The sequence below is a fragment of the Hyperolius riggenbachi genome, chromosome 11 (assembly GCF_040937935.1).
Source record: "Hyperolius riggenbachi isolate aHypRig1 chromosome 11, aHypRig1.pri, whole genome shotgun sequence".
NCBI lineage: Eukaryota > Metazoa > Chordata > Amphibia > Anura > Hyperoliidae > Hyperolius > Hyperolius riggenbachi.
Window position 1 is genome coordinate 105842274 of NC_090656.1, and position 72089 is coordinate 105914362.

Genomic DNA, 72089 nt, shown 5'->3' on the forward strand with positions numbered 1-72089 from the left:
CTCAGTTCCCTCTCAGCTTTCTCCTCAATGTCCATTTGGGGGGGCTGGGGTCAGAGTCTGAGGCCATTGTCTTTGCTGTGTTATTTACTCATATGCAGATGTGTGTGGTTGTAGAAAGTCATTTATGAAACACAGGCTTTGCACAAGGCCCCAGCTGATCAACTAGATTCACTGTAAATCTCTCATAGCAACATAAATGTCCAGACATACTTAAGGCACACATGGAAATACACCGTTTATACTGATAAAATACAACATTTCCTCCTGTTGTGCCTAATGGACACACCCTCATGGCTGGGATCCGGAACATGTACCCTTCAGCGGATAGCTTCTGTATGCTCAGCACAGCCACATTGAGTCACAAAAACAGTTCTCGCTGAACGCAAGCCACCGCTGGGCTGTATAAAATAACAGTTACCCCCAGCAGTGTAACACAGTCCAAGGTTACCAGGAATCATTTCTCATGTGGACAGACAATCCTTGTTATGCATGGGCCAATGACCAGGAACCCAACATTCATTCCCACTCACACCTAATCTGTACATTGACATGACATTAATTGTAAGTGTGAATTTACAACATCATACCATATATGCAGCAACTGGATTTGCCAGACCGCAATATCTTATCGTGTGACTTAACCTTAGTTGGTTCTGCAGGTTTATTGGCATCAATGTATACCTTTATGACAAAGACACATCATACCCATGGATTATCCATTGCAACCTAATATATCTCTCAATGAGTTTGTTTGTGTATGTAGGTTGTGCACATGAAAATATAATAAAAGAAAACTGTTGTACCATTGTAGTTCATGTGGTCTGCAAAACACATTTACATTTCAGTACCTACATTGTCTTGTTCTCAGTGCATTGGACACAAAATATATATTCATGGAACAAAAAGGCTTAGCTTCTAATCAATTATCAGTGCTTTGATTCTACATCATTTGTGTCAGGACATTACCAGATACTACCCACCCCCATCGTAGGTTGAAAGGGTGGGCTTAATTAATTAACTAGCCAAAGGTTTTACACAAAGAAAATATATATATATTGCTCAGGTTAAATTATACTCCTGTGTAATGCATAGCTTTCCTGCTATCCCTGTGTGGGTGAAACTATCTTCTAAACTAAACCCATGACTGGGATGACTAATTATTAATAAACATTTGTTGGGGTTATTTAGACACATTATTTGAAAATTTTGCTATGTGTTCATTCAGTTGTGTGAATTTACATACATTCGGTTCTAGACTTCACCCCACCCTGTGGGCTAAGTACCCATTCACTTCCTTTGATGAGTCCTACTACAATCTATCCGTGTCAATTAATCTTTACCACACCCTACATAACAATGAGAATACTCTCTGTAGCCTTCCAACCTGGGAGGGGACTATGTGGGAAGGCATTTTATTGTAGAAATCATCCCCCTTTCCTTGGTCATTAATAAATCCCAATTAAAGAAAAATAAATATCTCCATTACTTCTGCATGTTAATATTTCTGCGGCCCCCTGCACACTGCCACTCTGATTTGCAATTCTGATCTTCACTGGGCGCTGTCGACATACGCAGAAAAACGCATACGAAAAAAAACTCAGCATGCCGTACCGACTCACAATCGCACGTAAAATCGCTTCCAAATTGCTAATCGGAATTGCATGTAGTGTGCAAGAGCTCTCAGGAAGTATAACATACCTGATCCTACGTCCTACAAGAGAACAAAATCTTTAATCTTAAATAATGTCAGTTGACCATACACGTACAGATTTCCATCCAATGCTCCAAAACGATCAATAACTTTCGGAAAATTATCAATTCAGAATAACTCGATTCCTACCAACTACTGCACATCAATTCCCAATAGATTCCAGCCAGGAATCTATTATTAATCGATCGTATTGCAGCGTTGCGGTGCCCAATGCAGTGCAAGGTTATTGGTCATTAATTTGCCAAAGTTGTTGCTCCAACTTGTCTAATCGATTTATTCACTTGCCAACATTGATCGATCTGACATTTGGGGAATCGATTCCTAGCAGCTGAATCTGCAAGGAAATAACTGAGAAAATCGATGTGTATGGCAACCCTTTCCATTACTTTCCTTGATTGTAGATTAAATTATAAACTTAAGATGTTTATTTGTACCAGTACAATTACATTTGAGTACTCTTTATGAATATATAAATAGGCAAACATCATCCATAGCTGTGTTTACTGTTGCCTTCCATATCTTGTATATATCCCCCCTTTGGTACCTCAAAGCATAGGTACCACATCAATACTTCTATGTAAAAAAAAAAAAACTACAAAAGCGAAAAAATTAAAACCAAATAAAAAATGTTTTTTGGGGAAGCAAATAAATAAATAAATAAATAAATAAAATCCCCACAACCGAAAAACAAATCTGTATTGCAAAAAAGATTATAACATTATTCAAAAACTGAACAGGGAGAGAGAAAAAAAAATTACAACTCTTTGGTTGTTTCTAATCAAACCAACAAACAAACACACAGAAACATACAGGCCTACTTCAGGACACACACATAAGTTAGTTACACACAGGTCTGAACAATTAGTACATTGACACAAAGATGCTGATATCCTTTGAAGTTCATTGTCTTCAGTATTGGGTCATCTGTGTCAATAGGAACAAAAAAAGAAAAGAAACAACAACAATACAGACTGTACAAGTTAATTGTTAACCACCTTTACTTCAGTTTCACTCCTTAAACCTTCTATTGTTTAATTGTTTGCAAACAATTAGGATTTTAACTCATGAGCTCATGGTATTTTCTGCAGACTAATTGTTAACCTCTATAATTTATAATGGGTGCACCCTGATCCTAACCAAATTCCATGTAGATGCCCTTGGCTGAAGAGGAGAGAAACAAAAACACAATACATAAATACAACATAATCAAATGTTAGATGGCTTGACTTTTTTTAAACCACATACATTTTTCCTTACAGAGATATCTGAAAAACAAAGCATAATTATGTTAATATCCTCACATTAGGACACCATTGTTACTTCACAATCTGTTAGTCTACCCCTATACTGCAAACCTGTTGAGACAACAGAGTGTATTCCATTTGCAACACGTTATTACACATTAATTTTTGAACACTCTGTCATATATCCTAAGAAAAAAGGAATTGCAATGTTTGACAAACTACAGATTAGCCAATATGGCATACTGGCTAGCGGGGCATAAACTGGAATGTTTGGCCAATGTCCCTGGGCACCATATGCAAAATTATCATATTCTTTAGAGTTTGCTTGTTGGCCACAATTCCGGATTCTGTTTTCCAGCTTATCTGGGCCATGAAATGCACCAACGTTCTCATGTTTTTCATGATTTTGAGGGGAGACGGTGCTTACACAATTGGAGATATTGCTGGTGTGTCTATCGTTAACATTGTGACTTCTGCAATATCGCTTTATGTGGTTACGCCTTTTGCATTTATAACACCTGAAATTTGTTCTGTGGTTGCCTTTATATGCCACAGATACATTGGATGTCTCTCTCTCATTGCTCTCCTCACAACAATCCCTCAGTATATTAATGAATTGTTGATACGAGATGGCATTTTTAAGAGCAAGCTTAACTGGGTGGCTTACCATACATTTATTCGCCATGGAATATAGCAACTCCCCATCATCAGATGATATATTTTGGCATTTATGAACCACTCTATACATCGAAATGTACTCATGACAAAATATTACAGGATCCATTCCTTTCATGAATCTCATGCTTGCCAACGCTTGCACGCCTCTTTCATCGCGGCTTCCCATTATACGCTGTACTTCCTGTCTCCTACCTGCTGCATTCACTGCACAACCATTCTCCTCCAAAACTATCTGAGTGGCCAGGGTTCTTGGCAACCAGGCTTTTAAAAGTGCACATGCATCTCCATCATTTAGACTGTACTGACATACCACTGCCTCAAATTGATTAGACAACCTCACAGGCGATTGTAGGGAATCAAAATCCCCCAGAATCTGACATAAGCGCAGTTTGTCCTGAACCGTTAGCACAGTAGGGCTGGACACATCTGCTAGTTGTACCCCACTGCAGGTACTGTCATCAGTAATAGTGCAGACATTTGCAGAATCACACGTTTTTGCTTTTTGTTCACATATTGATATGTAATTTTCCTTCTGTATCAATAATGAGTTGGTATGTAACAGTTCTCTTTTTAAAGAGGCAACCAGCTCTTGCATCTGGGTTAATTTATCATTGAGTGAGTGAATTAAGGTTTCATTTAAGGCGCATTTGACCTTGTGCTGTTCTATTTGTTTCTCCAATTCCCTATTCCTTTACTTCCAATCATCTGCCTCTAATTTCAACTCCTGCAAATCGGCTCTCGATGAATCTGCCATAACTACCAAATTATCCTTAAAATTATCCAGGTCCTTTCTGATTTGCCGTCTGTCTGCAGTCCAATCCCTCGCTCTCTGCTCTGATATGACCCTCATCCTAAGTAAGATAGAAATTACATTTGCAAGCTTTATCTTCTGTACTTTCTTTCCAAAATATGTGTGCTGCAATCCATTATTACATTTCTCACATTCTTCTACCAATGAAGCAAACTGTTGCTCCAGGGATTCATTTGCAGATGTATCCACATCAACCGTGGCATGGTCCCTAAAGCCGCATCTACACGAGTAGATGCGGCCGCGATGCTCCTTATCAATCGAGCCGCTGATGCGGCTCGATTGATAAGATCCGACAGGACGGATCTCCGCACCGCCGATTACCTGCTCGCTCCCCGCGAGGGGACAATGGCAGGGAATCGTGTGGGAGATAAGCGGGGACGAGCGGGCACGAGCGGGGAATCGAATGCGGCGCACGCGCGGTGAGCGGGGACGCGGTGGGCACGCGGAAGAGGCGATCCGGCGGCTAATCGAGACACCGGATCGCTGCAATCTCTTATGGTGTAGACGGGGCTTAACATACTTCTGTGCAAGCTCCATTTTCACTAAACCACTGTAACCACAAGATTCAATGACCAACACTAAAGCTATTGTCCTTGCAATACACTCACATTCACTTCTAACTGCTTTCAGATTATGTGATCTACACTCACAATGGCTGACCAAACTATATACACAAATACAGCAACCACAGGAGATGAAGCTTTTGCTGCCTCTCACAGACCATTCATATTCAATCCACACAATTCCTGAAACTTACTGCTTCCTATAGCAAACCTATATGCTTTCAACAAACTAACTTCCTAGCAGTTACCTTGTCACATACAACCAAACCTCACAAACCGCAAGCAAAATATATATATGCATTGATATATGTGTATATATATATATATATATATTAAAAAAAACAACTCACCGCATTTCATATGCCTCCTTGGTGTCCAGGGTCCACGCTCAAGTTATCCGTTAGGTCCTTTACCCTCGTCTTCCACGTTCTTTGGAACTATTAGCTAGAGTAACTCTCTGTTATGGGGTTCTATGTGGATTTACTAATTATCCACACGCTATCTTGGGGTGCCAAATGTAGAATGTACTGTAGCTTATGTTAACTCATTTCTATGTTAATGACCAGACACTTGAGGTCGTTTCAAAGGGGTTAAATAAAAGTGGTTTATTTACAAATATACATCTGTACAATTAGATCATACAAAGTATGTCTCACATAATGGCTCTATATACCCAATGCACAGTCACACACTTGCATTAGCTGAGCCCCTATTCTGTCCCACAGTCCATGTCAGCATTCCAAGAGACAGAGAGCTTCCCAAGCATTGTCCTATATCTGGATACCACAGGTATAGAGACCCCTCCTCTGTGTTATACATCAATAGTTAGCAGCTGGGGGAGGATAGGAACCTGTTGGGGTTGTTGTAGCAGTTGTCCACTTGCAGTTAGCACAGCCCTTCGCCATTCCAGATTAAGCAGCTCCTCAAACCTGGTTGTAGAGATGATTTGGTTTCAGTTGAAAGAGGACAGGTCCTTTCCAGAAACTCTTGTGTTGACAAACCAGATAACTCAGTTCCCTCTCAGCTTTCTCCTCAATGTCCATTTGCGGGGGCTGGGGTCAGAGTCTGAGGCCATTGTCTTTGCTGTGTTATTTACTCATATGCAGATGTGTGTGGTTGTAGAAAGTCATTTATGAAACACAGGCTTTGCACAAGGCCCCAGCTGATCAACTAGATTCACTGTAAATCTCTCATAGCAACATAAATGTCCAGACATACTTTTCCATTAAGGCACACATGGAAATACACCGTTTATACTGATAAAATACAACAGCCCCCCTAGTCTCCTTCTGTCTCTCCGTGTCCCTTGACAGCACAAGCCGCATACCTGAAACAGTCTTCTGCCAGGGTGGCATCGGGCAGGCTGCAGCTTGAAGAAGGGATCCCTAGGCGAGCTGGAGGAGAAAGGCTCCTGATACGTCTGCTGCAGATTGGGGCACAGCCCTGTCAGCCATGGTTGCCACTAAGTGACTGGCACCGATAGTCTCTCCGGCGGAACCACTGTGCCATCATTGGGCCAATCACTAAACTCGCTGCGAGTCTGCCTGATGCCTGCCCAATGCCATCCTGGTAGAAGATCGCTGTAGGTATGCGGCTTGTGCTTTCTGGGGACACAGAGGGACAGAAGGGGACACGGACGAACAGGCAGGTACGTGGATACAATCGGTTATGTGCATTTACGTCGTGATGTGGTGGTGGTGGTGGGGGGACATGTATGCTGCATTTGGACAATTAGATGCAAAGATTTTTTTCCCCAACTTTTGTATCTATGCTTTAAAAATACGATATATATATATATATATATATATATATATATATATATATATATATATATATATATTTATTTCCTTGAATCTCTATGCCACAGCAATGACATCAGTAAATCTCTACATATTGAAATCTGATCCATTAAATTAAAAAAAAAGAAAAAAAAAAAATCAAAACAGCAAAAGATGTCAGATCAAAACCATTTCAGGTCTTTGCATATGAATGCCAATAAACCTCCTTAGTTTGGAGGACAGTGGAGCTCATTTGAAAGTCTACCAAGGATTTATTATGTGATATTGCAGTGTAACCTTGGCATATACAGCAAAAAAATGCCTTTTCATTGTTCCAAGACTTAAGGTCCGTACACACCCCGGACTGGAGGCAACGACGGGTCCGTTGTCATCTCCCGCTGGGTGGGCGTTCCAGCGACAGTCCGGCGTGTGTACAGTCTGTCGGCGGACTGATACGGCTGTTCCTGAGCGATCCACCGGGCGGATCGTTCAGAAACAGCCGTATCAGTCTGCAGACAGACTGTACACGCGCTGGACTGTCGCTGGAACGCCCACCCAGCGGGAGGTGACGACGGACCCGTCGTTGCCTCCAGTCCGGCGTGTGTACGGACCTTTACACTACAAACACACACTAGAATAAACTCAACAGGGTGGCTGATAAAGACCACCCTGGGAAAAAAAAATCTAGCATGTATATGTGATCCACCAGACATGACTTAAAGATCTGGCATGGCGGTCGGCGGTTCTTCAATAACATCCAAGCACATAATTCTTGCCACTCACCACAGCCACAGGAAGCCATCATGCACCATCTCTCCCATCAGTGGCGTAGCTAAGGAGCTGTGGGCCCCGATGCAAGTTTTACAATGGGGCCCCTCAAGCAATTTATACATAACAATTGATACGGCACACCAAAACCTGCCAATGGCAACTACAGTGTCAGAGGTGCTAGGAGGGGATGGGGAGCAGTTTGTTAATGATTACCACTATTTAAAGTATCTATAGAAGTGATTATTATGAGCACAGGACCAATAGAGAGCTAATACTGTAGTTGAGGGAGGGCCCTTCGGGGCCCCTCTGGTCCAAGGGCCCCGAAGCAGTTGCAACCTCTGCACTACCTATTGCTACGCCCCTCTCTCCCATTATAAAAGATGCATTGCTAGTTTGGCTGGATAGCGTGCTGGTTAAGGGCTCTGCCTCTACCACAGGAGACCAGGGTTCAGATCTCGGCTCCTCTTGTTCAGCAAGCCAGTACCTCTTCATTAAGACTCCCTAACACTGCTACAACCTATAGAGCGTGCCTTAGTGGCTACAGCTCTGGCACTTTAAGTCAGCCAGGGGAAAATGATCTGTGTCTAGTTTGCAGCCTCAGACACCTGCACTGTTTACCAGAGGACCAAGCCCCGACCCCTGCTGGGCAAGAGACCTTGTCTGTGTTTGGAAGTAGGGATAATGCTGTTGCTTTTTCCATCTCTCAGACTTTGAGCTGGTGCACACCAAAAATCGCTAGCATAATCGCAAATGTGAGGCGATTTCAGGCATGTGCCTAGTGATTTTCTAGGTATGCCTAGCAATTTTTTGGAGCGTTTTGGTGTAGCATTTTTTTTTTTTACAGTTTGAGCTGGAAGTGAACAGCTTTTTTTAAAAAAAAAATGCTTGGAAAATCGCTCTGCTCTAGCGTGTATTTAGAGCGATCTTCCACTTTTCCTATACTTAAAGGGAACCAGAGACAAACTGAAGAAAAGAGTTTATACATACCTGTGGCTTCCTCCAGCCCCATACACATGGATCGTTCCAACGCCGCCATCCACCGCTGCCTGCTACTATGAGAACCAACTCCCGTCACTGACGTCATCGGAGCCAGCTACGCAGGAAAAGTGCGCCCTCTACGTATCTCTCCAGCGGCTGCTAGCGAGATACGCAAAGAGCACACTTCTCCTACGCTAGACTGGCTCTGACTGATGGAAGAGCAGGGAGCCGGTTTTCGTACCTGCAGGCAGCAGAGAACGGCGGCGTGGGAGCGATCCATGCGTATGGGGCTGGAGGAAGCCCCAGGTTTGTATAAAGTTTTTTCTTTAGTTTGTCTCTGGTTCTCTTTAACACTGAGGCTGAATTGCCTCAGAAATGCTGCGGGACGCATTTGCCTTCGGGTGGGTAGTTCGCACAAAATTCAGCTGTTCGCGCCCACGGCGGGACGCGAACACATATCGTGTTCGACCCCCCCCATACCTCGTCATTGGGCTACACTTTGACCCTCTACATCACAGTCAGCAGACGCATGGCAGCCAATCAGGCTGCACTCACCCACGGACCCCCGCCTCCCTGGCCATATTCTCAGTCTGGTGCTGCTGCTGTAGTGAGTGGAAAGGAGAGAAATTGCTGCAGGGACAGGGACAGTTAGCTAGGCGGTAGGCGCTTCTGTGTATTGCTGATTGCTGAAAGCACCCCAAATCAAAAGCCCTTTTGAGGGCTCATATTGTTCTATTTGTTTTTTTTTTTGTGTGTGTACTGCATACCCCCAATATGGAAAAAATGACAGGAAGAAGCAGAGGCAAGCCACGCCGCAGGTTTTTTCGAGGTCATGCTGGTTTGATTTCATGCGGCCCTTGACCAATGCACAGTGTTCAGAGGGCACATTCCCTCAACACCCCAAAATTCTGAGGACTTAGTTGACTGGTTAACACAGAACACCTCATCTTCCTCAGCTTCTGCACGGAACCGTGACACATCTTCCTCCTCCTGCTCTGATTCGGGCACCCCACAACTACTTACCACTCAGCCGGCAGCCACACCACTACTACTAGCACCACAGCCGCTCCACTTCAGATGTCGGAGGAGTTATTCACACATTCCTGTGATGAGTTTACTGATGCACAACCATTATTGGTACAAGATGAAGGATGTTACACCACTTCATGTGTCTGAATTGGAGTCACTACACACATGATCGTGTGTACATTTTTTTTTTGTAAATGACATTGACATTTAAGACTTTACTTTACTATTTACTTAAGAGAATTTTTTTTTTCACAAAAACAACAACGCCTAAGCTGGTCCATTCAGTTGAGTGCACATGCAGCACCAGCACAGCTAAGGACCTTACAGACCTGTTACTGCCCAATCTCGCATTGCTGCATGTTTGCATAACTAGTTAGCATGGTGGAGCTCCAGGGCATCTGTTATCACTGTATTGTGTTTACAGTATTGCAGAGCTCTGTGTTTGTGATACTCCACAGACAGAACCAGGGCCAGCGCTACCATTAAGGCAAAGGAGGCAGCTGCCCCAGGGCCCCAGAGCTTGTAGGTAGAGGTGTACCGAACGGTTCGCCGGCGAACGGTTCCAGGCGAACATTGGGGGTTCGCGTTCGCCTGCGCCAGGCGAACTTTTCCGGAAGTTCGATTCGCCCCATAATGCACTATGAGGGTCAACTTTGAACCTCTGCAGCACAGTCAGCAGGCACATTGTAGCCATTCAGGCTACAGTAAGCCCTGGAGCCCCACCCCCCCTTATATAAGGCAGCCTCCGGCGGCCATTACAGTCACTCGTGTGCCTGCTAGAGAGAGGAAAGGGACAGCTGCTGCAGACTTTTTCTCTTAGGGACAGATTAGTTAGGTTCTAGGCTGCTTTGCTTGTTCCTGACTGATTAATATTGCTTTTAAAGCACCCAGCAACAGCTCTTTTCAGAGCTCAACCTGTACATTTTTTTTTCTGACACTTTTGTTGCATGCACAGCCTTGCTAATTGATAGTGTGTGTGCCACTGCCAGCAGCCCAGCACATTCAGTGACTGACTGCCTGTGTGTGTGACAGGGAGCTGCACATTGTACTACCCAGTACTGCATATACCCCAGTACCTGTTGTGTTTACTTAACCCACCTCATCACTGCATATACCTAGCTTTGTGTTGAGTGAACCCAGCTCACTGCATCTAACTACCCAGTACCTGTTGTGTTTACTTAACCCACCTCATCACTGCATATACCTAGCGTTGTGTTGAGTGAACCCAGCTCACTGCATCTAAGTCTAACTACCTGTTGTGTTGAGTGAGAACCCACCTCACTGCATCTTAAGTACCTTTGCTGTATACTGTTCAGTGAACCCAGCTCACTGCATCTAACTACCCAGTACCTGTTGTGTTTACTTAACCCACATCATCACTGCATATACCTAGCGTGGTGTTGAGTGAACCCAGCTCACTGCATCTAACTACCTGTTGTGTTGAGTGTGAACCCACCTGGCCACCTCACTGCATCTAACTACCTGTTGTGTTGAGTGAGAACCCACCTCACTCATTCCCTCATTCCCCGGCCATTACCCGGGGTCACAAATGACAGACTTGCCCGCCTCCATATGATTCTCGTGAAAGGAATGTGGTGTCATCTTTGCCCGCCATAACTGGTTCTCGTTAAAGGATTTAAAGTACATTCATTTCAAATACACAGCAGGGCCTCGAAAGTCCTCCTCCTGTATTGTTATTTTTGGTCACTACCTCGGGGCGGGCGGGCGTGCATGCCTGCCCGCTGCCCTCCTTGGATGTGTAGTGGTAGCCGTTGCTCAGGCTCCACACCGGATTCAAACCTCTCATTCCCCGGCCATTACCCGGGGTCACAATGGCAGACTTGCCCGCCTCCACAGGATTCTCATTGTAGCGGTACTGAACAAGTACACAGCAAGTAGAAAATGTAAATTAAAAACAAAACGTAAGCTTTTTAACAATGCCATGGAAAGTTGAGAAGGAAGTCACACATTACCTGACATCACTGAGTGAGGAAGAGCAATCACGCCATGTTGCGCAGTAGTCCAGCATGGCCGTCACTACACAAACAGCTGTTTGCGGTGCGTTACACAGTGAGTTTGGTGTGTCAGTGTGAAGCAGTACTCTAATTACACTCCCTGTTTGATGTATACACATGCAAGATGTTGTAAAGCACTTTATGCCTCCAATTTAGCATTCAGTGTGATTTCTGCCCTTAAAACGCTGCTTTGCGTCACATCCAGATTTTTCACCGGGACTTTTGTCATGTATCCCACTCCGCCATGCCCCCCTCCAGGTGTTAGACCCCTTGAAACATCTTTTCCATCACTTTTGTGGCCAGCATAATTTTTTCTATTTTTCAAAGTTCGCCTCCCCATTGAAGTCTATTGCGGTTCGCGAATTTTTCCGCGAACCGAACCTTCTGCGGAAGTTCGCGAACCCGGTTCGCGAACCGAAAATCGGAGGTTCGCGACATCTCTACTTGTAGGGGCCCCCAGTGGCTACAAGAGGAAAAACAAATTTTTCAAATCGGCCTTATAGTTTTTGAGAAAATCGATTTTAAAGTTTCAAAGGAAAAAAAAAATACACATTTAAAAACCTGCCGAATTTAATGGTTAATAGCAAATCCACCTTAAATGCTAGAAACCTTAAATTTGCAGGATATGTTAAGGAGATCATTAGGAATAAGAGGAAAAAACAATTTTTCAAAAAGACCTTATAGTTTTTGAGAAAATCGATTTTAAAGTTTAGAAGGAAAAAAGTTTACTTTTAAATGCGGTAAATGTCACTTTTAGTAGCAAACCTAACGGTAGTGTAATTTTACATGCATCAAACGAAAGCGCAATAAATTTCCTGACGGGGTTTCCAGGGGCTCTATACGCAGCCGCAGCGCTTTGGCCAGGGATCGCTATACAGACACAATATGGCTGTATGAAGATCCCTGGTATTTTTTCCTATTTTCCCAATTTTTTTTTATGTTTAGAGTATGGGATTTTTTTTTAAAAAAATTATGTGGGGTCCCCCCTCCTGAAACTTTTTAACCCCTTGTCCCCCATGCAGGCTGGGATAGCCAGAATGTGGAGCTCCGACCGATTGGGACTTCACACCCTGACTATACCAGCTGCAAAAAAGGTCCCCTAATGCCGATTTTTGTTCCGGGGTATCTGTTGGGGGGGCCCCCCCAGGTTTATTTTGCCCTGGGGCCCCATTGCTGCTTAAACCGGCCCTGGACAGAACACTGTCACTAAGGGGCTCTGGCGGGGGGGGGGGGGGGGGTAGGTTGGGGGGGCGCACCAGAGAGACCTTTTGTAATCTCAGTCAGGAAGAGGAGCTGGCTATCTTGGCATCTATCCTTGTTCAAATGGTGTCTTTCATGCTGTCCTGCCTGTTGAGGGAGGGACCCCCATATAAAAATGGTTAATGGAGAACTACCTGTACTGGGTGGCAATGCTACTGGACCCTCGCTGTAAGCAAACAATGGGCGGAGGTCTCACCACTTTGAAACCCTTAGCTCCTCTGTTTGTATGCCCCTCTTAGTAAGCATACTGTGATGCCCAGGCCCGATTGAGTGGGGTACTCCCACTCAACACATTAACTGTTGTTTGGTTTATTTCGTATTGGCGTCTATTTGAAAAGGGCGCCTGGAAAAAAGGGCACTTGGTGTAGCCCATATATGCCAAATTCGGCTACAAAAAAGAACACCTGGTGCAGCCCATAAATGACAAATTCGGCTACAAAGGTTGCCTGTTGTAGCCCATATATGTCAAATTCGGCTATAAAGGACGCCTGGTGTAGCCCATATATGCCAAATTCGGCTACAAATGGTGCCAGGTATAGCTGAAAAAGCTAGTTTTAGTTTATAAAAATGATGCTGTTATAGGCAAAATGTGTTGGGTTATAAAAGGGCTCTAGATATAGCTGAGAAAAGTGATTACTATGACCTAACTTCTCCCTACTCTCACACAGAACCCTCCCCTAACCCTAACCCCCCTCCCGGTGGTGCCTAACCCTAAGACCCTTAAGGTGGTGCCTAACCCTAAGACCTTGTACAGCAGGAGACATTGGCAGCGCTTCCAAACAGAGGCTGCACCCAAATTGACTACCTGCAACAGATGTGCAGAGCTCCACAATTGTGGACTAAAATACCCAACATGCATTCAAAACAGGTACAACAAAGGAGAACGTTAGCTTCAGTATAAATAATATGTGCACGAATTATTCCCTACTAGACTTCCCCACGGCGGTGACGGGTCCTCTCGGGGAAGACCTACCGCTAGTCTAACGATAAAAACACAATTTTTTCCTAGTACTGCTAGTCATTAGGGATGCTCGGATGTGCCTCATCCACGAATTCGGAAATCCGCGTGGTTGAAAAGATAAATCCGCATTCGGCCCCGCCGCATGCGGATTTGCGGTCGCGTCCACGCAACCACGTGGATTTTTTTCCATGAATGGCGTAATCACGCGTGGATTCACGCCCGGAGGCGGATTTTCTTTTAACGTTAATAACAAAGCCCCCATACATGCTACAGTCCCCCAAATAGCATGGATTATCGAGGTGATAAGGGGCAACATAACTTCAACATAAAAAATTCCCAAAATTTTTTTTTTTCTAGAGAAAATGGATTTTAAAGTGAAATCAACACTTTAAATGGGGCTATTAATTGGTAATAAGTGGTTTTAAAAAGGGATATACGCGTTAAGCAGTCAAAGAGGTGAAGGCGAGTTCCAATGGCACTTGGCGGCGAAGGTACCGCTGGAGGAGGATGAGTGGCTGACGGCAAAAAAGGATCCAGAGAGGTTTTTGTAATTTTTTTTTTTTTTTTTGCAGCAATTAGCAATGACATTGCAGCAGAGTTGTCAGTGGACAGGGGCAGTGTGAACGCAGAGTGCAGTGGTGGTAGCGACTGAGTCAGGAGAAGGACTATGCGGGCGGTCAGTTCAGCAGCACAGAAGGACCACGGCAACATACTGGTGGTAGTAGTAGCAGCACAGCGTCATAGTGCTGGCCAAAAAATTAAATGCACCCGGTGACCCGGGCAGTGTGAACGCAGAGTGTAGTAGCGACTGAGTCAGGAGGACAAAGCGGGCGGTCAGTTCAGCAGCAGCAGCACAGTAGTAGTAGCACAGCGTCATAGTGCTGGCCAAAAAATTAAATGCACCCGGTGACCCGGGCAGTGTGAACGCAGAGTGTAGTAGCGACTGAGTCAGGAGGACAAAGCGGGCGGTCAGTTCAGCAGCTCAGAAGGAGGACCATGGCAACTTACTGGTAGTAGTACCATAACACCAAAAAATTAACCAAGGTAGGCACTAGGCAGGTAGTAAATGTCTTTATAAAGGCAGGCATAGTTAACAACAGCACATGCAGCAGCCACTTCATGTCCCTCTGTGTCCGACAATAGGGGCCAGGAACTCACCTTCCACCCAAGCCTGGTTGATTTTCAGGAAGGTGAGTTTGTCCACAGAGGCGTGGGAGAGCCGAGAGTGCTTCTCTGTGACCACGCCACCGGCCGCACTAAAGCATCTCTCTGAGAGGACACTGGAAGGAGGGCAGGATAGGAGTTCCAGGGCGTACTGGGAAAGCTCGCTCCAGATGTCCAGTCTCTTGACCCAGTACTCCAAGGGGTCCACGGGGCTGTCGGTGTCATTGAGCCCGCTGGATGACCCCATATAGTCAGACACCATGGTGGTCAGTCGTTGCTTGTGCTGGTTGGTGGTGGATGCTGTGGCGGGCACCTCTGTTCTGGGCTGCTGCACTGCATACAGGCTCTTGCTTAGGCTCTTCAGGTCTCCGGGGCGCCAGTTGCTGCTGCTGCTGCTGGTGGTTGTTGTTGTGCTGCTAGTGGCAATGGCAGGCACCTCTTGCTGGCTTGGCAGAGCAGTTACAGTGGGGGTGGAAGGCTGGGGGAATGCTTCCAGTAGTCTGCGCACAAGGGCCTCCTTCAACTCCCTTGTGCGTTGGCTCGGTGGTGGATGGCGTCATTAAGTCTCCCAGCTTCCCCTTCAGACGGGGATCAAGCATCAAGGTAATCCAGATGTCCTCCCTTGAACGCATCTGGATCACCCGGGGGTCCCTGCGAAGGCAGCGCAACATGTGCACAGCCATGGGAAACAAGTGGGCCCTGCCAGCAAGATCTTCCTTGTCCTCGCCATTGTCCCATAACGCATGCCTGTCCTCTTCCTGTGCCATGTCGTTGTCCTCCTCAAACCGCCATCCACGTACAACGCCTGCTGCACTCTGCTCCTCCTCCTCCTCCTCATTCAGGTTAGGGACCTCCAACTCTTCCACTACCTGCTGTGAGCCCTCCTCTGAGCTGGACTGTGCTGCCATCTGCTCCTGTTCTTCCAACTGCCTCAGGGCTTCATCCCCACGCTCAATTAAATTGTCCATTGCCTGCTCCAGTAGACAAACCAAGGGCACCCACTGGCACACAGAGGCCCGCTCCTCACTGACCATCTTGGTTGCCTCCAGGAAGGGACTCAGCACCAGGCATACTTGCTGCATCAGTGTCCACTGAGTGGCAGTAATCATGGGGACTTGCTGGTTGCTGGGGACACTTGGGTCTAGCATGTAGACCCTAACAGCCATCCTGTGCTGACACAGCCGCTCCAACATGGCCAGAGTCGAATTCCAGCGAACTGGCATGTCGATGATCAGCCGGTGTTGTGGCCTTCCATACTGCTGCTGTAAGGTGGACAAGAGTGCAGAGGCAGTGGCTGACAGGCGGAAAAAGCGTACCACCGCCCGGGCATCCTGCAGCAGCTCGCTCATCCCCTGGTAGGTGCGCAAGAAGCGCTGCACCACAAGATTGAGCACGTGGGCCAAGCAGGGGATGTGCTGGAGGTTTCCCTGCTGCACTGCTGCCACCAGGTTGGCCCCGTTATCGGCTGCCACATACCCCACTTCCAGGCCTCTGGTGGTCAGCCACCTCCGCTCCTGCTTCCTGAGGGCGGCCAGGACGTTGGTGGCCGTAAGCCTCTCCTTCCCCAGGGTCACCAATTTTAAAAGGGCTTGGCAGTGCCGAGGCTTGGCGCTGCTGCTGCCGAGGCGGGCTTGCTTTCCGGGTGCTGAGGGAGTGTCGTGACAGGACCCTTCTGCATCCCCCCTGATCCCGCGTGGTGGCACCACTAGCTGGGCTGATGCGCTCTTGTCCTCCCTCCCTTCCATCAGTGTCACCCAGTGGGCCGAAAAGGACAGGTAGCGACCTGTCCCAAATCTGCTACTCCACGAGTCCATGGTCACGTGGACCTGCTTGCCCACAGAGTAGTCCAGGGAACGGGCCACGTTTTCCACCGCAAACTTGTGGAGTGCTGGGATCGCGCTCCTGCTGAAATAGTGGCGACTGGGGACTTGCCACTCGGGGATGCCAAATTGGAGCAGCGTCCGCATGGCGCTCCCCTCCTGCACCAGGGAGTAGGGAAGCAGCTGTGATGCCATGGCCCGGGCCAGCAAGCCATTTAGTTTGCGGATCCGCCTGTGGCTTGGAGGCAGAGGCTTGGTCACACCCTGAAAGGTGTCGCTCAGCAGGGTCTGACGACGCTGGGATGCAGGGGAGACAGAGGAGAGAGACGAACACTGGCTGCCAGCCTCAATGTCTGTGTCCTGAGCAGCCGAGGTGGAAGAGCGCTTGCGTGCTACTACTGCTGCTGCTGTGGGGGATTCACGACTCTGAGGGAGGGAGGATGCTGCTGCGCTGGTGGGCCTTCTGCTCTCAGGAACCCCTGCCAGCAGTGCCTGCTTCCTCTTAAAGTCCGCATACTCGCGGCAGTGGCGGCTTCTCAGGTGGCCCTGGAGGGATGAGGTACCCATCTTGCTCAGACTTTTCCCACGGCTCAATCTTTTGCTGCATAACCTGCACACCGCATACCTTTTGTCATCAGTACATTCCTCAAAGCAATCCCACACTGGTGACTTTAATTTACTGCGGCCCCCACTAGCAGAAGGTGCAGAGGAGCAATGTGTGGTAGTAGTTGCCGGGGGTTGCATGGTGGTGGTGCCGGCTGAAGCAGTGTCCTGTCTACTTCCTCCATGCCCACTGCTGCCGATGCCCCTGCCCCTGCCTGACATATGGCGATATCCTTGCCTAGGCCGAGGTGACTCGTCATCCTGCTCTGCCTCTGACCATTCTTCCACGGACTCAGCAGGCTGCACATAGTTAGGGTCCACAACGTCGTCATCATCAGCAGCATCATCATAATCCAGCTCTTCCTCTGACTCCCCCGCCTCCTCTTCTGTCCCTACATCCCCAGACACAGACCCCTCTTCTTCATCACCAGAACTCAACAACGCTTGTGATTGTGGCCCGATCTCAATCTCTGCCACATCAGTCCCCAGTAAGTCCTGAGCTTCTTGCATCAGCAGGTTCCCAGATGCCGGACTGAGGGACAGAACGCTGTCATCCTGGGAGGGCTGCTGACCAGTGGGTGCTGGGGTGGATGTCACAACAAGCGTGGGATGTTGGCTGCTGCTGCTACTGCTTGGAGTGGTGCTCACAGTAGAGGTGTGGGAGGAAGTCATGATGTCCATGAGTACGTCAGGTTCCATTTGCTCAACCACCACACGGGGACCAGAAACTTTATAATATTTGGACAATGGCGTCCGCTGACTCGGCCCAGGCTTTGCTGCCCCCCTTTCTGCTGCATCACGACCACGTACAGCTGGGCGTCCTCTCCCTGGACGTGGAGCAGTCCCAGAAGTGGCTGAGGCAATTGAACTCCCTTTCCTCTCACCCCGCGAAACCCTGCCAGACATGTTGCTAGTAATGAATCACTGGATGCAGTGGGCACAGTACAAGGTCACTGAAGGGTGCAGTGGGCACAGTACAAGGTCACTGAAGGATGCAGTGGGCACAGCAGTGGGCACTGGATATACAACTAGGTCACTGAAGGATGCAGTGGGCACAGTACAAGGTCACTGAAGGATGCAGTTGGCACAGCAGTGGGCACTGGATATACAACTAGGTCACTGAAGGATGCAGTGGCCACAGTACAAGGTCACTGAAGGATGCAGTGGGCACAGCAGTGGGCACTGGATATACAACTAGGTCACTGAAGGATGCAGTGGGCACAGTACAAGGTCACTGAAGGATGCAGTGGGCACAGTACAAGGTCACTGAAGGATGCAGTGGGCACAGCAGTGGCCACTGGATATACAACTAGGTCACTGAAGGATGCAGTGGCCACAGTACAAGGTCACTGAAGGATGCAGTGGGCACAGCAGTGGGCACTGGATATACAACTAGGTCACTGAAGGATGCAGTGGCCACAGTACAAGGTCACTGAAGTATGCACTGGGCACAGCAGTGGGCACTGGATATACAACTAGGTCACTGAAGGATGCAGTGGGCACAGTACAAGGTCACTGAAGGATGCAGTGGGCACAGTACAAGGTCACTGAAGGATGCAGTGGGCACAGCAGTGGCCACTGGATATACAACTAGGTCACTGAAGGATGCAGTGGCCACAGTACAAGGTCACTGAAGGATGCAGTGGGCACAGCAGTGGGCACTGGATATACAACTAGGTCACTGAAGGATGCAGTGGGCACACAAGGATGTCACACTGTGTAATGAGATGCTCATATGCCAGCGAGCGAGCGAGCAGTGGGCACTGGGCACGGCACAAGGTCACTGACAGAATGAATGAACAGCGCTGGCAGAGAGTGGCGGCGCCGGCGGTGTGACTGGCTGCCTGCAAATAGTACAAGTGTATAACTGTCACTGGAATATACAAGTAAACACTGCAGCTGCACTAACCTGCCTGCCTGCACTCTACACACAGATAATCCCCACTCCCACTACACTGCAGCACTGAACCTGCCTGCACAGCACTACACACAGTTAAATAATCACTAGACTCCCACACGCCCACTACATGACACTGACTACAACTAACTACAGCAATCACTCACTGACTAGCTAACTGTGTACAGTATAAGAGCAGTGTTAGCAAAAAAAACGCTTTGTTTTTAGCACAATAAATGCACTTGCTCAAACAACAATGGCCTGGAGATAATCCTCTCAGCACCACAGTCTAGCAAGGACAGAGCTTTTCCATCATGGCCGCCGCTTTAAATTCAGGAGGGGAGGGCATAGCTCCCCTCCTGTGATTGGTTGCTAGGGCCTGGCTGGGGCACTCTGATTGGCCTGCAATGTGTCACTTCCGCATAGTTTGACGCATTTCCGCAAACCACGACTTCAGCACCGGGTTTCACGAGCGTGAATGCGGATTTCTGTCTGCATTCACGCGAAGCCGAAGTAGATTTTCGTAGTTGAAAATCTATTCACGGATTTTCGTGTCCGAGGCGGAATGCGTTAAAATGGTCGTGAATCCATGCGTAAGCGTGATCACGACCTGGCGGTGAGCACCACTGCTAGTCATAAAATGGTATACACATTTCTCTCAAACAGACATCAAATAAATGACAGCGCTCACAGGCTGCAACTGAATTGTAGACCAACAGAGGCATGCAGAGCCCCACAGGGCTAAATACATGCCTTGAAAGCAAAACAGATGCAAATCATGTACTAGTCCTAATCTATAATTTGAATGCAAATTGATGCACCCTAAGACCCTCCATGGGGTGCCTAACCTCCTCCCCCAAGGGGTGCCTAACCCTAAGAACCCCCCCGCTTGTGAAGCCTAATCCTAACCCCCCCTGCACCCCAGAATCAAAAATCTCAGCTATAAAAGGGTGCCCTTGTAGCTGAATAAAAAATATGGGCTACAAAGGGGCGCCCTTTTGCACCAGAATAAAAAACCTTGTAATCGAATAAAAAAAATATGGGCTACAAAGGGGCGCCCTACTGTAGCCGGAAAAAAATATGGGCTACAAAGGGGCGCCCTTTTGTAGCCAAAAACCTTGTAGCTGAATAAAAATTATGGGCTACAAAGGAGAGCCCTACTGTAGCCAAAAGTAGGCAAATAAAATATGGGCTACCAAGGGGCACCCGCTTGTAGCCTATATCGAAACTCGGGCGCCCTTTTCACCACCTTGTAGCCGATATTTGCAGAAATAACATCAGATGTCTCTTTTCATAGAGGCAGCTCAGGCGCCCTTTTCAACTGATCCCTCGTATTGTTATACCCTTCCCCCCAAAAAAAATAAATAAAATAAATCAGTTCTAAAATAAAGATTTTTTTAAGCTAAATTAGTTTTGGAAGAGATCTAGAACATAATCCCTGGGCAGAACAATAGAAACGAAAAGGCAAGGCTATTCAAAGCAAGGTAATTGTGTGGGCAATGGGCAAAAAACAATGCCGGTTGTTCCCATTCCCAACACTTAAAGAAAGATGAGCTTATCACACAGCTGAATGGAAGGCTCATGGTGAAGGAACTGCCCGGACAGGAAAGCCAGCTTGTGGGCATATTTGCAGGGTGCTGGCACTCATATGGTACCAGGCCTGTTCCAGTACATGTGGCACAATTTGAAAGTCAACCTTTGTAGATGGTCAGGGCTGAGGTTTGCAGTGTTCAGTACACATATATAGTGAGTGGTAATGCCACATCCTTGCCAGACATGGTGGGAGAACAGAAGGAAATCCACTCAGTCGTGGTTGGTGATGGTGACAGTGTGTACCAAGTACCAAAGCAGGTCTGTAACTGCGGGATCTCATAATTCTGCACTGTGCTGAGCTGTCCATATGACACTCCATCTCGGTACACCACAATCTTCTCTGGCAGTGCATGATTTACCTTGTAGTATTTCTGGAGAGCTGTCACAAGGTACAGTTTCAAGCGATCCACAATATCCTGATGTGGTCACTGATGAAAGATTACACAGAAGTAGCAGCGGGCCAAGAAAGAATTTATGCTGGCCACACAACAAAGCCTGTCACTGAACGGGAACTCTGGCCGGCATCATGGTAAATCCATTCCGATCACCATCAGATTTTTCAGATTCAGGGGAATGTCCACTCCCCACAGCTCGCCTTCAAGCTTGCAATGTAACTGCAGCTACATTTTCTGTGCGATGCTTCTCAACTTTGTTGGATTAGAGATTGCTTTCACATTCCCAACTTGAGAAGGCACAGTTGTTTGTACACAGCACAAGTTCTTTATGGCACCGTACAGGTCAGCGCACGTTGGCATATTAGCTCTGGAATTACCACAGTTATCAAAGTGACATATCAAGAAAAAAAACATTGTATAATTTTATACTGAACTTTTCAATTAATCAAAAAAAAATAATAAATAAGAAAAAATTATTTTTCAATTTTCATCATCATCACCTGCACTCTCGCCAATGTGCGCACGAGCCATCACCACACAAACATTGCCGCCAAGAGGACTGACATTTTATGTACTGAGAGTGTCAACTAATAATGACAACCCTTTGTGGCTGTGCGTTAAACAGTGAGTTTGGTCTGTCAGTGCGAAGCAGTACACTACCTTTTAAAGCACTTTACGCCTCCAATTTAGCAATGCAATGTGCTTTCTGCCCTTTCGGGATTGTATCCCTACTCTGCGCCAAATATGTAATTTTCCGAGGGACTTTTAACATGTATCACACTCCGCCATGCCCCCTCCAAGTGTTAGACCCCTTGAAACAACTTTTCCATCACTTTTGTGGCCAGAAATAGTCCCTGTATGTTTTCAAATTCACCTGTCCATTGAAGTGTATGGCGGTTTCCCCCGGTTCGCGCAAACTTGAACTTTTGAGGACGTTCGCAGTTTGCGAACTCAAAATCTGAAGTTTGAGCCATCTCTATGCCCCCGTCCTCATTTCTGGCTAGGGGGTATTGGTTGTCATGTGGGTGCTGAATGCAGATACTGGGTGCCATGTGGGTTCTGGGTGCAGGTACAGGGTGTCATGTGGGTTCTGGCTATGGGTGGTTATCGAGTGTCATGCGGGTGTTGATTGCAAGTATTTAGTGCCATGTGAGATCTGGGTGCATGTAGTGGATGTCATGTGGGTGTTGGGTGCAGGTACTGGGTGTGACATAGGTGTGAATACTTGAACCCGGACCACCACTATCCACTAGTGTTGGGCGAACACCTGGATGTTCGGGTTCGGGAAAGTTCGCCGAACATGGCCGCAATGTTCGGCATGTTCGGGCCGAACCCCGAACTCCCCGAACATCCCGCTTTTGGGGGCCCTATGGGGTCGCAGGCATAAGGGGGGAGCATGCCCCGATCGCGGGGGGGGGGGTCGGAAATTCCCCCCACCCCCTCCGCTAGCGCTCCCCCCTCTGCCCGCTTCCCCATTCAAAAGTTAGGAAGTGAAACTGTACCTGTGCGGTAGTGGGTGGCTGGCAGTGGGCGGCACTATGGAGTGACTGAGGAGGAGGAGGAGTCCGGAGAGTGACGCGTTGAGGGAGGCCGGGCAGCGGGCGGATCAGCAGTAGTACGGTACTACTGCTGATCCGCCCACTGCCCGGCCTCCCTCAACGCGTCACTCTCCGGACTCCTCCTCCTCCTCAGTCACTCCATAGTGCCGCCCACTGCCAGCCACCCACTACCGCACAGGTACAGTTTCACTTCCTAACTTTTGAATGGGGAAGCGGGCAGAGGGGGGAGCGGTAGCGGAGGGGGTGGGGGGAATTTCCGACCCCCCCCCCGCGATCGGGGCATGCTCCCCCCTTATGCCTGCGACCCCATAGGGGGGCAGTATTCGGGCGAACAGGGCCCTGTTCGTGCCGAACAGGGGCCCTGTTCGGCCAGGCAATGAGCCGTTCGGGCGAACCCGAACAGTTTGGCCGAACACCACCAGGTGTTCGGCCGAACGCGAACATCACCCGAACAGGGTGATGTTCTGCAGAACCCGAACAGTGGCGAACACTGTTCGCCCAACACTACTATCCACAGCTGAATGAGACGTGTTTGAAAGGAACCTGGACCACCACTATCCACAGCTGAATGGGACGTGTTTGGATGGAACCCGGACCACCACTATCCACAGCTGAATGGGACGTGTTTGGATGGAACCCGGACCACTACTATCCACAGCTGAATGGGACGTGTTTGGATGGAAACGTGGACCACCACTATCCACAGCTGAATGGGACCACTACCCCGGTGACAGATCAAGAGCCTGGTCCCTGGCCTTAAAGGGACAGATGCGATCCAATGCTGTACTTATGACAGCACATCAAACCAGGTGAGACCTGTCCACAGCAGGGCATTTATTTCTTCTATCTTTCAACGAGACTCAGATTGCTCTCCTCTTTTGTATGTTTTTATATTTCATCCAGTGGACCTTGGGAGCTTCCTACTAAGAGACTGCCAGATCACACCACAAAAAGGGGAACTTGTCCATCTTCTCATTTGTTTTGTTGTTGCCCAGGAAACACAGTGCATACTGCACATTATTGTAACGGAATTTGCCACACTGCTGATAAGCCGATGTGAAGGCACCATATGCACACAAATGTATTGTGTTGAAATATGATTATATTGTCCAACGGAATACAACAGACGCAGCATGAAAGAAGCCTTAGGGGGAAAGTATTTGTAAACCTTGGCTGGTCCAATCAGGGCTCAGCTAAAGATGCTCACATTTCATAAAAAAAAAATCCCATTATGCCACACTACATTGGCTAAATGGATATAAAAGTATACCAAATAATGAAAAACTGAAATGATGAAACATCAGACATTCTCACTAACAAAAGAACAAAACCAACCAATTAGAAAAACGAATGTATTTATTTAGAAAATTATTTAGATTGTTAGAGACCCGTGAAAGAGACATGTAAACACAATGCAGAGTTGAACATACAATCCAAGGCTCATTTTCTTCAGAAAAGGTATATATAAAGTAGCTGATGTAGTCCATTGATTGTAGCTCGATGAGGTCATAGTTCAAATATAAATCATATAGACTGGTTGCACACATAACAGAGCATGAAAGGTCGCGTTTTCTGTCATGTGCGTTTTTTTGTGTGCGTTTTTAGTGCGTTTGCATTTTTTCTGCATATGCGTTTTCTAGCATTTTGCGTGCATTTTTATGCGTTTGCGGTTTGCATATACAAAACGCATATGCGTTTTGTATGTGTTTTCAATGCATTTTTATATTGCGTTTTATGCAAATCACTAGGAAGACAACAGGAAGCGGAAATACATCACAAAACAATAAAAAAACACATAAAAACGCATACAAAATACAATACATTGCGTTCCCATTGACTTTCATTATGTGCGTTTTTGAATATAATGCAACAAAACCAGCGTCTTTAAAAATGCGCGCATACAAATCTTTGGAAAGCAGAAAGGAATGCATTTATACCTAGTTAAGAGATGCAGCTGATAAATGTGTAAAGCATACTTGAGATAATGTACTTACACCAGGTGTACTTTGTGGCCTCTTTCACAGTAGGATGTTGCGTTTTGATGCGCCGTTAAAATCGCAACGCAAATTACAACGCAACGCCCGACAAAGTTGCACCGCAACTTAATGCCCCGTTATCGTTGCATACAGTAGAGCATACAGGCAATAAAAAGTATGCTTCCAAGTCATTACTGAGCATGTTCAAACAGTCCAACACAGCTAATAACGTGTATAACACACAGCATGCAGCACTTTCTAATAATGCTACACGTTACACACAAACGCAACGTGTGCACTGTGAATGTCGCACAGACTTAGTATTGCTGTGCGTTAGTCTGCGTTGAAACATTTTCTAACGTGCGACTTTAACGTCACACTGTGAAAGAGGCCTCAAGCAAAAGCTTTCACAGTATAATATGGTACATAAACGCACCTACATTGACAAGAACTGATTTTGGCCATACGTCATTCAATATGGGTTACAAGGCAAAACCCCCTTCCTGACGCCTAACCATGAACCCCCCCCCTCCCCCCTTCCTGATGCCTAACCCTAAAAGCCCCCCTTCCTAACTTCCTAACCTAATCCTAAACCCCTTCCTAACTTCCTAACCTTATAATGTTCAAAACGATAAGTTTCAAAACAATAATTTTCAAAAATAATTTGTAAATACAAAACATTAAAAATATCAAAAACTATAACATTTTAATTTTCAAAACGATAAAAAATGTCAAAAACTAAAAGGGTGTAATTTTGATAACAATGATTATTGTGTTCCCACATTTCAGCTTTGGGTGCCTAATAGCCAATATGTGCATTACTGCCTATGGGGATCTGAAATAGTCCATTAGCTACTGAGTGCCCACATTTCCTGCTTCGGTTGTGTGACCCTCTGGGGGACAGTTACTTATATGAATTACTCAGTCCAGGCTGGAATGGACTGCAAAGAGATTGTAGCATTGCTATGTAAACATACAATAAAAACATATATGAAAAACCAAACCTGAGATTTAACACAGAAGTTTATTTCATCTCCATGGATGTCATTGGGAAGTTTCACAGCACTTCTTACACCATAGATCGCCCATATTTAAATTGGCATATATATTACAAGGAAGAAATACATTAGTTTCTTTAAAAAAAACGTAGGAATTTAAAGGACGACTGAAGTAAAGAGAATATGAAGGCTTCCATATTTATTTCCTTTAAAACCATACCAGTTGCCTGCAGCCCTGTTGATCAATTTAGCTGCAGTAGTGTCTTAATAACCCCAGAAACATGCATGCAGCTAATTTTGTCAGATCTGACAATAATTTCAGAAACACCTGATCTGCATATGCTTGTTCAGGGTCTATGGCTTAAAGTATTAGAGACAGAGCATCAGCAGGATAGCCAGGTAACTTGTATTGCTTAGAGCAGTGTTTCTCAAACCTGTCCTCGTGGCTCCCCAACAGTGCATGCTTTGCAGGCAACCTCACCTAGGCACAGGCGGGGTAATTAGTGTCTCAGCTGCATGGAATCCACCTAGCTGAGACACTAATTACACCACCTGTGCATAGGTGAGGTTGCCTGCAAACCTTGCACTGTTGGGAAATCACGAAGACAGGTTTGAGAACGACTGGCTAAAGATGACCTCTAACGATCCAATTTGCAGCGAAAAATCGTTCTAGTGATCTGAAATTGTGATCGGAAGTGAAATCGTTCACTACACCATCAACGAACCAATCTTTTCTTCCTATCTATTACAACTAACAAGAAAATCTAAATTTTGGTTAGACAAAAATTTATTCGGACGATTGTTTTAATAATAGTTTGTAATCGATTGTGCCCATCAACAGAGATTATTTACAACCAATCCAATCAGAATTTCTTATTGCATCTAATGATTTTTTTTTGCTAGAAATTGGGCCATTAGTGGCCACCTTTAGAGGAAACCTGAGATTGGGGCAGGAGAAAAAAATTATACATACCTGGGGCTTCCTCCAGCCCTCTCCAGGCTGATTTCTCCCTCGCTGTCCTCCTCCACCTCCTGGATCTTCTGCAATTTGCTTCGCTAAGTCCTTCAGTCTGGGACATAGTGCTTCCTTCCCAGGGCACGTTCTGTGCCTGCGCAGTACTCAAAATGCTCTCGGCCACGGGAGTGTGACGTAGGGGCGCCCCTGGCCAGACTGCACCCATGGCGGGGCCAATTGTGGAGAATCCAGATGACGCTGGAGAATGATGAGGGAGTGATCAGCCTAGAGGGGTTTGGAAGAAGCCCCAGGTATGTATAATTTTTTTCCTCCTGCTCCATCTCAGGTACACTTTAAAAAGAAATACATATGTCAGCCTCCATATCCTTCTTGCTTCAGTTGTCCTTAAAGAGAACCAGAGACAAAGCACCCTCATGTATTTTACCATATATATCAATGGGAACATGAGAGTAAACACCTACCCTGCTCTCTGTTTCATTCTTCTCTGCTAAATGTGCCTGTTATCAGCCCTGATAAGAATCCCCGACTGAGCATTCAGTCTAGCTTTCACGGGAATGATTATAGCTGAGTCAGTCTTCTGTTACGTCTTTTCAAGCCCAAGCCTGCCTCTCGTGGCTCTTCTTTGCTGCTTTGAGGATAAATAGCAGCAAATCAGAGCCACAAAGGGGCAGTCTTGGGCTTTAAAAGACTTCACAGAAGACTGACTCAGCTATAAACATTCCGGGAAAAGCTAGATTGAATGCTCAGTCAGGGATTCTTATCAGGGCTGATAACAGGCAGATTTAGCAGAGAAGAATGAAAGAGAGAGCAGGGTAGGTGTTTACTGTAATGTTCCCATTGATATACAGTATATGGTAAAATACATGAGGGTGCTTCATCTCTGGTTCTCTTTAACCAGTTAATGGTTTTGCTACAGTATAACTGCGCCCCCGGAGACTTCATCTTTGCTCCCAGGGCATAGAGTTCGTAGATATATATACATGGATACAGTATATGTATCTCGCTGCTGTTGCCACTGAGCTCCCTCCTGTCAACGTTCATGTTCCCATTCACCCATCTAAGTGCCTGTAATCAATGACCATCAGCCTCAATGAGATGCTGTAGTCACTGATAAACCAAAAGTAAAAACATACACACATTACTTCCTGTTAGCGTACTAACAGTACGTACAGGAAGATAGCGTGGGTGGACATCTTAGTAAAATTACACTTCCTTACACTACAATAAAAAAATACATCAAATACCCCATTAATTAAACCCCTTACCTCAACTCCCATTGTTAACAAAATAAAACAATTTTACAAAAAATATTTAAAAAGTGACATTTAAAAAAAAAATAACAACAAATAAAAATGTTATTTTTGTAAATATGGGCTTGTAATTAGTGACGGACAAAAAAAAAATAAACCTTAATTCCCGAATAAAATATTGTCGCCATACTTTGTACTAGAGACATACTTTAAACGTTGTAAATACTGGGACAAATGGTCAAATAAAATGTGTGGGTTTTATCCATAGTAGCACATTTTATTTTAAACCTATAGTGGCTGAAAACTGAGAAATAATGATTCCCCCCCCCCCTTTTTTCTTATTATTCCCCTTAAAATGCATTTGGAATAAAATAATTCTTAGCAAAATGTACCACCCAAAGAAAGCCTGACTAGTGGCATAGAAAACAAGATATAAATCATTTTCTTGTGATAAGTAGTGATAAAGTTATTGGCGAATGAAAGGGAGGAGCACTGAAATGTGAAAATTGCTCTGGCCCATAGGGGGAAAACCCCTCAGTGATGAACTGGTTAAAGTATAATCAATATTTAGTGCACCAAGGGCCTGATTCACTATTCGGTGCTAACCTAGTTAGCACGCCTTAAGGCTTTGGGCGTGCTAACTAGGGTGCTAAGTAGTTAGCACGCACCAAGCTGAATAAGATTGCGTACAAAGTACTGCACGCAAAACTTTGCACGCACAAAGGCCGGTGCGCACGAAACCGGCGCACGAAAACGGCGCACACTATGCGCTAATTAGCACGCGCTAAGTTTCTTTAGGCATGATAAGGGGCTTTTCACGAGCGTGTTAACAGTTAACACCCCTTTGTGAATCAAGCCCCAAAAGTACATTTGTAATTTTGAAAACCTTCAAACACCAAATAAACAAAAATGTCTGAATAACAATACACAGATCAGTCACAACATTATGATGGTGTGAAACACAATGGAGAGAGGCTTCCAGTGGGACAGGATAAGAAGGGGAACAGTGCACACACATAAAAAGATCCTGCAGTCTGCAACGTTTGGCGATGTATGAAGTTAGGTGTACAAAATCTAGATTCTCTGCCGAATGGCCAACTCAGCCACGTTCCATCTAGTGTAGGTACAAGGCTCTGATGTAATGACTGATCAGTGTATCATACTCGATTCTGTAGCTGCATAAAAAAAAAGCAGTTGCATCTATAGAAAGCTGTCTATCCAGACTTAGGCCCAGTGCATACTGGGCGGATCCGCCGGCCGCATCCGCTTGAAAATCCGCGTGGCTAATGTATCTCTATGGGCTGGTGCACACCGGCGATTTGAGGTTTTTAGCAAGCCGCAAACGTGCCTCTTGCTGCACGTTTGCGGTTTGCTTAAAACCTCAAACCGCCGGTTTGAGAAGCCTTTTGGATTAAACGCCTGGGCGGGAAGCCGGGAAGCCTTTTGGATTAAACGCCTGGGCGCATTGAGGAATAGTGGACTGAATAGGGATTATGATCTCTCTTTCTGCATTTAATTTTGTTGTCTTTTGATACTCGGATTGATTTGATTGTTGGTGGGGGATAGCATGCTGAGGATATTTTGAGATCCACAATCTCTTCCCCCTTTTTGGGGGTTAGTAGTAGTTGATATATATCTAGGCTTCATTATATGTGATATGTGTCTCTTTTGTGTTGTTGGGACGCAGGGACGACATGGGTGGGCATGTATTTTTAAATTTGTCAGCTATTAATCTTTTTTGGCCTCTCTTTGACATTTTTTTGATATCCCCATGTGTCATGCCAATGTTTTTGCGAATGGAGGATCTTTCACGCATTTGAGCAGGTATTTATGCGTCTTTTTCCGCATGTATGTTTTCTATGCTTTATTTTATATCTGTGGTCCCGTTTTTACGCGTGTGTACATATTTGTACGCATGCTGTAATGTGTATTTTTTTACGCGTATATTGACGTTTTACGCATGCGTCTATGCGTACGTCATGAGGTCATCATGACGTTCCAGGAAGTGTTTTTGGCATGGCACACGGGGAAGAAGCTGCAGTTCCCCATCAGGTCCTCTAAAGTATGTCAGTTAGAGGGAGGAGGTAAGAATATTTTCAAATTCTTAAGACAGAGCGTGATTGGTCCTGTGGTATAGTGGGTGTAACTGTATAGGCTGCCTCGCAGTTCCCCATCAGGTCCTCCATGTTCTCTCTGCGTCCCGATTGGTTGAAGACTTGTATATATAAGAGTGGTAAATGTGTTGTATTTCAGAGAGAGCCTGATACAGCTTGAGGAAGGACCTTGTCCGAAACAGCGTCTGTCGCTGTTATGGCTATCTCTTTGTCTTTTTAAAACAATAAAAGAGCTATAGATTACTGACGTGGTGCTGTGGACTTCTCGTGTTGGACTTTATCTGACCCACTCAGGGCTACTGGGTCTATCCACTCTAGCACACGTCTGTCCCCATTGGAGTGCTAGTCTATCCGGTTTCTACCAGCCCATAGAGATACATTAGCCACGCGGATGCTGATGCGGCCAGCGGATCGCATACAAAATGCGCTCGGTGTGCAAGCGGCAAATATTGGCACTCTGCTCCCAAAACCACTAGCGTTTTGACGATCTACTAGCGGTTTTGGTGTGCACTGGGCCTCACACTTATTGTGTAATGTGTAAATAAAGATTTTACACAAACACACTATGGCCCTTATTCAATTAAATTTTCCTCCCAAGTTTTTTCCTAGATGATAATTCTGTTCCTCATCAATCAACAAGCAATAAAATACTCTGAATTATTTTGACAGTACTTTTTTCCTACTTTTGATACTTTTTCTATTGTAGAGTGCTGAAAAGTTAGTTTAAAGGGAGTATGAAGTGAAAATAAAAATAAAAAACAGATACTCACCTAAGGAGAGAGAAGGCTCTGGGTCCTATTCCTATAGAGCCTTCCCGGTCTCTCCATGGTCCCCACATTCCCCTGCAGGCTGTCCGGTTAGCAGCCTATGACAATGGGTTGTAGACTGCTCTATTCTGCTTTGGATGGGCTTTAGAAGTCTTCGGAAGCACTCGGGCTTCCGTAGCTGGGCCGCTCCGTACTGCGCCCTCTCTTGTGCACTCTTACGTGCACAGTACAGAGCTGCCTGTCTTTGGGAGCCTTCCAAAATCTACCGCAGTGGGAGATTTGAACGGTGAAGACTATAGAACCCAGGGCCTTCCATCTCATTAGGTCAGTATCTTTTTTTTTAATTTTCCCTTCAGACTTGCTTTAAACAGAGCATGAAACACTATCCGTAGAAGAAAACTTAGGAGAAAAAGTGAACTGTATAAAAGCCTATATGTACACCTACATATACATACAGACAAAGCAGTTTCAACAGTGAAAATATCTCGTCTGAAACAAAAATGGATGTAATTATAGCCATATCAAATAAAGGAAGGTTTTCAAAAGAAACATACTTTTGTGGCTGTTAAGGTGGCCACACTCTGTACAATAAAATGATCCAATTTTACAGCAATTCAATAAAAACAATAGCTGTACAAAAAAGCAGACACTTTTTCTAAAATTTGCTTAGAGAAATCTAATCAAATTTGCTGTATTTCTTCAATAAAAGTTGATTGGCAAGGGGCAAATTTTCCTGATCAATCTTTATGAAAATTGAATGGAGTAGGGTAAATTGTTTAATTCTTGATTTAAAGGACAACTGTAACGAGATGGATATGGAGGTTTCCAAATGTATTTCCTTTTAAGCAATATTAGTAGCCTAGTTATCTTGCGGATCCTTTGCCTCTAATATTTTTAGCCATAGACCCTGAACAAGCATACGCAGATCAGATGTTTCTGACATTAAGATCATGCTTGTTTCTAGTGTTGTATAGCCACTACTGCAGCCAAATAGGTCAGCAGGGCTGCCAGGCAACTGGTATTGCTTAACCTCTTCCCGATCACGTCACGCCGATGGGCACAGCCGCGGCGGCAGCCCCAGGACTGCCTAACGCCGATTGGCGTAAAGTCCTGGGGCTCTGTTTTGCAGGAGATCGCACGCAGGCTGCTCGCACATCTCCTGCTCAGTGAGTGGAGCGGAGCTCCACCTTCAGTCTCCAAGCGGCGATTGCTGGTCGGGAGGCTAAGCCGGTAAAACCGCCGTCTAATTCCATTGTTCAGCGCTGCGATCAGCAGCAGTGCTGTACTGGGGACAGCCATGTAACACGGCTGTCCCCTCCTGAGGCACAGAAGTGATCGGCTGTCATAGGCTGAAGCCTATGACAGCTGATCACAGGGATTGGCTGGCGGGGGGTTTACAGTAGTAAATAAAAAAACACCTTTTATAATTAAAAAACAACACATAAGCACAAACAAACAAACATCTGGGGGGCAATCAGACCCCACCAACAGAGAGCTCTGTTGGTGGGGAGAAAAGGGGGGGGGGATCACTAGTGTGCTGTGTTGTGCGGTCCTGTAGCTTGGCCTTAAAGCTTCAGTGGCACATTTTACATAAAATGGCCTGGTCTTTAGGGGGGTTTAACACGAAGGTCCTCAAGAGGTTAAGAGGAAAAAAAATATGGTAGCCACCATAATCTTCTCACTACAGTTGTTCTTTAAAGAAACAATGCATGTGGCACATTGGTTGGATTTTTCAAATGTTACAATCAAAAAAAATGTTTGTAATTCTTGAACTGAAAAGAATATAATCATTGTATGGTGTAGGGCCACCTGCAGGCTGCTCTTTTACTTTCAGTAAGTCGCTCACTTGGGGCTAGCGTGCAGCAGGCAGAATCATAACAACTGAGCTAAATTTCATGTCGAGGGTTAAAGAAAACCTGAAGTGAATAACAAAAAGAAATAGAACATTTGTGAAATAAAGGATTTATTACTAAACCTCTTATCGCTGCTCATTGCCTTCAGGCTCCCTCCGGTTCTGCCTGGCCGGAACTCATGCATGTTGAGTGGAAAGAAGCACTTGTGCCCATGGATGGTCTCTCCACTGAGCATGAGTGTTTGCTTTTACTGGGCATGTGCAGTTTGTAAGTCACACATGTCCACTGTCTATCCACTTATTAACAACCACAAGCGGTTCTGCCAACAGTATTCATGCAATGAAATACTAAAGTAGAGCAGAACGGGGAATGGGAGGGGCCCTGGAGGCAACAAGCAGTGGTTAGAGGATTAGCAACAAGTTCTTGATCTTGCAACCAAATTACTTTTAATATTGTCACTCACTTTGGGTGCAATTTAAGGTAAATGCAGTAGGATATACAAATATATTGTTCAATAGCACCTCCCCTTCTCCACCATGGAGCATCAGCATGACAGGTGAGAAAATAACACACAAGTGGTGGAAGCCTCCACAATACTTAACTGTAAAAGAATTAACTGTAAATAACTAAGCCACAGCTGAAGGGCAGTCAGATGTACAAGAAATCTGCGCAGCGCTACCATAGAGGCAAAGGGGGCAATTTCCCCAGGGCCTCCAACCTCTGCTGGCCCCCCAGGTGGTATTTCTGACTGTTCCTATGTGCCTGCATGTTCAGCTCAGCTGCAGTGGCAGGCAGGTCCACACTGGCCGGGGGGGGGGGGGGGGGGGGGGGGGCAATCTCCCCCCATGCTGCCTTTCATTCATTGATTTAGGGCTGGGCTGGTGTCTGGTGTATTCAAGTTTTTTGTTATAAGGCAATGTGAAACACTCGGCTAGCTGATAAAAGTGCAATTAGAGGATAGGCAAGCTGATAAATATACACAGCATAATGCAGAGCTTGCCTGGAGGGTCCGTGGGCAAAAATCTCTCTGGTCTATTACCAATGTTTTAATGACTGCATGTGTGGATAAGGTGTTATACAAGTTGAAACGTTTTTGACAGTCCCTAGACTCCAGATGGGCTGCTTTCTGACTTGTGTGAGAGACTGGCAGGGACAAGAGTCCTATTACAGGAAAGTAACCTCTGTGTGATGTGAGACTGCAATGCAGATATGCTATCTGTTCCATCTCAGGCTATTATCAGTCTCTCTCCACTCCTCCTCTCTCTGGGCTAGTACAAGCCAAAATCACAATAGCAATCGCTAGCAATTTGTGAGTGCGATTTTGTGAAGCAATTTTTAGAGTGATTTTTGAATGAATTGCTCCAAAAAATGCTACATGCAGTGTGTTTGCAATTTTGAAAAAATCACAACGCTGCTGTGAGAGCACTGTCATAGGGTAACATTAGCCAGGTGCTTTCCAAATCACTGTCGATTTGAAAAACACTCAGAAGCCCTCTTGGTGTGCACCAGCCGTCCCTCATTCACCTTTGTTTCCCTCTTCCCCTAGTGCTGGGTGTCTGTGTCTTCTTGTCATACAGGAAAGCTAAATAAAAGTGCAATCCTGGTGATTTTTTTTTAAATGTCTGAATAGTTCACTGAATAGCTTGTTGAAACATGGCATACGTAGCTTTGTGGGACAATTTTGGGCGACACTCTTAATTTCTTTACTGATTTATTCTGCTGGTATGTCACTGTTCTGGTCCAAGGGGGGTGTCCACCAACAAATCTCTGCAGAGGGGGCCTGATGCAGTTACATCCCTACCCAGCTGCCTTGTAATAACTCACCTGTCCCTGCAGAAGCTCCATCCCGTGCTCCCTCTTCAGCCACGCTGCCTGCCTCTATGACCCTGTGCATGTTATTTACACGTAACATGTGCCGGATGAAGAAGACGCAGGCAGTGGGGCTGAAGACGAAGCACGGGATGGAGTAGCTGATACAGGTGGGTATTACAATACAGCTGAGCTACACAATGTGTGGAGGCCATGGGAGAAGTCTATGTGAGACCATGAGGGGCAGCAGTCGGTTCAGGGGGTTCAGGGGCTGACTTCGCTGGGGGGGGGCGGGGATTGTATGGGGCCCCAATTTACTTTTGCCCCTCCCACAAGAAACTCTGAGGACCATGGTACTCCTGACAGTTTCCTGTTTGTGAACCTTGTTGCATTGTGGGGAAAAAATGTGTTTACAGCTGTTTCCAACTGCCAAAACAGCAAGCAGCACCTGCCAGCAGTAAAAATGTCACCATTTGATAAATGCCAGAATGTAAATCAGGGATTTAAAAGATTTTACAATGGGTAAACACTGACTAAATCATTTATACATAATTATTGTAAAAATAAAGCACTTTTTTATTACATTATTTTCACTGGAAATCCTCTTTAAGATATAAAGATGCTAATCCTGCATTCAAAATTTTCAAAACTTTTTCTATTGTTATGGTGTGGAGTTATTACATAACAATAGAAAATTGAATAGTCAGTGCCAAACAGTGGCATGCTGGGGGTTCTTTTTATCTATAATATATTCCTCCTCTTCCATTTATTTCCCTGTCTAGCTGCCTAGCTGAAACATGATCTTCCACTCACTTGTGTTTACAAGCAAGGCTGCGTTGACTCAGTAATTGGAGGAGAAAAGAAAAAAAAAAGTAAAAAAAAAAAGTAAAGGGCAGAAATGACATCAGGATTTAGCCTCTGTGGGAAAAAGACATGGTTCCCTCCAGGAACAGAATTCTCTTCATTTACTATATAAAATTCACTGAAATCAAAAAGTGGACAGTACAATACATGTGTATGTAAGTAGATCAAGTAGTTCTCTACTTATATATGTGTTTTTTTTCCCCTGGCATAGTATGGCTAATCCTACTCCTTTAATATCAAAAATCCCATCAATTGAAGTCATTGCTAAAAATAGATGACAAGAAATTGACATACTTGCCCCTTTTCTTGAATCCCAGGTGCTCCATTCCCCAGTGGTGACAGTTTGTTTTAAAAGATGGCATTTAGATCAGGCAATGAAGGTCTTTGCCTTAATACGGTTTATAAGGGCTTGTAAGCAGCCGCTTGAAATGATAATTTGTTTTCATCTCAGACAGCTTTCCCAAGTGTGTATAACAGTCAAATCATTAGTGGTTGGGCATGCTAGAAAGATCATGCCCAACTCAGTTGAAAAGCCCCATTATAGCTCATATTTACTCAATAACCCTTACCCTCCATCCTTTTCCATAGGAAATAACACACTGCTCAGCAAATAGTAAAGTAGTGCACTTGTGTTCAGCATAAGTTCACCTGAAATGATCAGGATTGATTATTTTGAGTAACCATTATTGAAGGTCTGTACTTGGTTTAACTAACCAGATGACTAGAAACTGTCTGGAAGATAATTGAACACATAGGATTCAAGATAAAGCACAAGTATATTACACAAAGCAGGAGGATTTGCTTGGACATAGTTGGTCTTCAATATATTAACTATAACATATATTAATATACACTGAAACAACCCTACCAATGTGCAGAGTGAGGTAGTCCATAGTCTATTCAGAGTTCATTATGTTGTTGTCACTTCAGCTAAGAGCAGATCTCTGTGCTGAAGAACTTATTTTGATTTGTCAAACACCTGCTTTTAATTTATAATTTAAAGCGGATCCGAGATGAAAAACTAACTATAACAAGTAACTTGTCTATATATCTTATCTAAAGTTTAGATAGTTTACACAGCAAATATAGCTGCAAACTGCTTTAATAGAAAATGATTACTTCTTCCTGTGATACAATGACAGCAGCCATGTTGTTTGTAAACATTACACAGAGGTAGGCTTATCTGTATCTTGAGCAAAAAAACTTAATCCCCCTACTACTCCCTCCTCCCCTCCGCCTCTGAAATCTCTGGCTAATACCCTCCCCCCTCCTCCTGCCCAGACTGAGCTCCCATAAGCCCTTGCTACTGTCTGAAAGTGCCTTGGCTCTCTGAAAACCTGTGGGCATGGCTTGTTTAGTTTATATGGAATTAGGGTATTAAAACAAAAAAGTATTTAGCTTGAGGAATTCCCCAAAAAACAACAGGAAAGGAACACAATTATGCAATGAGTAAAAGTTCATCTCGGATCCACTTTAATGAGTTAGTCCACTGGTGGCTCTTGCATGCAGGACCATTTTGTGCATCAGTATGTCCTGGCTTGTCACTTATACCATGCAACAAGAGAGGGCATGGACCTATATGGAGGAGCCCTATGCAATGCTATGCATGCTTTACAGTATTGTATAGACCAATCTAATTTTGATATTGGTTTAAATTTTGTCCTCCAGTTAAAATATTGCTTATATTTCGTATCATTTTTGTCCAGTTCGTGCATGTAGGAAGCCAGCTCTTTTGCACTAGGAAAGTCGTCAACATGAATGAATGAGTTTGCTGGAATAAACCTCTCATAATTTTCTCTGGGTGGGCCAAGAACAATTGGAACACTCCCAGACATCAGTGCGTTAGCCCAGAGTTTTTCTGTTATATAGTCTTTATGGATGGAGTTTTCGAAAGCTAAATAAAACTTATATTTTGAGAGAATTGCAAGTGTGTCTTGCCTGGCCAAAGGTAAATGGCCATTGCCAAAAACATCTACCTGGATATGATTTTTCAATTCTTCATATAACCGGACACGTCTGGAGTGAGGGTTCCAATTACTGACTGCCCATGCTACAAGCTCAGACTTTGGTGGAATGGCAAAATGATCTCCATCTTCATTAGGTTCTATCCACCCATAAGGAGTGAAGATATCAGAGTCACTTCTATAAGACATTGTGAGATTAATGGCATTGTCCATAAAGTGCAAATTTGGGCTGTGAATTGGGGACTCCAAATTAAACCACACCCAGTATTGTCCTTCAGGTCTAGGAGTTTGTGGGATCTGTTGTTTAGAAGTACATACATCTCTGTGATGCAGAACAACAGCATTTGCTGTGTTATAATATTTACGGTCTGCTGTGAAGAAGCACTGAGGATTATCAAAGGGTTTTTGACAACTGTTCAACGGGAATGCATCTCCAAAAGGCCATGTCCACAACAAGATAATCAAGTTTGATGCTGGCTTGTTGGAAGGCTCAGCATTTGAGTAGGCTGGCACTATGGAGTGGTTATTGCTGTATTTATAATATGCAAACAGCAGAAAGGCAATTAAACCTTGAATCAGGAATACAACAAAATAACGAAGACATGAGGATGACTGTGGTATGGACATTGTTCATATCTAAAACCAAGAAAAAAAGAAAAGTGTTAATTAAAAAAAAAAATGAAAAGAATGTCCCACAAATGCAAAAAACAGTTTATAAAATGACTTTGGCAGAAGACAGACATTTTTCTATGAGTTCAACCCACAAAAAAGTTAAGGAATGAAAATATATACATCAGAAACCCTAGCAGACACAAAGGGAGACAAAAATAGCCATTAGAAAATATGGGCCAGTTAGCTTTAAGACTATGTTCATTTTGGGCATATTGGTGTAATGGCCGTATTGTACAAGTGAGGCTTTACACACTACAATTAAAAAAAACAAATTCCCAGTGTGGCCAGTGTGATGCAGCGGAGTGCGGCATCCCAATGCACTGCAAGCAGTGCGATACCACAAAACACAGTTGTTTGATAATAAATGACTTCAGCCAACTACTAACCGTAAGTAAAATACACGTTTAAGTGTTATCATTCATTTTTATAAGAAATGGTTAGACATCATACATTCTGCCAGGGTGTGTAAGCTTATGTGCACAAAAGTAGATGAATACATTCACAGAATTGATAAGAAGTCAGCATTGTGCAACCACCACTTCCTTTAGACATGTTTCATGAATAACGTTCACTTACTCAGGAGATGGAATTTTTACAAAAGTGGATAAAGTTCTAAAATGTTCTACAAAATATGCACAAACTCTAAACCATAATGACTTGGAATTCAATATTGAATCTTGTTCAGAATCAAACGAAAAAAAAAATATAGACTATGAATCAGGTAGGAGCTATGGGAGAATCTGTGAGGTTGGCTCCCTGTTTTGAATTTTTAGTTGTTTGTATACTACGCCTACAACTGTTTAACACCCCAGGTGTAATCTCAGGTCAGATTTAAAGCCCCTGGGAGGCTAAACTTATTCTTTCTAGCAAATAACATTTCAGTTCACCCCATTCCTTTCTCTTGAATACTTTCTCTTATATTTTTTCTCTTTTCCCCCTTTTGTAGAATTCACCCTAAATATTATTTTTCTGCTTTCTTTTGCTTACGCTGAGTTTGACACATTAAATAATGAGGACAATTATGCAAATATTTTGCCCAGAGACACAGGAGCATGGCTGTGAAGTCAATTACTGCAAGTCTGGGCCCAAACAAAGCTGATGTCCTAAAAAAAAGAAAGAGAGTGAGCGAGAGAGAGAGAGAGAGAGAGAGAGAGAGAGAGAGAGAGAGAGAGAGAGAGAGAGAGAGAGAGAAAAGTTTGGGGATGGATGTTGGGGAAAGGGGAATGAAAGTGCAAAAAAAAACCCAAGGGTGACCTTGAAACAATAAAGTGGAATGGTGTAAAAGACATGTATTTATCAGTAGCTAGATCACTATATCTGGTTAGTATGGTGGGGAAAATTGTAGACCAGATGGAAATAAAGACAGATATTGCAAATTGTAATATTGCAATTGCATGGCAGTAGTTTGCTAAGTCAGGAGCAACAAGCAACAGTGAGGAAAAGGAAAAAGAGGGCGGGGAAGAAAAAAAAGGGAAAGCGAGAAGTTTGTGAATGAATCCTGTTGCAATTATATAACAAACAAACAAACAACAAACACAGAACATTTATATCGCGCTTTTCTCCTGGCGGACTCAAAGCGCCAGAGCTGCAGCCACTAGGACGCACTCCATAGGCAGTAGCAGTGTTAGGGAGACTTGCCTAAGGTCTCCTACTGAATAGGTGCTGGCTTACTGAACAGGCAGAGCCGAGATTCGAACCCTGGTCTCCTGTGTCAGAGGCAGAGCCCTTAACCATTACACTATCCAGCCACTAGCACAAAGGTTATGCCTAAATAAACTTATAAATGTTATTGCAACAATAAAGTCAAATAAACGTAAACAAAGGAAACAAAAAAAATTATATACATATCTCTATGTCTGTTTAATATCGTGGAAAGCATAATTAACCAGATAAAAATGTATATTGCAAATTGTAAAGTTTCAATTGCATGGGAATAGTTTGCTACAGCTATGTTCACAGCGGTGTGTTGTGGTGCAGTGTAATGGGTTCTTTGTAACACGGCTTACTGTACAGCATGGCATCACTTATGTGACATTCACAGCGGATCGCTCAAGTCCGCTCTTATCAGCCGAACGACAGACTGTACCCCCGCCTGATTTGACGTCAGAACGACCGGTCGTTTGGACGTCCAAACGACCCATAGTTTGCGGAAATCCGGCGTGTTTATGGGCCTTGAGTCTCTCCTGTTCGATAACGCAGAAATAACCATGAGGCTTACAAACCAGATTTTCTACAAGAAAGCAAACAAACCTAATACTCTTTTAGCTATGAAACCTTCTCAAAGATTAGCTCCCACATCCTGTAAGGAATCCTCAGAGGCAACTGTCTCATAATCTCTCTCAAATTATATATATATATATATATATATATATATATATATATATATATATATATTTATATTTATTTTTATTTTCCCCAATTTACTTTGCTATTCTCTATGACACATGTGTTGAACTCCAGGCCTGGAGGGCCAGATCCATGCCAGTGTTTAGGATGGACTGATAAAGAGAGGAATATGTTCTACATGATGGACCACACCTTTCCTGATTCAGACCCATCAATTCATTTGAGCTGTATCAAAAATGTGTGAGGATCTCGGCCCTCGTAGGACCGGTTTGACATACCTGCTCTATGAGCATAACACCAAAAATAAGATAAGACAAAAGTTAAATCTTCAAATATGCTTGATTTTCTAGACCAAATCCTTATCCATTCTATAGGACCAGCAAGAAGAGCTGTCACAAGGTTTTAAAGGCTATTAAAAAAACTTAATCTGTTTAAAGCTCCTGACACAGATGGATTTAACGACCTTTTTTGTAAGTACAATAAGGGTATAAGAGGCGCCCTGGTGTAATAAAAGCATCTAAAAACAGTTTAAAAACGGGAAATAAATTTGAGGTGGCTTACCTCAGTGACGAAAAAATCTTTGTATTTTACAAAGGTTTTTATTAGTAGCACAGGCAACGCGTTTCGCGGGTCAGAGCCCGCTTCCTCAGGCCAATAACAGTGCCAAACTAAATGACAGATTCAGCAAAAATACGTTTATGTGCATGCACACCACAACGCAAATGCAAAAAAAATTAAAAATATCTGCGTTGTCATTGACTTACATGACTTCCTGACATCTCATGTCACCGCAGATGTTGACAGGTAACACACTAATGCTTTTACATCTGATCGGATGCTTCCGGCACATCGCATCGCGTCAGGTATAAAATGTTTCACAGACTTTTGTTGCGTTAACTTTACCCTGTGGTAAGAAAGGCAACACAACGCAATTAAAACATCCTAGTGTGAAAGGGGCCTAAAAGGAACTTGAGATGTGAGACCTATGGAGGCTGCCATATTTATTTCCTTTTAAATAATACCAGTTGCCTGGCAGTCCTGCTGATCTCTCTGGTCATTAGAGTCTAAATCACACACCAGAAACAAGTACATGGCTAATCCTATCAGATTTGTCTTAGACATCTGATCTCCATGTTTGTTCAGAGTCTATGGCTTAAAATATTAGAGGAAAAAGATCAGCAGGACAACCAGGCAATGTGCATTATTTAAAGGATACCCAAGGTGACATGTGACATGATGAGATAGACATGTGTGTATGTACAGTGCCTAGCACACAAATAACTATGCTGTGTTCCTTTTGTTCTTTATCTGCCTGAAAGAGTTAAACATCAGAGGTATGTAAGTGACAGTTCACATCTGAGTCAGGACTGGGTCAGACTACAGTGTGGGTCAATAGTTCATAGAATTTAGCACGGGCATACTTCAATGAAGGTGTCATTGAGCAAAAACAATAAAACAGTAAAAACAGTAAACACTTAAAAAGTAGATTTAAATATAAAATAGAATTGTGGAATATCTTAAAGAGTCGTTTTTTAAAGAAGGAAGATAGATACAATTGTTTATTTCATTAGTTTATTTTCACCTCGGGTGTCCTTTAAATGGAAATAAATATATCAGCCTCCATAGCCCTCTTACCTCGGGTTCCCTTTAACTGATGCCTTGTGCAATACAGTACATTCCTTGCTATCTATCTATCTATCTATCTATCACGTGATGTGCATTTAAAAAATGTGTCGACAGAGGTGCATTTCTGGTACTTTTGTTGAACTATCTGTAAAGGTAGCCATACACTGGTCGATTTGCCATCAGATTCGACCAACAGATAGATCCCTCTCTGATCGAATCTGATCAGAGAGGGATCGTATGGCTACCTTTACAGCAAACAGATTGTGAACCGATTTCAGCCTGAAACCGTTCACAATCTGTTGTGGTGGTACTGCTGCTGCTGCCCCCGCCCGCCCGCATACATTACCTGCTCCGCCGGCGCGACTGCAGTCTCCCGGTCACCGCTGCTCCGTCTGCGCTCTGGTCTCCAGATCCGGCATGCCTCACTTCTTCTAGCCCGGCAGGAAGTTTAAACAGTAGAGGGCGCTCTACTGTTTAAACTTCCTGCCGGGCTAGAAGAAGTGAGGCATGCCGGACCTGGAGACCAGAGCGCAGACGGAGCAGCGGTGACCGGGAGACTGCAGTCGCGCCGGCGGAGCAGGTAATGTATGCGGGCTCTATTGCGTCGGTCGTCGGGCACTCGAACGCCGCTAGCGATGCGCTCTTTACCCGCGGGCGATCGACGGTTATTTTCCGCACGGCACGATCGACGGGATCGGACGAAATGGATCGAAATTCGGCGTGTAGCGTGAACGATTGGCAGCAGATTCGATCCCAGTGATCGAATCTGCTGTCGAAACGGGCGCAAATCGGGCCAGTGTATGGCCTGCTTAAGTCTGCTTTGTGAAGGCGGTGTGCCTGGGTAATTAATCATTCTCTGCAAATCAGTTCACTTCACTATACACATAACTTTTCACTAACCAGAAGTCCTCAAATGGAATGATAACATAATGTAAAGATAACATATGGGTATGTTGTCAGTTGTAACAATTGTAACTAATAATGGAAGAAAAATTGCATTAATGAATCATCAGATTGATATGCAGCATTAGTATAGGTGAACACAGGGATACACCCTAATGTAAAGGGGTAACTGATTAGCAATCAGTTAGATAAATAAACCTGTTTCCTAAAATAGCCATTCTAATATGTATATTTCTAGCAACTGAACAGGTTCATAATATAAATAACGTAGGTATAATCTCTACAGTAAAGTCCACAGAAAACCAGCGAGATCTATCATACAAGTATACATACATTAGAGTTGCACAAGTCAAAATGTTGGAGTTGCACAAGTCAAATAAAAAATGTCTTCTAGTAAAGCAGAAACAAAAAAATAGTGCAAAGAAAACTGGACCAAAATAGGTGCGAAAGTGGAGCACTTGCTCCAAACACCCAACAGGTCAGTTTTGATCTACAGGAGGGCAACACACTTTTGAGACCATTCATTCTGGTAGTTAACTCACTGGTAAAGAAGGGGGTGGCTTTGATTTACAGGCTGTCTACACACTTACCAGAGGAGTAACCAGGAGGCAGGGCCGGTTCTCACATGAAGCAAGGTGAAACATTTGTATCAGGTGCATAGATTACAGGGGAAGCATGTTTGTACTGTGTGTTTACACTAACAGTATGCAGTCAGAGTAGGAGGAGAAGCGAGAGAAGAGCGAGCGAGGTGAAGAGGTTATCATTGGGGAAAAGCAGCTTGTTGTGCTGTGTGAGGAGTCTGACAGTGAGTGAGGAGGGGGTAGGCAGGAGAGGAGCAGTGTTTCATTTGACTTGCACAGCAGAAGGGAGGAGGTGGCACTGCTGTCCTGACTGTGGAGGAATGGAGGACAGCCGCCTGGCTGAGGGTGAGCAGTTTGCTTGTAACAGACTCGCAGCCAGCCAGCTAGTGTGTTATTGTGTTGAGCTGCAGCATGTCATGTCTTAAGTTGTAGCATATGCTCCCTTGCTGTCTGAAAACATTAAATTAAGCAAGTAAATGAGTAAATTGTCAGGTGCTGCCTGTGCAATCATTCAAAATGGGGGGGGCTGCCATCCTCAAAAGTTTGCCTCAGGCAGAGAAAAGTCTAGGACCAGCCCGGTCAGTAGTGTGGGAGGACATCGTTGGGTGAAGACATTTGCTGCAGGTTGCATATGAGGCCTGGGACCCAGTAGCAGTACTTTTCTAAGCGCTTGTGATTTGAAAAGCCTTGCTAGTGCAATGCTATGTGGGATTTTATATAAAACCACAGATTGCCGTCCTGTTCAATTCTGTAGGCAGAGGGGTGGGAGGAAGGAAGGGAGGGGGACGGGGAGTGAGAGAGCCTCGATGCTGAAGGAAAAAAAATTGCCGCAGTGATCGGACCCCTCCGGCGGCATGTCCCCTTAGGGACAAAAAAGGAGGTGAGTCCGATCGCTCCATAGCTGGGCTGTGCAGGTGGCTGCAAAAAACAGCCTGGCCCTTGGGGGGGCGGGGTTACCACTGCGGTCATCAAGTGGTTAAATCTACTTTTTAAGTTTTAATTGTTTATTGTTTTTGCTCAATGACACATCAATTGAAGTTTGCCAGAGCTAAAATCTATGAACTATCGGCCATTTTTTATCTCTTTCCTGCTCTCAGAAGCCATTTTCTGCTAGGAAAGTGTTTTATAGTTGGAATTTTTTATCAGTGATGGTCACACTGTAGTCACTTCCTGTCTGAGTCAGGAGTGAGTCAGCCACTTACATACCTGATATTTTACTCTTTCAGGCAGAGAAAGAAAAAAAGGAACACAGCATAGTTATTAGTGTGCTTTGAATTGTACATACCCATGTCTATCTTATCATGTCACACGTCACTTCGGGTATCCTTTAGTAATGTACTGCTAGTGGGTTCCAGGCCTTAGCGTAGGAGAAAGTGGATCTAAAAGCAAAGATGAGGAATGGTGGCAGTGAGATGGAGCCTTCTGGATAGGAACACACTAGGCAGAAATGCATATTCGTTTTCCATAGCACATAGTGGAAAACGCATATGCGATTCTGCCTAGTGTGTTCCTACCCTCCTAGAGAGGTGAGGATTTTTTTGCCCAGTAATGGGCTTTAGTTAACTGCAGGTGGAAGTGTGAGTGGGATTTATTTGATGTGAGCTGGACCTAAACTAACAGTAAACAATAATCGCTAAAACAGCTAAATATACAGTAAACTAGATTTCTTTGCACTAAGTGTACTGAATTTGTTGTGTACAGCTGCTACACGTGCAAATGATTTGATTTGTCATGTATTGTTAATACTTAGTACTAATACTTAGGCTAAGTTCACAGTGGGACATTGTGTTGTGGTGCAACGTTAACAGCGCAACAAAAAATTACAATGCAAAAAGTCGTACTGCACATTGCTGCCGCATTAATGTCACATACAGTGAGGTACAGTGAAGCATACAGACAATAAAAAGTATGCTTCCCTGTATCTGTTAACGTGTGCGTTTAGCGGTAACACAGTGCAGCAGCAGTTACCATAATGCAATATGTTACACCACAGCAACAAAGGTGAGTTAATACCCCCCTGCTACTTTCCACATGCATTCGGAATGAGGTTCTGAATTTGAAGAAGCCGAACACATCAACTCTATCTAGAGATTTACGGTATCTAGTTGATGATCGTAATCATTTAAATTTTGCATACATTTTCGCAATTACGCTTATACGTAATTACGATTTGCAAATTTAATTGATTTTGTGTAGTCATTCGTGATTTCGCAAAATTTTGCGTAATTTCTTGCCGACTTTAGCTGTGAATAGCAAAGCCCCCATACATACTATTGACACCAAAATTGCTACATATGTTAGAATCGTGGGTACAAGTCAAAAAAAGAATTTTGCAAAAAGACCTTATAGTTTTTGAGAAGCTCGATTTTAAAAATGCAAGTAAAAAATGGTTTTAAACTTAGAAAAATGACAGTTTAAAAACCATTTTTCTTTGCATTTTTAAAATCGAGTTTCTCAAAAACTACAAGGTCTTTTTGAAAAAGTATTTTTGTGACTTATACCCAATATTCTGCTTAACATATGTAGCAATTTTGGTAGCAATAGCAATTTGCTATTAACCTCTAAAGTGGGCACAAAATTATGCAAAACTTCATGAAAATTATGCAAAAAAGTACGCAAAATTTTGAAATACTACTATTACATACGAATATTAATTACGATTTTCTTTGAAATTTTGCATTACAATTACGGTGCATAATCGCGAAATTTCGGCCTACCACTGTTTAATCCCCAAAGCTAGGAATGGTCAATGAGATGCAAATAATTCCAAGCTGATTTATGGTAAAGTTATGGTGGAGGAGAGCTGTGGAAATAAAAGAAAAAAACTCTTTGTTTTTCAGAAAATCGTTTTTGTTTTTTTTGTTTTTTTTATGTTTAGCGGTTAATTGCAAAGCCCTCATAGAAGCTAGAATCACCAAATGTGCAGGGTATGGAAAGGAGAAGAATGGGTACAAGAGGGGAAAGCATTCAAAAAGACCTTATAGTTTTGGAGAAAATCGATTTTAAAATGTACGTTCAAAGTGTGTGGTAGTTCTGTAAACTGATCCGAGATGAACTTTTACTCATTGCATAATTGTGTTCCTTTCCTATTGTTTATAGGGCATTCCTCAATCCAAATACTTTTTTGTTTTAATGCTCTAATTCCCTATAAACTAAACAAGCCTCACCCACAGGTTTTCAGAGAGCCAAGGCATTTTCAGACAGTAGCAAGGGCACATGGGAGCTCAGTCTGGGCAGGAGGAAGGGGAGGTATTACTAGCCAGAGATTTCAGAGGCAGAGGGGAGGAGGAGGGGGATTAGTTTTTTTCACAGGCTGAGTGCTCAAGATGCAGATAAGCCTGCCTCTGTGTAATGTTTGCAAGCAACATGGCTGCTGTCATTGTTTTACAGGAAGAAATAATCATATTCTATTGAAGCTGTTTGCAGCTAGATTTGCTGTGTAAACTACCTAAACTTTATTAAGATATATAGACAAGGGACTTGTTATAGTTAGTTTTTCATCTCGGATCCGCTTTAAGCGGCTAATAGCAAAGCCCCAGTATGAGCTAGAATCACCACATTTGCAGAGTATGTTAAGGAGAACAGTGGGAACAAGAGAGAAAAAATCAAAATGACTTGTAGTTTTGGAGAAAATCAATTTTAAAGTTATGATAGGAAAAAAGAATATATTTAAATGTGGTTAAATGACATATAATGTATCAACCTGCCGGTAATGTAAATTTACATATGTGAAAAGAAAAAGCAGTAAATTTCATGACAGGGTTTCCAGGGAGTCAGTGTACAGTGTGTACTGACCACCTGGAAACCCCATGGAAATGTGGCAGGGATCACTATACAGTTGCAATAAGGCTCCCTGGCAACTTTACCTATTTTTTTTGACCATTACAAATTTTTTGTTCAGAGTGTGGGAAATTAAAAAAAATATGAGGTAGGGAATGAGCCCTTTTAACCACTTGTCCCCCATGCAGGCTGGGGTAGTCAGAATGCAGGGCCTTCATTTGCTATTAACCGCTAAAGTCAGTTTACAGAACTTCCCCACACTCTGAACATGCATTTTAAAATCGATTTTCTCCAAAACTATAATGTCTTTTTGAAAAAAAATGTTTCCCTCTAGTACCCGGAAGCAGTAGATTTGGGCGCATGAGACAAGTGGACAAAAAGGGCGCCCCATTCACTTCCATTATAAATATCGTTTAATGGGCGCTGAACGGGGAAAATAAGGCGCCGGAGATTTTTAAGGATTTATAACGGCGCCCGGAGATTTTTAAGGATTTATAACTATGTTTGTGATGATTTAAGTTTACAAAATGAGCCCGTGACGAATAACGTTTATGAAGATAATAAATCACTATTTCTAAAACATTTCTAACACATTATTATCCACCCAAAAAAATAATTTTCATTTTTTTTCTTTACATTTTTTATTTATTAATGTCTGTAAAACATTATTATCCATAGGGGGTTTTAGGTTTAGGCACCAACAGGGGGGTCTTAGGTTTAGGCACCAACAGGGGGGACTTAGGTTTAGGCACCAACAGGGGGGTCTTAGGTTTAGGCACCAACAGGGGGGTCTTAGGTTTAGGCACCAACAGGGGGGTCTTAGGTTTAGGCACCAACAGGGGGGTCTTAGGTTTAGGCACCAACAGGGGGGTCTTAGGTTTAGGCACCAACAGGGGGGACTTAGGTTTAGGCACCAACAGGGGGGTCTTAGGTTTAGGCACCAACAGGGGGGTCTTAGGTTTAGGCACCAACAGGGGGGTCTTAGGTTTAGGCACCAACAGGGGGTCTAGGGGTTAGGGATAGGTACAGGGAGGGTTTTTAATAAACGAAAATATAAGTTTCACTTTACAAACAGGGAAGATTAACGTTTTAAGAATTGCCGATCTCATACACATTATTTAGTGATTTATAAATTCTTAAAACACTATTTATAAACGAAATTCTACACAATAATTTCTATAAACGATATTTCCATTTATCGTTTATACCACGCGCCCTTTTTTCCCGACGCCCTTTTCGTACGTACGCCTAGTACCCACTCTTCTCCTTTCCATACCCTGCACATTTAGTGATTCTAGGTTGTATGGTGGCTTTGTTATTAACCACTAAATTCGGCAGCCACTATAAGAAAAAAATTAAAGCGAAAAACACTGAGCTAAATTTTCGCTTCATAAGTAAAAATGAAAGCAAGAAAAACGCTAAACTATTCAAGCAAGATTTTGCTTTTCAAAGCGAAAATTGTACTTATTTTCGTGAAAATAATATCTGCATTTTTTTGCTCATCACTGCTAGCCTTCTCTTGATGCCCTTCATGGCCTTGGGGTCCATCTTACAAGGGTCATAACACAAGAGTCGCCATTGTGATCTTCACACCCATAACAAGAGTAGTCACAAAACACCCGATCTGAAGTATAGCCCCCCCCCCCCCGTATCGGAGAAAGGGAATGTTAGTAGTTGGGGCCGCCCACAGCTCTTGCGCCCCCCCCCCCCCCCCCCCCCTGCAATGGCAGGTGCTGCTCCCTTCTAGTCATGCCCCTGACCAGGATCATAAATACAGAAGAGGTTGTAAAGAATCTCCAGGATGGAAGTCCAGTTACACTCACTACATGATGAACAAAGGTTTCCAGTAGCAGAAATGCTGTTCTCGGTAATCTCTTAAAGCATATTCAAAGAAAAAAAGTATTCGAATCTTATTTGTAAGTAGTGACATAATTACTTGGATGCTTCTATTTAGCACATCATGGAGTTATGCTTTAAAACACACTACAAATAAAGCAGCTTGAGTCTGAATGCTACGAGACATGCCATCACTTTCTATTCTCTAGTCTACATGTACGGAATACCTCCATGACTCATTCTTGTTATTTGGGTGTGATGCAAAGGTCTGCTTATTTGGACTGTTTAGGTAGTGTCATTATTTGTAACAAGCACCCTTTTAATCTAAATGCAGCAGATTCCGCCCAGGCCATTATGAGCTCTTTTACAGCTTTCCTAAGCTTTATGACTGTATAGTAGGCTGTTCAGTGTTAAATTGTGTTTAAATGTTCAAGTGGGAGCGGCCAGGGGTGAAGTCAGTCTCCACATAGTCATCTTTCAATCATGATAGGTAGCAAGAGCAAAGCACAAATGGACATATAACTGTAGGAGAATTTAGGTGTTTCACCTGACTAAATACTTGTTGTATTGAGACAGCTTTCTGAATGTGTCAAGCTACACACAGCAATTCTTTTTATGATACTTTCCACAATATGCCTTTATGGCATTTATTCTCTGCACCTTCTTGTACACGCACTCTTACATGTGCATGATTGTCCTCACAGTGTTCTTATAGTCACATCTTCACACTTGCAGACAGTGCAGTCTTTCTAGAGTGGTGGAGCTTATAGTCATTTTTCACTTGTGGGACTTGGTGGTCCGATTTACATTTGCACGCTACGTATCTTATTACTTTGCAGATGGAAATTTTTGTTAGGCCCTTTTACACTTAATCAGTTGCTCTCAGTTATAACTGAAAGAAAACTGATTTTCAAAGTAATGCCCATGGTTTCCTATGGCACTGTTCACAATTAAAGGGGAACTTCAGCCTAAACAAACATACTGTCATTAAGTTACATTAGTTATGTTAATTAGAATAGATAGGTAATATAATATCTTACCCACCCTGTTTTAAAAGAACAGGCAAATGTTTGTGATTCATGGGGGCTGCCATCTTTGTCATGGGGGCAGCCATCTTTTTGGTTGAAAGGAGGTGACAAGGAGCAGGAGACACAGTTCCAACTGTCCTGTGTCCTGATTACCCCTCCCAGTTGCACACGCTAGGTTTCAAATGTCAAATGCAAAAAAAAAAAAAATTGCACCAAAACAGCAGAACGAGAACAACAACATCAGAAATTCCATCATGCTTTGCACAGCATCAGGGGAAAAAAGCCCGGGCAGTATTTTTCTGTGCAGCTAAAAATGAGGCTTGTATAAGAGAAACAAAGTTCTGATGCTGTGAAACTGTTAAAGAAACACCAGGCCTTTTCAGTGCTGCTGAGTCGATTTTTAGTCCGGAGGTTCACTTTAACGTTTTAACTGAAATTTTCTTCCCTATGCACTGCTATGGGAAAAACGTATACCAACGCGCACTAATGCACACTAACGCATACCTACTGATTAAGTGTAAACGGGGCCTCATTGTTTGGCAGAGGAAATTTTACATGTGAAAGTTCAGTTGTGGTGCTAGTACATACATGTATAAATGTTTTTATTATAGGCACTTGTTATTGACCTAAAGAAGCAAGCTGAGACACCAGAAACGCATGGTCTTTAGTGCATCAGTAAATATACCTTTCCATTATCTATGGTTTATTTTTTTCTGAGGAAGTAAGACAGTATACCTCTCATTTACATCAAGCACCACCTACTCATATCATCAAGGGCGCCTCCACCAGTGTTTGTGCATCCAGTCTACCCCTGGGGAGTTCAGGGTACAGGGATCTTGGTTGCCATCAGTACCTCTTCCAGGAGTGCGACCAACCAGCATCTGCATCTACAGACCTTGGATACCGAGCGGGGACAGTGATTTTCCCGCAGGCTCTGACAGTGGTTGCAAGTTTGCAACCTACCTTTGGGCTGGGCCGGGCCGAGGCAGAGGCTGGAGAGGCTCCAGCCTCAGGACGCAGTGTAGGAGGGGGAGCACAATTCATTCAGCTGTCATTCCCAATTGTGTTTGAAACAGAAAGAAATAAGAAAAGGGGATACATGGCAGTGACTGCAAGCCAGATAACTAGAGATTAAGGTGTTGGGGGCCCCGGGGCACCTATTAGTCTAATAGCAATCAGTGTGTAACGGCTGGGGTGGGAGGGATGGAGGGGTGCACTTTGGTGTCTCAGCCTTGGGTGCTGGAGGGCCTTGTCCCGGCTCTGCCTTTGGGAGTTTATTATTTTTTTTATACATGCGCTTATAAGCTCCTTGTCTGACTATACTGCACCATTGGGCTCCTGGTCGGTCTCGTTCTATAGATACTTGGAGGTTAGGGGTAACCATCAAGGATCAAGAACCACTCCTCCTTCTCATTTGTTTAGTTGCATAGGCATGTTCATAGCTTCATATATGCTGTCTATCTATCTTAGCCTCTGTCGTCTTCTTCTTTTACCCTCATTTTTTTCCAAGCAACAAGAATTTCTCTGGTCTTGTCTTCTCACTATATGACCAAAGTATTTGAGTTTTAATAGGATAAACTAGATGGATATAAATATATAAAAGCTCACGCAAAGTGTCCTTGTGTTATATCTGAACCTAGCTATAACTAATGAGAGAAAAAACAGAGAAAGAAAAGAAGAGAAAAGGAAAGGAAAGAAGAAAAAGAAAGAAGAAAATAAAATACAAAAAAAACCAAGAAAGAAAAAGACGTTCTTGTGCCTCTGGAAACAATTGTACAGGATTTTAAATACACAAACTAACAATAAATAGTGGCCATAACTGACCAAAAGAACAGGAGTGAGTGTGTAATACATTTCAGGTGAAAATTATTTTCTGAAAAGAGTCCTGGCAGTTAGGCAGTGTGTGATTTGATCCATTAGATCGGGGATCAGGAACCTTTTTGGCTGAGAGAGCCATAAACACCACATATTTTAAACTGTAATTCTGTGAGAGCCATACAATATATATGTGTCAAACTGGGACTGTGCGAGTGTGCAGCAGAGGGCTCACGTCCCTATTGTATACAGTTGATCCGATCGGCAGCGGAAGTGTCAGACACGTCTTCAGCTTCTCTTGGGTTTCAGCAACATCAGCAATTTCCCTGAGAGCCAGACAGGAGAAATACAGACTAAAATCTTGTACAAATAGCTAGCTGACTTGGGGGTTGATTCACTTTGTAGGAAGAGATCCCCACACTTTGGCCCAATAGGCTGCCTGTCAAGTGATAGGCAGCCTATTGGGCCAATCAAAGTGTGGGGATCTCATCCTACAAAGTCACTGGACCTGATAGGGTCCAGAGTGGGACAATTGGAGCATTTTGGGGTAGCGTGAGTAAGTTAGTAGTGCATGCTACAGCAGTTTTTTTGTGCTGCCATACTAAGCTGCGCTGCTTGAGCACTGTAGCTTAGTGAATTAACCCCTACTGATTTGTATGTGAGCCAGATGTAGCCATCAAAAGAGCCACATCTGGCTCCAAAACCATAGATTCCCTACCCCTGCATTAGATACATTCTATCCAGATGATAAGAAATGATAAAAAAACACCCTAGGAAGAGATGGTACAGGATATCCAGTTTTTAACCAGCAGAGCCTCGGTACATTACAAAATTGTACTAGGAGGCCATTATGGGCTTTGGATAGCATTGTGCCTAGTGCCTTCTTATAAAACAGGGCCACCCAGGGGTCCAAAGGGATAGATATATCCAGAACCCTACAGGCTAGATGAAAGCATGCCCTCCAGGTTTCACAAATGGAGGGGGGAAGAGCAGGTACACCAACAGTGGGCAGGCTGTCCTGAGTAATATGCTTCAGCAATAGGTTACCCTTTGACATCCAAGATCCCCACCCCTTAATCTCATACCCTTTGGTAAAGGCTTCAGTTTAGAGGCCTGGTAGTAATGCAGGAGTTTGGAAGCCCCCCTAATTTTCCCTAGTCTATTACCTGGCCATGCATTTATAACTGTTCCTAGTGATCTAATCCTGCCAAGTAAATCAGTGAAATGTGACTGGAGTTTTTCTATGTCGCTCAGGTTAATCTTTTGTGGAAAGGCACCAAAGCACTTATAGTATTTTAGGGAGGGCAGTCAGGGCAGGGCAGTTTAGGGAGGGGCATTTTTACGGCTCCTCCAAAAATATACTGTGTTTGTAGCAATCCCACAGCAATTTATGTAGGTGATTGATCATGGGGGTGCATTTGGCTTTATTAAGAAATTCAAATGGATGGGGAGGGGGTATTAATAGTAATACCCAAGTATTTAAGCCCTTTTGGGTTTTTTTTTGAAGGATTGGGTTTTCATTTTTAGGAAGAAGCGAGAGCCTCCTGCTGCAACATAGAAAATTATGTTAATTTAAAAACCAGACAACTTGCAAAAATAATCACACGGAACTGAATAGGCAAAGTGGTAGGGATATTGGAAAAGGTGAGGATGGTGTCATCATGACAAATAATGCAAGTGATTCCTCATTATGCACCTTAGTGCCTGAAATATCTGGAGAACTCTCCAGTCTTCATAGAGCCAAAGGCTCAATGCACCTAGCAAACAGGGTCGGATCTCTCTCATGAAGCAAGGAGAAACACTTGCATCAGGTGCAGAGATTGCAGGGGCAGCATGTTTGTACTGTGTTTACATTTACAGCATGCAGTCAGAGTAGGAGGAGAGTCGAGAGGAGAGTGAGCAAGGTGAAGAGGTCATCATTGGGGATAAGCAGCTTGTTGTGCTGTGTGAAGAGTCTGACAGTGAGTGAGGAGGGGGAAGACAGGAGAGGAGCAGTGTTTCATTTGACTTGCACAGCAGAAGGGAGGAGGTGACAATGCTGTCCTGACTGAGGAGGTATGGAGGTCGGCCGATTTGCTGAGGGTGAGCAGTTTGTTTGTCACAGACTTGCAGCCAGCCAGCGTGTTATTGTGTTGAGCTGCAGCATGTCATGTCTCAGGTTGTTGCATATGCTCCCTTGCTGACTGAGAACATAACATGAAGCAGAAATATTACATGGCATATTAGCATTACATAACAAAACTCTCACCATGCAAATGGTCGGGTGCTGTGTGATCATTCCAAATCTGGATGGGGCGCATACTCACCAGTTTGCCTCAGGCAGCAAAAAGTCTAGAACAGGCCCTGCTAGAAAAAAACAAGGGGGAGAGTAGTGATGAGCAGAAATGACTCATATGTGTAATTTACGTATTGTAATTGTAATGCAAAATTTCAGGGAAAATAGTTATTTTTCGCCGACTTTAGCGGTTAATAGCAACGCCCCCCTGCTATTGTCACCAAAATTGCTACATATGTTAGAGAGAATAATGGATACAAGTACAAAAAATTCACAAAGACTCCGAAGTTTTTGAGAAAATCGATTTTAAAAATGCTAAGAAAAATGTTTTTTAAACTATCATTTTTCTGAGTTTAAAACATTTTTCTTTGCATTTTTAAAATCGATTGTCTCAAAAACTGCAAGGTCTTTTTGAAAAATTATTTTTTTTGTCTTATATTCCTCTTAACATCTGTAGCAGTTTTGGTGACAATAGCTTGTATTGAGGCTTGGCTATTCGCAGTGGCATAGCTAGAGATCAGGGGCCCCAGAGCAAAACTTTCATGGGGTCTTCATATATAGGCACTCTTAAAGGAATACTATGGATACCCAAGTGTTCTAAAATGACAATGTACAAATAATGTCTAAGTAGCTGTGTAAACATTGTCCTACTTTTCATGTTAAATATCAGAGGCAAAAACTGTAAATAATTTATTGAGGGTAGGATTTAGCTATATTGGGACAAATCAATTGCAGAAGGGGTGTCTGCTTCAATGCACAGCTAGAGTTGCATATCAGACTACAGAAAGTAAATATCAAACATATAAAACTCTGAAAGCAAAAACAGTATGAAAAGCTGTGACAATTAGTTACATTTCCTCTGCTCTCTTCAGACACTTCAGTCAAAAACAGGAGACACAGGAGCTGCAGCTGTTGGGAGCTCTCTTCTCTGTCACACACAGAGTTACACATAGAGTTAACTGTTTAAGTGTGAGGGGAATTTCCCCTCTCCTCATGGCTCAGTCAGCCGTCAGTTTTGGCGTCAGTAAAGTTTGAAAGTATTTTGATAACAGTAAAGAAAGAGGTTGCCAGTGAAATGTATGCACCAGTACTTAGCAGCACTTCCCAAACAATTCCTGTGTCAATTGAAAAAAATATGTGAATCGACAGTATTCCTTTAAGCAATGTCGCCTGCACCTACCCTATGGATGTAAGTTAATTTGGCAATTTACATTCTCATGCAATCAAAACTACACACAGTTCATGGGCACCAAGACAAAGTCAGAGGGTGGATGAACACAAAGGGCTCTATTCTCAATGACTTACCGCATGCGGTAAAGTACTTTCGGGAAGTTTCCGACCAAATCAACGCCATATTGACATTCACTGAAAAAGTGCAGTAAATGTGCGGTAGAAATACGGAAAAGTTCCGCAAAAGTCGGTATTTTCCGCAAAAAAATCCAAATTCACAAAACATTTCAGGCTCATTATTTCAGTGTTAATTACCGATTTATTTATTTATTTTTTATCACCTACCTAGTAGGTGATATATTTCGCATAGGCTTAAGGGCTGTGCTTGCTGGACTTTGAAATTTTTTTTTTTAAACAATTTTTTATACGCATGTTTACTGCAACTTTAATGGCTGTTTCCGCACTTTTTTTTACCGCATGCGGAAAACATGCGAAAAATTTTAGTGAATGCGGAAAAAATGCGGAGATTACCGCTGGCGGTAATTTTGCGGAAAAAAATCCTTTACCGCATGCCTCTTTGTGAATAGAGCCCATAGAAGTTCATGATGAGTACATTAAGTTTAAGTACTCACTGGGTCCCCTATGCTGCAGGGCCCCATAGCAACTGCTATGGCTACTATGGCTATTGCTACGCCTCTGGCTATTCGAATGATTATACAAAAGCAATTGAAGTAATTACTTCTACTACTATAGGAGTAATTGCAAAACCCTAATTAGCTGATTATGACCATCACTGGGGTAGAAAGGGTATACTTGTTGTGTTCCATTTTTAATGAGATAGGGGACTGGCAGTAACCCCAGATGTGCAGGGAACTTTGTAAAGGCTCCTGACACCATTCAGAAACTCGCCCCTTATACAACATTTCTGGAAATCAATCCTGAGGTATCTTCTCCAGTCTACTCTTTTGAAATCCTTTGCCATGTCCTAGGAAGGGACCAGAGAAGGCCCCCGATAGCTTTGTATCACCTCAATCAGGCCATCTAGTCTACGAAAATTGTTGTGGTCTGCCTCTATAGTACTAAACCAGTTAGAATCTGGGGAAAGAGTTCATTAAGCCTGTCTGCCAGGAATTTGGAAAAGAGCTTAATATCAACATTTATAAGTGATATGGGCCTATAGTTGGTAGCCTACATGGTTTGGGTATAGTGGTTAGTACCACTAGTACCATTGTTGTGGTAATAGTGGTTTGTATTTGTAATAGTTCTGGAGAAAATTGCACCTTATCTAACCTTGGAGGATGTTGTTAAATAACGTAGATAATTCAGGTGTATCCTGAAAATACTTACTAAAAGGGGGATGTGGGTGTCAAAAACACCCTCTAGTGAAAAGATACAGGAGACAAAAGTGGGAGCCCAATAGTGTAGTATGTCAAAAACAATTGAACGTAATAAAAGTAAGACACTATTCACAAAGGTGGGTTGCAGAGGGGCAACCGACCACAGGAAGCAGGTGGAGACAACAAACCCGACTCCACTCGGGGTGGTCCCTAGGGACCTGGATGCGGTCGCTCTCCTTGGTAAAAGAAAGGGGACAGATATCCGCCGTGGTCGAAGCCACGTGTGGTCTGTACCCACCCCTCAGACGGGTGAGGTAAGGGGGTATGATTGCACAATAAGGGTATAAGAGGCTCCCTTTGCTGAATCTGTCATTTAGTTTGGCACTGTTATTAACCTCTGTCGACACATTTATTAAATGCACATCACGTGATAGATAGATAGATAGATAGATAGATAGATAGATAGATAGATAGATAGCAAGGAATGTACTGTATTGCACAAGGCATCAGTCAAAGGGAACCCGAGGTGAGAGGGCTATGGAGGCTGATATATTTATTTCCATTTAAAGGACACCCGAGGTGAAAATAAACTAATTAAATAAACAATTGTATCTATCTTCCTTCTCTTAAAAACGACTCTTTAAGATATTCCACAATTCTATTTTATATTTAAATCTACTTTTTAAGTGTTTACTGTTTTTACTGTTTTATTGTTTTTGCTCAATGACACCTTCATTGAAGTATGCCCGTGCTAAATTCTATGAACTATTGACCCACACTGTAGTCTGACCCAGTCCTGACTCAGATGTGAACTGTCACTTACATACCTCTGATGTTTAACTCTTTCAGGCAGATAAAGAACAAAAGGAACACAGCATAGTTATTTGTGTGCTAGGCACTGTACATACACACATGTCTATCTCATCATGTCACATGTCACCTTGGGTATCCTTTAAATAATGCACATTGCCTGGTTGTCCTGCTGATCTTCTTCCTCTAATATTTTAAGCCATAGACTCTGAACAAACATGGAGATCAGATGTCTAAGACAAATCTGATAGGATTAGCCATGTACTTGTTTCTGGTGTGTGATTTAGACTCTAATGACCAGAGAGATCAGCAGGACTGCCAGGCAACTGGTATTATTTGAAAGGAAATAAATATGGCAGCCTCCATAGGTCTCACATCTCAAGTTCCTTTTAGGCCCCTTTCACACTAGGATGTTTTAATTGCGTTGTGTTGCCTTTCTTACCACAGGGTAAAGTTAACGCAACAAAAGTCTGTGAAACATTTTATACCTGACGCGATGCGATGTGCCGGAAGCATTCGATCAGATGTAAAAGCATCAGTGTGTTACCTGTGGTGACATGAGATGTCAGGAAGTCATGTAAGTCAATGACAACGCAGATATTTTTAATTTTTTTTGCATTTGCGTTGTGGTGTGCATGCACATAAACGTATTTTTTCAAACACTTCAGTGCAATTTGTAATTCGGCCACAGGAAGTGAGTGCTAAAGAACCTCACTTGTTGTGTGGCTTGCTGCCAAAAGTGAGATTACTGCACACTGCCGCTGTAATCCTCAAAGCCTATTTTAAGTGTTGTGGAGCAATCGCACTGCAACCAAGACACAGGTTGTTGGTGTGAAACCTGCCTTAAATGTAAAACATTCTAGTAATGGTGATACCATTCGTTAGCCAACTGAACAGACTGAAACCTTAAGGCACAACACACACCATACAATCTTGGTTGTTCAATCTTACCACTTTCATGTAGTATAGGAGCTTATCCAATCAATCATTCAAGGTATTTTCAATCTGTTGGCCCTTATACTACATAGATTTGGTAAATCTGTACAACCAAGATTGTATGGTGTGTGTTGAGCTAAAGCGTTCAGATCCCTTCATGTTACTTCAATAGGGCTGATGAAGAGCTGGATTTGAAATGAATATATTAATTTGTGAGAAAAAAACATTTCATTTCTGATACACATGATCGTAATGGATAATTTTACTTTCATGAATTTTCGCAATTGCAGTCTTGATCGTAACTATGATTCCGCATGTAATCTTGATTTTGTATAATATCCACAAGTTCCATGAAAAATTACGTTTGCAGAATGCACTAACCTGTTTTGAACACATTTTTGCATAACTGAGCACATATGCAGTAATTTATGGGCGGGCATGCATGCAAAAATGTATTTTACCCAAGGGTATGGAAGTCAATGGAAATGCATTTTTGCATATCTGAGTACTGTATATATGCAAAATGGAAAAAAAATGAAATCAGACTCAGTGGGAAATTTGCATTATAATTAAGCTTACATGCAAACTTTTTTTTGCAATCGTTTTAAATTTTGCATCATAATTGCTAATTTAGCTGCAAAAAATTACTTTTATGTAAAATTGGAGCTCATCATCACTCATCATCACTGCACATAAATGAAAATGGCTGCTTAAAGGGAGAAGGCACACAACAGGCTTTTCAACTTGCGTTTATCTAAACTTTAGCAAATACACGACATGTTTCGGAGTTACCTCCTTCATCACCTGATTTATTTAGAAATAATTGCGGCCTGGTATCTTCCTCTGCGGTGTGTGGCTTTGCTTTTGTGTGCTGCTTTTCCTCAGGTGGTCATCCCATTGCAGTTTGTGCTTTGTAATCATGTGCCTTCGTAAGGTCGTTGTCCCTATGCGGGTCTTGGTCTTTCCACGGCTCAATTTTCGGTGGCAGAGAGTACAGATGGCATTGCTCTGATCTGAGGCAGACACACAAGAAAATTTCCACACCGCTGAGCGCTGTGATGATGGCACTTTGGTGATGGCTGCCGACGGAGTGTTAAGTGGGGTGCCATAATCAGAGCAGTAGGAGGAAGATATATCACGCTTCCGTGCGGAAGCTGAGAAACATTAGGTGTTCTGTGTTAAATAGTCAACTACGTCCTGACAATATTGAGAGTTGATGGCACGTGCCTTCTTCTGAACACTGTACTTTGGTTGAGGGCCGCACGAAATCACGACAGAGCGACCTCGAACAGACCTGCCAGGTGGCCTGCCTCTGGCTCTGCCTTTTGTTTTGTCCATATTGGGGGGATGAAGTGAAAGGTATGCACTGACTTGACTAATACAATGTACGGTTACACAGGTGCAGTGAACAGGTTGCAGTGACTGCTGGTACAACAATGTGCAGTTAACAGGTATGCACGGAATGGTATATAAAACGGCTTGCAGTCACGCAGGTGCAGTGAACAGGTATGCAATGACTGGTATTACAAATGTGCAGCTGTCACAAACTCAGGTACCGTGAACATGTGCAGCGACTGGTGGTGGTATATAAAACTGTGCACTTACATAGGTAGGTAGGTGCACTGAACAGATGGGTATGCAGTGAATGGTATTACAAATGTGCAGCTGTCACACAGACACACACACACACACACACACACACACACACACACACACACACAGGTACCATGAACAGGTGCAATGATTGGTGGTATTAACAATGCGTGCGCTCACGTAGGTAGGTAGGTGCACTGAACAGTGAACAGGTGGAGTGATTGGGATTACAAATGTGCAGCTGCCTGTCACACACACAGGTAGTCACTGAATGTGCTGGACCTGGCAGTGGCACAGTAGGAATTACCACCAAAGGGCCAAAGGCCAGCTGTGACTGGCTGACAGGGCTGTATATAATGCAAGTGGGACGTAAGGACAAGCATAAAGGAAGGCTAAGGTTACACTGCACAAGATCAATAGATGTAACTCTTTGTTGTTGTTCACTACCTCATTTAAAAACTGCCCCGTGTTGAAATAAAGGAAATGTCAAAAAGACTTCAGTACATCTCCCGATTTCAATCAATTAAAATCACCTCTATTTTAACTTATGTTTCTTCAGGGAAGCACCCCACAAAAATAAATACATTGAAAATAAAAGTTTTCTTTAGTATCATCTACAGAATATTTCCAACAGTATTATATTGTACTAGTAGACCCAGCCCGTTTTAAAAATGGGCTCTAGGTCTACGGCCGCCGCCGCCAGTGCGCATGTGCCCATGCACCCGCCCACCTCGCTCGCCCACCTCGCTCGCTCGTCCAGCTCCCTGGTCCCAGCTGTCAGTTACTGCGCACATGCGCAGTAACAAAAATCCTGGGACACAGGGACAAAACTGCTGGACGCAGCGACACTTAGCTTTTATTAGGTAGCACATTGCCCAGGTAAAGGTTTAGACATGTTTCCAATTTCTCTTGATCTCTAGGATTCATGGGGTTACTATCCTTAATTTGGGTTAGTTTTCTCCAAATAAGCACATGTACAGTATGTACATTTTCATGTATACTGTAAGTGTATTTACATGTCTGTTGTTTTTGTTTTTTTAAGTGTTCCTAACCACAAAATATCACAAAAAGTATTCATCTTTTCCCTAACAACACATGTAGCTATGTATTAATACATATTTGTATACATTTTTTTTCAATTCAATTAATCTATACTGCTGATCTCTCTCTGTCTACAGATGGAGCTTTTTCTATTTAAGCGGTGGTGTCACCAAGAACAGATTCCCCAACTGAGGCACAGTCAGCAATAAACGGAGAAATAATTACCTGCATTCCGGGCCGGTTCCAGGTGAAATGGGGACATGGGGAAAAAAATAACAAGAGGGGCCCCCTACATGACATTATACCTCCAGCGTATTTTCCAATGGTGGTCTAGTGGTCCCCCATTTGACACATTCTGTCTTCCCTCGGCAACACCACAGCACCTCTTCCTTCCTATGCGCTGTCGTGATGCCACATGCCTGCGTCACATAGAGTGCCGCTGCAGGGCTGAGTGACAGTCCAGGAAGGTAACCATGGAAACAGGTCATGTCCTGGATCAGGATTCAGGAGACAGGACTGAGCACCGCAGGAATCAGGCAATGTTTACATATTTCTCTGCCTGCTGCTGCCTCACTTCCACCACGCATATGCTGCAGTGCCCGGCGGTCAGAGCCAACCAAATTTGATTTTGAGAGGGGTGATGGGGAATGCTTGGGGGGCCCTTATGAACTCTGTGGCCCTGGGGCACTTGCCTGCTTTGCCTATATTGTAGCACTGGCCCTGCCTGCATTGGAAAATGTTTGTTTTTTTCAATGAAATTTGTTTAATGCTTTTTGTGTCCCTTCTTAACTTTTTGTATGGTCACAGGCAACACTTACCAGCAAGGGCACAGACAGAAATTTTAATTCTGACCTGAGTAATAACCGCCTCCCCTCCCCTTACAACTTAAACTAAAATATACTTTCAAGTTATGCTTAATATGCTAAAGTTTACTTTAAAGTCAACTAAGGAGAATTTCAGATCCTAACAATTGTTTTCTTTCTTGTTATTTTGTGTTCTATATATTGGTTTGTTCAGGACACCGGTAGGGACACAATGGCCTCAATTCACTAAGCTTTATCAAACACCTTATCAAACGTTTGATAATTTACCTCATGGGTAAAATCTAATTTTGAATTCACTAAGGTGTTATAGATTTATTGAACGCTTTATCGATAAAACATTTGATGAATATATAACACCTTAGTGAATTCAAAATTGATTTTACCCATGAGGTAAATTTATCAAACGTTTGATAAAGTGTTTGATAACGTTTAGTGAATTGAGGCCAATGTAGACAAACATGAAGGCTCAATAGAAATAGCAGAGCAAATATATTTTATGGCAGTGCTCAGTAGTGTTGGTGTTTTGAATCTGAGTTTCTTCATTAGGAAACACGGATTATGTCATTCACCACAGTTCAGCAATAAACTGGACAGGGTGACGGGGTTGAGGTCCATGTCGCACTTTACGTGACTTCGATGTTTCCTACTTCCAAGCCAGTCAAACACAATGACGCATGCGTTGTCCCTGCGGTGCGCCTCCTCGATCTCGCTCCTGTGCATGTGCAGTTCATAATGACTTGTAACTGTGCATGCACAGAATGCTCCTGGCAATGGGAGCTTGATCGAGGAGGTGCATGGCAGGGACAGAACATGCACCACAATGTACGACCTAATCGGGTCACAGACTTTAATTGGCATGACATCAGAACAATGGAGGGGACCCAGAGAACCCCCAGGGACTTGAAAGACTATGGAGGAGGGGCTGGAAGAAGCCTCAGGTAAGTAAAACTCAACTTTTCCCTCTGTCTCAGGTGTAATTAAAGTTGTGTTGTAATAGGAACATTAGGCTGTGACCCTACTTAGATCAAAATCAAGTGATGTGGCTCAGTGTACTCTATATAGATCATAGTCATTTTGTACAATGTAAAATGCATACCAGACAGAGATAAAGGGGGAAAAGGCGCCCAAAGAAGATAAAATGCATTAAAGACAAATAAAATGGAAAGACAAATTCACGTATTAATAGAATTTTATTGCACTGGCAACGCGTTTTGTGGGTGCATACCCACTTCCTCAGGCCAAATAGCAGTGCCTAACAGTGCTTGTAGCCACAAATAAGGCACCTTACTGATTTTTTATTTTTTTTTCACCTGAGTCATCTTCCAGGAGATCATTTTATTTTCTCTTTAGCCCGCAGGTGTTTTCACCTTCAGGACGAAAGCAATTTTTCCCTGTCAACGCTCCTCCCATTCATTTGCCAATAACATAATCACTACTTATCACACGTAAATTATCTATATCTTGTTTTTTTTTCGCCGCAAATCAAGCTTTTTGTGAGCGATATTAGTTTTCTGTAATTACTTTATTTCCTATGCATTTTGAAGGCAAATACATAGAAAAAATACACTATTTCTCCAATTCCACCCCCTATAGTTTTAAAATAAGCAATGCTACTATAAATAAAACCCACCCATTGTATTTGCCCATTAGTCCCGGCTATCACAAGATTTAAATTATATTCCTAGTGCAATGTATGGCGACAAAATATTACTTGGAAATAAAGGTGTATTTTTTTGTGTTTTTTTTTTTTTTTTTGTGTGTCCCATCAATTGTAATCCCTTATCTACTACAATTAATATAATTAATTTCCAAAGCCCCCCCCTCCCCCAGTTACCAAGCAAACAAGAAAAAAAAAACACTTATCTTTTTTTTAATATGAATGTCATGAAGGTATTTACTGATAGATATAGATATATATAGATATATATATATATATATATATATATACATATATATATATATATATATATATATATATATATATATATATATATATATATATATATATATATATATATATATATATATATATATATATATATATATTGTAAGGGAACGAGTCCAATTTGTGTAGTCTCAGGGGGTTTAGGCAGATTGCAGGGACCAGTTTGGTCTTAGAAACAACAGTTCAGTCAGCAGACCAAGTTTTAAGCTGATAGCATCAGCTTTATTTACATATCCAACACACAGGAGTACAACAAAAAACAAAACATAAAAATAAACCCTAGCCTGTCCGGCTCTAACTAACATACATAGATTCCCTCTCTATGCAATAGAGAGGATCTAGCATCCAGCTCTACAAACAGTATGCTTAAGTTTGGTTACTCACTGTGTCTGGCTCTCTCCTTACTGCAGGCAGGCAGATCCCAGGAAGAGAGAGAGAGTAACACTGGAGACACCATATTTAAAGGGTTTCCCCTGAAGCCTAATGAGGCAATTAATTAGCCAGGCTTCTTCAAAAGCCTGGATAGCCTGGTGAATGGAAGTCCCACCCGCTCACTTCCATTCACTCCAGGGCCCCTTTTACCGGCTTTTCCAAAAAGCCAAATGCAGTGAAAGAACACCCTTTCACTGCTGAAATGCTTGCTGCCCTGGAGTTTTAACATATATAAGAGAGAAATCTGGGAGAAATATACACACCTTCTACCTCTAACCCAGCATTTCTCTCACACACCCTCCCCCTCTGTTTCGACGTAGGGGTCGGAACATAACTAGCCTCAAGACAGTGTACCCGGGACAAGGCATCTGCATTTCCCAGCTGGGACCCGGGTCTATGCTCCACTGTGAACTTGTAGTTCTGAAGGGCCAGGAACCATCTTGTCACCCTTCTATTCTTTTCCCGATTTTCACACATCCATTTTAGGGGGGCGTGATCAGTAATTAATGTAAACTGGCGGCCTAACAGATAGTATCTAAGCTCCTCCAGAGCCCATTTAACTGCTAAGCATTCCTTCTCTACTGTAGCATAGTTTCTTTCATGGATGTTCAACTTTTTACTCAGGAAAACCACAGGATGCTCTGAACCTTCTCTGATTTGGGACAGTACTGCTCCCACTCCCACATCAGATGCGTCCGTCTGCACAATAAAGTTTTGTGTGAAGTCTGGGGTAATCAGCACTGGTTGGCTACATAAAGCTTTTTTAAGCGTCTGAAAGGCCTGTTCTGCCTCAGAGTTCCACTTGATCATTATAGACTTGGTCCCTTTTGTAAGGTCAGTCAGGGGGACCGCTATAGTGGCAAAATTAGCTATGAACCGTCTGTAGTAACCAGTGATTCCCAAAAAAGCTCGAACCTGTTTCTTTGTCAATGGTCTAGGCCAGTCCTGAATTGCTTGCACCTTGTTAAGCTGAGGCTTAACTAGCCCTCTGCCAATGTTATACCCCAAATATTTGGCTTCTTCCAGGCCTATGCTACATTTCTTTGGGTTGGCTGTCAGTCCGGCCATACGTATGGAGTCCAGCACGGCCTGTACCCTAGGTAGATGGGATTGCCAATCCGCGCTATGGATAACCACGTCATCCAGATACGCTGCTGCATACTGTCTATGGGGCCTTAAGATTTGGTCCATGGTACGTTGGAAGGTGGCAGGGGCCCCATGTAACCCAAATGGCAACACAACATACTGGAACAGTCCTTCGGGAGTGCTGAAAGCAGTTTTCTCTTTGGCTTGGTTTGTCAGGGGGATCTGCCAATAGCCCTTGGTCAAATCTAAGGTCGTCAGATATCTGGCTGTTCCTAGTCTCTCAATTAATTCGTCCACACGAGGCATAGGGTAGGCATCAAATTTGGAGACAGCATTTAATTTTCGAAAGTCATTGCAAAAGCGCCAGCTCCCATCCGGTTTAGGAATTAAGACAATTGGACTGGACCAATCACTATGCGACTCCTCAATGACCCCCAACTCCAGCATTTTTTTAACTTCCTGAGATATGGCTTCTCGTCGAGCTTCAGGCACCCTATAAGGTTTTATGTTAACCCTTACCCCAGGTTCAGTTATGATGTCATGTTTTACCAAAGAGGTTCGACCAGGTTTCTCCGAAAAAACATCCCTATTCTTCATTACAAGGGCCTGTACTTCTTTCCTCTGAGTGTCGGACAAGGAGTCTGCCACCTTAACCTCTGGCACTAAGGGTTCTGCACTTAGAAATGAAGTAGGCTTGGTGAACAGTGACATCCTTTCTTTCCAAGGTTTGATAAGATTGACGTGGTAAACCTGCTCAGGTTTCCTTTTACCTGGCTGGCGAACCTTATAATTTACCTCGCCAATCTTCTCAAGAATTTCAAAGGGTCCTTGCCACTTTGCCAAAAATTTGCTTTCTACTGTGGGTATTAGAACTAGTACTCGATCACCAGGGGAAAAATTACGTATTTTAGCACTCCTATTATACACCCTCCGTTGGGCTTCCTGCGCCTGCTCCATGTGTTCTCTTACTATGGGCAGCACTGCAGTTATCCTGTCCTGCATTTGGCATATATGCTCAATGACACTTTTAAAGGGGGTGGGTTGACCCTCCCAGGTCTCCTTGGCTATGTCCAACAGGCCCCTAGGGTGTCTACCATATAACAATTCAAAAGGGGTGTATCCTGTAGAGGATTGGGGAACCTCCCTTATAGCAAACATTAGATAGGGTAATAAGTAGTCCCAATTTTTCCCGTCCTTGTCAACCGCTTTCTTAAGCATATTTTTGAGGGTTTTATTGAACCTTTCCACTAACCCATCAGTCTGGGGGTGGTATACAGAAGTGCGAAGTTGGTCCACTTTGAACAATCTGCACAACTCCTTCATGACCCGGGACATAAATGGGGTACCTTGGTCAGTAAGTATTTCTTTTGGGATTCCCACCCGGCTAAAGACTTGTACCAACTCTCTAGCAATGGATTTCGATGAGGTATTACGTAGGGGAATGGCCTCGGGGTATCGGGTAGCATAATCCATTATTACTAATATATGTTGGTGTCCCCGTGCAGATTTTACTATCGGGCCTACCAAATCCATTGCTATCCTCTCAAATGGTGTCTCTATCACAGGGAGAGGGACCAAAGGGCTACGAAAATGTGGCCTAGGAGCCGAATACTGGCAGTCTGGACAGGAACTACAGTATTCCTCGACTTCACAATGTAGTCCTGGCCAGAAAAACCGTTGCAAAATTCGCTCCTTTGTCTTCTCTACCCCTAAATGTCCACCCATCACATGTTTGTGTGCAAGGTCAAGTACCATACGTCGGTATGGTTTCGGGACAACCAGTTGCTCCACCCGATCATTTCCCTTTTCTACTACCTGATATAACAGGTCATTTTGGAGGGCTAAGTAGGGACAAGAGAGCGTGGAGTCAGGGTTTACGGGTTTCCCATCTATAACTTTTACATTAGCCCTTGCTCTAGATAAAGTGGGATCCTTTAACTGTTCTGAAGCAAAATTATCCCTCCTAATCTCCAAATCAGGCATGTCATTTTCTTCCTCAACCGAGTCTACATGGACTTCCCCCTCTGGTATTACCTGGTCAACCTGGGGTTCCATGTCTACCTCATCAGCTTCCCCTGCTAAAACAGAGAACGGAAAATCTCTAGTAGCCCCAGCCTCCGGTACACCCTCAGACACATTAGTACCAGAATCAGGGGAGCTTCCCTTTGAGCAAGATTGGTTCATAACCTTGTCTGTCTCCCACAATTTCCAAAAATGTGGGAAGTTTCTACCCAAAATGACATCGTGTGGTAAAGTGGGAACCAACCCTACGGGGTACATTAATGTCCCGTAGGCAGTTTTGATTTCCACTTCCGCAATAGAATTCTCGCGAGTATCCCCATGTATACATGTAACCCCTACTTTATCATGCACATATTGAGGAGTTTCAACCAATACAGATTTCATCAGGGTAACCTGACTACCAGAATCCAACAATGCATTTACTTGTTTTCCTTCCACAACAACATTACACAGGTGCTTATCATTCCCTGTCTGTGGAAGGGCTGTACACACAATCTGAGCATACATTGACGTACGTCTATTTGTTAAGGCCATATCACACTGCATAGGTTCATCAGTTAGGCTGCAGTCTGCAGCAAAGTGTCCCAGCATATTGCACCTGAAACACCGCACTAACTCTTTATTAGGTCCTCGGCGAGGAGGGGGCCCTCCTGACACATTTTGGTACTCTCTGAGTCTAGCGCTAGTAGATTCTCCACGTTGGAGCATGCTCTTATCAGTTGTAGATCCTTTTTTCCAAGCAGGAAGCTTTCCCTTGGGAACCTGGGTTCGCTCTACTTGTTGAAGGCTGAGTAGCTCCTCAGCAGAAACGTACCTCTCCACCATTTCCACAAGCTGATCAGCAGTTTTTGGCTCTGCATGGCTTACCCATTTGCGCAAAGGTGTCGGTAGAGACCTAAGGAACCGGTCCATCACTACCCTCTCCACGATCTGTGGTCCGGTTAGAGTCTCCGGTTGCAGCCATTTTTTAGTTAGATGAATTAGATCATGCATCTGGGAGCGGGGAGGCTTTTCTGTTATAAACATCCACTGATGAACACGCTGGGCGCGGACTGAGAGCGTGACCCCCAGTCGGGCCAGAATCTCAGCTTTTAGTCTGTCATAATCTTTAGCGGCTACGTGATCCAGATCAAAATAGGCTTTTTGGGGTTCCCCAGATAGAAAGGGGGCCACCAGACCCGCCCACTGCTCTCTAGGCCACTCCTCACGCTCTGCAATCCTCTCAAATGTGGAAAGGTAAGCTTCAACATCATCATTTGTAGTCAACTTTTGCAGATAGTAGCTAGCACGAATAGCACTTGACTTAGCGGTTTCTGTAGGCGGTGCTGCTGCACTCCTTGCAGCTAGCTGCTGCACCACCTCTTTGAGGAGCTCATGATCTTGACGCTGTTCCTCTCTGTTTGCAATCAGCTGTTGTTGCTGGACTCTGGTGGCCTCTTGCTGGGCAGCCGTAGCCTGTACCAGAGCCTTGACAATGTCATCCATATTGACATGCAACAAAACACTTTATAATGATGAATTGCAATTAGGTTTCTAGCCCCTTAAAAAAAAAAAAAAAAAACCAAACCAAAAAAAAAAAAAAATTTTTTTTATTTTTTTTTTATTTATTTTTTTTTAATGCCCGCATCCTCCACCACATGTAAGGGAACGAGTCCAATTTGTGTAGTCTCAGGGGGTTTAGGCAGATTGCAGGGACCAGTTTGGTCTTAGAAACAACAGTTCAGTCAGCAGACCAAGTTTTAAGCTGATAGCATCAGCTTTATTTACATATCCAACACACAGGAGTACAACAAAAAACAAAACATAAAAATAAACCCTAGCCTGTCCGGCTCTAACTAACATACATAGATTCCCTCTCTATGCAATAGAGAGGATCTAGCATCCAGCTCTACAAACAGTATGCTTAAGTTTGGTTACTCACTGTGTCTGGCTCTCTCCTTACTGCAGGCAGGCAGATCCCAGGAAGAGAGAGAGAGTAACACTGGAGACACCATATTTAAAGGGTTTCCCCTGAAGCCTAATGAGGCAATTAATTAGCCAGGCTTCTTCAAAAGCCTGGATAGCCTGGTGAATGGAAGTCCCACCCGCTCACTTCCATTCACTCCAGGGCCCCTTTTACCGGCTTTTCCAAAAAGCCAAATGCAGTGAAAGAACACCCTTTCACTGCTGAAATGCTTGCTGCCCTGGAGTTTTAACATATATAAGAGAGAAATCTGGGAGAAATATACACACCTTCTACCTCTAACCCAGCATTTCTCTCACAATATATATATGTATACATACATACATACATACATACATACATACATACATGGTGTGTGTATATATATATATATATATATATATATATATATATATATATATAAATATATATAAAATCTGTGCAGGGTAATTTCACTTTTCGACGATAGATGGTGATAAACACGCCTTGGTTTACAAGGCAGTGATTTAACGTTAATGAAGCTTACAAAAAAATGTAACATTCTTATGAATGGACATGGCCTCTGATCGGGATCATGTCCTTTCATCACAGGCATTGCGATTGGTTCAGAGAAGCTTTCTTTCCCTTCCCCAATCACTGACAGGGAAAACCGCCGGTAGGTAACGCTGTTTGCAAATTGGACGAGAATTCTCATCCAGTTTGCCTTTAGCTGCGCCTATCTGGACAAAAATACTCGTCCAGATAGGCTTAAGTGGTTAAACAAAATTTTCAGCATTTTACAATTGAAAGTGTACCCTAAAGTTGGTGAAAAGGTACCATCAAACTTATCTTAAGTATTGTCTTGCTTGCTAGTGGCTTAAAAAGGCATTTTATGACAAGTTGTGAAAATATCACCTAGGAGAAAACTCAGGAGAAAAAGTTAATTGCATATGGGCCACTGACTGAAACGCTTAGCTAACTTCGGAAAACATTTCGGCCCATATGCAATTCATTTTTTTCACCTAAGTTTTCTCCCTAGGGCCGGTTCACTCTTTTGTTAAAAATAGGACCTGCTTCCACTCGTGCAGAAATAGGAATCGCACACGGATCCGTGTTACACGGAAAGAAAAAGTAACAGAGTCCGAATTTGACACTTTTTTCCGGACTGGAAGGAAAAAACGTGTCCAATGCAAGCCTGTGAGAATGGACACTGTCTGCTCTCACTAGGCTAGTCACCCATTTCAGCCATATCCTGTCGCCACTGTGACGTCGTACCCAAGCGCTCTGCCATCCATCACCGCCGCATGGACCATTCTGAATTGCCTGGAGGCCGACAGAAGCATGGGGATTCTCCATGGGGCTGCAACAGACCAATCAGAATCCTCAGCAACAGAGAGGATTCTCGTTGGATCATGTTGAACCAATGAAAATTCTCCCTGTTGCTAGGCAGAATTGGCCTGTTGCAGCCTATGGAGAGCCCTGCTTCTGCTGGCCTCTAGGCTATGGAAGGGACCAAGTGGCGGGACGAGCGGTGGCAACGAAACAAGTGAGCAGCTGATGCGATTGACACGCGGACGCTGAACGTGCCCTATATCCAGATCAGATCTGTGTCAAACGAATCAGTTTTTCTGAAAAATGGATCCGTTTGACACGGATGCTATCTGGAACTGGACAAGTGTGGACCGAGCTTAAGTGATATTTCCACAAGTTGTAATAAAATACAATTTAAATCCCCAGCAAGCAAGAAAATGTTTAAAATAATTTTCATAGTAGCTTTTCAACTACTCTTTGGCACTTTTTCAATTGCAAAATGCTGAAAAGTTATCTTAAATACAAGATGAACAATTATCTTCTAACAGAAAACTCAGAAGAAAAGTTAATTGGATATGGGCCTTTGGCCCACACCCAATTAACTTTTTCTCCTGAGTTATCTCCTAGGAGATAGTTTTCATATTCTCTTTAAAATAACGTTTAAGCATTGTACAATTTAAAATTAGGATCCCCAAAGTTGGTGAATAATTTCTACCAAAATTATTTTGAGTATTTTCTTGCTTACTGGTGGTTTAAAAGGCATTTTATGACAAGGTCCCATATGCAATTCACTTTTTCTCCTAGGAGATAATTTTTCACCTTCTGTTTAGAATAACTTTTTTCAAACCTTTACAATTGAAAAAATACCAAAATGTTGATGAAAAAGTACTATCAAAACTATTTTAAGCATTTTCTTGCTTGCTGGTGGTTCAAAAGGCATTTTATGACAAGTTGTGAAAATATCACCTAGGAGAAAACTCAGGAGAAAAAATGAATTGCATGTGGGCCTTGGTCTCATAATGTAAGTAGGAAAGAATAAACTCAAAGAGAAGCCCTTGCTAAAAGAGCAATTTTAAATTGGAGGGAGCAGGTTTGAGCAATGAGACAGTGATGGTGACAGAAGTGAAAGTAGTCATTAAAATGTTGGATAGTGAAAGAAAAAGCTTAAAGCGGTATAAAACCCTGACATAATATTCAATAAAAACATGTTTTCCTACTTTTTATATGCCATACGGTTATCATATTTGCTTTTGTGCATAAGTATTATTATTCATTTAGAAATCATACGTTCCCAAAGTACATTTTTTTTTCCCTCTGAAAGCTGACCTTGCATTTTATTCATAACTGGTTTATTCATCAGTACAAATAGTTTGTGATGCTTTCTGATTGTCTCACTGT

General features: G+C 43.4%; 1 protein-coding gene across 1 annotated transcript; it reads right to left on the reverse strand.

Annotated features, from left to right (window-relative positions):
- Positions 1 to 36978: 36978 nt before the first annotated feature.
- LOC137537838 (4-galactosyl-N-acetylglucosaminide 3-alpha-L-fucosyltransferase FUT6-like) lies at positions 36979 to 38028 on the reverse strand. The gene has a single exon (XM_068259791.1). The coding sequence runs from the start codon at positions 38026 to 38028 to the stop codon at positions 36979 to 36981; it is 1050 nt and encodes a 349-aa protein (XP_068115892.1).
- Between the last annotated feature and the right edge of the window lie 34061 nt (positions 38029 to 72089).

Excerpts from the sequence above, each read along its gene's own strand:
- LOC137537838 (XM_068259791.1), bottom strand. The coding sequence starts at position 38,028 with ATGTCCATACCACAGTCATCCTCATGTCTTCGTTATTTTGTTGTATTC.